This window comes from Chrysemys picta, chromosome 7 (genome assembly GCF_011386835.1).
Source record: "Chrysemys picta bellii isolate R12L10 chromosome 7, ASM1138683v2, whole genome shotgun sequence".
In the NCBI taxonomy this organism is placed as follows: domain Eukaryota; kingdom Metazoa; phylum Chordata; order Testudines; family Emydidae; genus Chrysemys; species Chrysemys picta.
In genome coordinates, this window is record NC_088797.1 from 54066125 (window position 1) to 54135931 (window position 69807).

Genomic DNA, 69807 nt, shown 5'->3' on the forward strand with positions numbered 1-69807 from the left:
GTGGCTGTACACCGTGTGGCAAAACTCAATAAATTTTTCACTCTGAACAACTTTTTTACATCCAGAACCCCATAGTAATGCTCATCGTGCAACAGGAGCAAATAAGTCTTGGGGTACACTGTGTCCCCCGTTTTAAAAAAGCCCCAGCCGCCTTTTGCCGTATACAGCACCACCTGTATGTTAACTCCTAAATGCTGTTCAAACTTTGCTATGTCACTGAGCATAACCTTTTTTTGATCTGACCACCCCAGTTTCTCATGTAACTTTCTCGCCTCTGCTAACAATTTTGCGTCCGTATATTTACGATCGGACATGACGGCCAAGAGCCCACCCGCAAAACACAGATTGATACCGGTGTAAGTCAGGTCTACTAAAAACACTGTCTCTTTTTATAAATAATTTGACTAAGGATAGAATTTAAAAAACCTCTACGAGCGCCCCCACCCCTGTTTTTTACAACTGTCACAACGAGGCGCAACGTCCCATCGACATGCAACTCTCTATTGCTCTGTAGCAGCTTTGAGGTCTGATTTAAGAAATCCTCAGCAGACAGTTCATCCCTAGTTCTTTTGACCGAAAACAAAGAGTTAGTTAAATTACAGCTCTCTAACCGTAACTGAACATAATCAGGGCCTACCCTACCATTAACGTCATTGAGCACTGACTGTATTCCCAGTGTATGGCTTCAACAACCGGCTGAGCTGAACTTATTTGCTCACGATTGACAAAATGAAATTCCTCACAATACACCGACCCCCCAAATCTGGATAATTCACGTTGCCAACTTCTCACTCTCTCCATATACACCTCGGCATTTTCGGGGTTACTTGTGGGTTCCTCTATGGGATCATTAGCGGCATCTTCTACATCAGATGCTATTTGAGAGTCAGACTCTGAGGCGTCTCCATGAGGGTCATTAGGAGTAGAACGGGACCCATCTAGAGAGCCCTCTGGGGAATTTGCTAAACCAGAGTCTGATTCCACCTCCCCATTTTCAGACAAGCCAGTTTGAGAGCCTCCAGTAGGGGGCATCTCTTTCTGTTTTTGTTTTTTCCCCTCATTATCTCTTTAGCCCTTTTTAAAATTTTTACAACAACCCGGGCCTGGAACTTTTTGGCAGCCATCTGTTTATCCCCCAAGCGCTGTCCCCCCTTTTGTTTACACATGAGCTTATGTGTACCCTGGAGGGTGCCCCTTTTACCCAGGCCCCTTTTCATGACTAGTCATGCCTGCTCAGAGCCACCCTTTCCAGCCCTCATGTCTTTCAGCATGGTTCTGAACAAAGCATCATATTTTTCCCATTTCTTTCTAGAATCCCGTTCTTTTAGACTCCCCGAGGATACAGCATCCATCACTTTTCTGAGGGAAGCATCAAACTCTTCCCAAATACTAGAATATGGGGGAGCTGTGAGGAGCTTATGGTTTGTCAGTTCTTGGTTTTTTATTCACAACCCCTAGAGCGCATGCTCCGGTTTTGTGAGCGAAAATGCCCACATTCACAGTTTCCTCAGGGCTTGGTGTGGTGGTGGCCGCTGAGGAACTAGAGTGCTGGTTGTGTGATTGCAATATCTCAGCATCACAGAAGCTTTTAGTCCTTTGTTTTTTAAATGTGACTCCTAGAACGCATGCTCCAGGTTTGCGCACATTCAGAACCCCTAGAGTGCGTGCTCTGGGTTTGTGAATGTGGGTGTTTTCACTCACAGTTTCCTCAGGGCTTGGTGTGGTGGTGGCCGCTGAGGAACTGGAGTCGTGGTGGCATGGTTGTTTTTTACCAGAGTCTTTTGTTTTGTCCTTGGGTTTGACATATATGAGGTTTGGACCACCCAGATGCTTCAGCTGCACTCTTGTGCTGTTTTGCGTTGTTAAAGGTCTCAAAGCAGATTCCTGGTTCGTTGGCAGTTCTGGAGGAGGTGTCCTTGTAGCTCTGACTACAGCATTGTCAGAAAAGTTGCCCAGGCCTATGAGGGGGAAAAAACAAAACAACAACAACATTTTACAAAACTGAACTTTACCATTTCTCTCACCCACACCTATGTATTTACTTAAAATACAAAACCTCAGAGCAACCAAATCAAAAAGCAAAATATATTTGCAGGGCTTCATCCATCCATCCGTCACTGATGCTGGTGAATTTTTTCTTTTCAGCGGTCTCTTTCCTTTTTCTTTTCAGCTTGTTTTCCCTCTGGTCTAAGGATCTCTCATGTTTTGACTGTACCGTGGAGCAAACAACAACATTATTATAAGACACATGAAACCGTCTTGTAAACACACACATATACATATATACACATATACATATACATATTTATATTTATTTTACACACACACACACACACCTCATTTCGTTAGGGTGTTTTTCTATTTAGAAAGTCATAGCTTTACAACAAAATAGTCCATTTCAGGCTGTATAACAAACACGAGTTTTTAAATACATCTCATTTTGCAGAATAAAAACCAAAACTGCTTTTAAAATCCATTTTGCACAGAAACCCTTGTTAGTTTGAAACACACATACCACCAGTTTAAAACCCACAGTTTGCAACCAAATACTTTTCAATAAACCCACATGCATTTAAAAGCCACATGGTTGTTCTGTCCCCTAGCCATGTGTGTTTGGGGCCTTTGGTTTAGTTACTAGCATTCCCCCCCGCTCCCCCCACAAGTGCCTCAAACCCCATTTTTAAAAACCCATCACATTATGCACAGTAAAAAACCCTGTTAGTTTGAAACAAACCAAGTACTAACCCCCCCCCCCAAAACACACAAAACCAATGCCTTGCACAGGCCCCTCCCTCTCTCTCTCACTCACACTCTCACACACACACACACACACACACACCAGCAGCTTTATAAAACACACCAAACCAAGTTTGCAGCCATATACTTTTCAAAAACCCACATGCATTTAAAAACCAGTTGGGAAAAAAAAAAAAAAAAAAACCACCTTTCACTATGGGATAAAGTGTTGCAGGGACATGCTTGTTCTGGTCTCCCTCATGTGTGTTTGGGAATTCAGCTTCAAGAACAAGCAAAAATGTTAGTTAGTATTACCACCAAATCCCTATACAGCCTGTGTAATACTGTTGAATTAAAAAAAAAAAAAAAGTATTAAGCACAACTATAGTTAAAATGATTTTTACCTTGGCCTGGTGGTGAAATGCAATTTAAAGTTACTGGTTCCATGCTAAACAGATCACACTGCAATAAACATAGGCACCATTATTTACTAAGACAGCATGGGCAAAGACTGGCATTATAGTTTCAGAGTTAAAGACAGCAAGTCTTACCTCTTTTTGAAGTCTAGCAGCTATCCAAGATAGTTTTCTGTTGAAAAGGACAAGCTCCAGCATAGCCCATTGTTTCAAACAGACTTCAACACAGTTGCTAACAGGTTAATTGAATCACCCCTCCCATAGCATTCCCTTTTGTGATCTGGGGTAGTGAAACCATGTTGTCTGCACAACAGGGCTTTTCCCCCCCCCCTTTAAGTTAAAATACATTTGTGGCTTTCTTACAGTATTAAACAGTACCCATTTCCAAGTGGGGGGGCCCTTTGCAGATATCAATTAATGTCTTGGGGCTTGGTTGTTTTTTAAAACATGTTTGTTTCATGCTTAAAGTTTGGGGGGTGGGATTGTTTCCTAGAAAGAATGACCCATAGCATTCAACCAACTCCTGGGCCATATTTAAACTGTCCAATAGCGTTCCACCAACTCCTGGGTCCTTTAAACTGTCCAATAGTGCTCTACCAACCCCAGAGGTTATATTTAAACTGTCCAATAGCATCTGTGAATTCCTGAGGTTTAATTTCATTTCATATTAAGCAGAACTCACCATCCACCCCCACCCACCACTTACTATGGGTGCACTCCCATCAAATGTAACCCTATAGCAACAAGGGTAAGTAATTGCAGTCACCCTGGCTATTCAGTGAGAGGTGTGTGTGGTTAAACCCATTCAGCTCAACACACTAAGGATAGCTCGGTGGTTTAAGCATTAGTCTATTAAGCCCAGGGTTGTGAGCTCAAGCCTTGAGAGGGCATCTGGGGCAAAATCAATATTTGACTCTCCTAGTAAAGGCTGTTCTATGAGATAGGTATATCTCCATATTAACTCCATTGTATTCAAACACGTGTCTGAACTAGCCCTGTTTGTTTTATTGTAAGCACACTTTTAGGATTCCCCCCCCCCCACCAAAACATACATTTCAGCTTTTTGCTATAAATGGGTCTGTTTTACACACACACACACACAGAAACACAAGAGCTAATTCTCACAATTTATTTATTTTTATTTAAAAGACATACAGCTCCTTGAAAACAAACCAAGATGCTTCATTAAAACTTTTTTAGCTCACTTAAGGGCCAAAGGCCTTCTAACAAAACACAGATAGTCAGAAATCCTCCCCCCCCTTTTTTTTTAATTTACAGCTACCAAGTTTTATATCGCATGTTTGTCCCCTCACCATTCTCTAACTTAATCCTTTTAGATTTCTTACAAATAGTCTTTTTCTTAAGCAGGGTTCTGTAACTTTTTGTGCGGACTAGACAGTCAATATAATGCTGTAAGCAGGCATCTTCTGGTTTGGTCATATTCTTTAAAACATGGTCAGGGTCTCCACTGAATTGCACAGCATTTATCAAGGTCACCCCTTGCGCTAAATGTTCTTGGGTTAGGCACAGACATTGCATAGCATAACCTATGGCAATAACAGTATTTAATAAGCTTTCCAAACACAGTTCAGCACACAGACCCCGGAGCTTGCAGTTTATATCCACCGAAGTCCAAGTCACACAGTCATGGTGCCATTGGCCTGGCGCATCTATGACACAGCCCTCACAATCTTCAAAAAGCTTTTCCCTAAGGCAATGTTTAAGGACAGCATAAACAGCAACGCGTACAATAGTCCGCATGACTTTTTTACGCTCACGACGTGGCACTGGCTCAGTTAGTTCTATGCCAAGCCGCCTCCTAAACTCCTCATAGCCATCATCCTCAGAGTCCTCTTCAACAATTTGTATTGGCGTTGAGCAAAAACACGGTGGGCCCGGTTCATCTTTGTGGCTTGATGCAACGCTGTTGAGGGCCTCCGGGTCCTCTAGAAAGGCATCGTCGAGCTGTTGAGAGATTTTCAGAAAAAAGAAACCATGTAAGCACCCCATTGCTTGTTTTTTTTTTAATTTACGCAACCCCCAGTTCCTAACCCATTACCCACCCCTCCTCAACCATCGCTTCTTAATCATTCATTTACCTGAGTGCCATCTTTTCCGTTTGCCTTGTCCACCGGTGACTCCCCCGAGCCGCAATCACCTTCCACCTCTGAGGGGGTGGACAAAGAGAGGCCGTCACGCTCATCGGGATGTCTCACGAGGGTTTCAGGGTCGGGTTCCAGCGTATCCATCAACGGCTGGGCCAAAAGGCTCCCCTCGGTCGCTCCCTCCTCCTCCTCGGAACTGTCGCTGATGTAGCATTTTATCCGCGGATGGTCAAAGACCCTTGGGGCTAAAACGAAGTCCGAAGTTCTCACGCGAGTGGTGAAGGAGTCCATGTTTCCTCTCAGCAGTCTTTCCATGATTTCTATGCCAAGCCAGTCCGAAGTTCTCACGGGGATGATAAAAGAGTCCATGTTTCCTCTCAGCAGCCTTTCCACGATTTCTATGCCAAGCCGCCTCCTAAACTCCTCATAGCCATCATCCTCAGAGTCCTCTTCAACAATTTGTATCGGCATTGAGCAAAAACATGGTGGGCTCGGTTCATCTTCGCGGCTTGATGCAACGCTGTCGAGGGCCTCTGGGTCCTCTAGAAAGGCATCATCGAGCTGTTGAGAGATTTTCAGAAAAAAGAAACCGTGTAAGCACCCCACTGCTTTTTTTTTTTAATTTACGCAACCCCCGGTTCCTAACCCATTACCCACCCCTCCTCGACCGTCGCTTCTTGATCATTCATTTACCTGAGTGCTGTCTTTTCCATTTGCCTTGTCCGCCGGTGACTCCCCCGAGCTGCAATCGCCTTCCACCTCTGAGGGGGTGGACAAAGAGAGGCCGTCACGCTCATCGGGGTGTCTCACAAGGGTTTCAGGGTCGGGTTCCGGCGTATCCATCAACGGCTGGGCCAAAGGGCTCAACTCGGTTGCTCCCTCCTCCTTCTCGGAACTGTCGCTGATGTAGCACTTTCTCCACACAGGTTCAAAGGTGCTCGGGGCTAAAACAAAGTCTGAAGTTCTCACAGGGGTGGTGAAGGAGTCCATGTTTCCTCTCAGCAGCCTTTCCGCGATTTCGAAAACAAGTATCCTTGGTAAGAGATGGCCGCCTTCTCTGTCTGGCGCTAGGACTTAGGGGGTAATGGTGCTGCACTCTGATTGGCAGAGGGCCTTGGGAGGAGTTCTTAGTGGGGTCACACGACTCACTTCCGGAGGGGTCACCCCAACCCGGAAGTCACCCTGATTTGTCAAAATCTCCTTTCGGGGTGGTCCTTTTGGGATGAAACCCCTCCTGATTGGTAGAGGATAGTGGGGGGAGTTCTTAGAGGGGTCACATGACCCACTTCCGGACCGGTCACCCCTGCCCCAGAAGTCACCCTGATTGGTCAACATCTCCTCTCAGGGCGGTCCTATCAGGACAAAACCCCTCCTGATTGATAGAGGGTGGTGGGAGGAGTTCTTAGAGGGGGTCACATGACACACCTTGCTTCCGGCCTGGTGGCACCTTGACCCTGGAAGTAATACCCCCATGGGGCGGGACTTCCTGTGACAGGTGGGAGGAACCAAGGGGTCAAGGCGCGGGGCTTAATGGGTCAATGGGTGGGGTTAGGGTTTGATTGACGGTAGGGCCCTTATACTACTTCCATAGACTTGTATGGGAACTTATCACTATAAAAGAAGGGTGTATTGCCATGGAACTTGGGGTTCATTCTGCAGCAACATTGGAGCTTCGAATGCGTTTGACAGAGCCCCAGCTCCCCTCCCTCGTGTGCAGTTTCAGCTGGTTACTGGAACTGACTGAGCAACACTAAAGACTCGTAACTATAAGATCCAGCAGCAGAACCTTTTGGGATGTGTGTGTGTATATGTTTGAATGAAAACATATGCTGATTTCAATGCTTAAATTGTACTCTCAATAAACGCGGCATATTGCCTTATCCCCTTTTTAAAAGATTCCGTGTGCTTCTTATAAATATAACATCCTGTACCCCAGGGGGCCTTCACAGGTATACTTCTCCCTTCTCCAGCTCTTAACAAGATGGGCCGCTTGCCAGTGTATCTCAAGGATGGCCTCTCTTGGCCAGAGATCATTTGCTAAGAGGCTGCATACCAGACTGGTGACTTCCCTTTTAGGCAGGCCGGGAATTGGTTCCCCCACTGGTTAGCTAAATCCTGCCAACTGGAACAGATGACATTTGTCCCTAACAACATAGGGACTCCCTGGCGGTACTTTGTCCCAGGCACCACAAGGGCAGAGACTCCCTTGTAGGATCGGCCAAGAAAAGATACATCTAATTTGATTGCTCCTTGATAGGAGACTCCTTGGTGACCGGCTCCCTCTATTAGGGTATCTACAGGCATGGGATGCAACTTGCCCAGGGTAGAGTGGTTTCTCCAGAAATCCTCCATGATGGTTGTGACCTGAGACCCTGAATTAATTAGAGCCTTGCACAGGATACCATTCACTTTCACAATTTCCTTGTTCAAGGGCCCCACCAGGCGGGCATGCCGGTTGCAACCGGTAGAGTACGCTGGGAAGCTGTGAACACTAATGCTACTGGTGGACTTCTCACCAGCTCTATGCCCTTCACCTGCCCCTCATTGTCAGGCTTTAGCAGTTTAAAGAAGAGGGAGCCTCGCCTTGCCCTGGCCCCATGAGGTGAGGCTGAGGGGGTTGATGGCAGCCCTGGGCTATGTGGCCTTCTTGTCCACAACGGTGCCATATGAAACGGTCTCTGGTGCCATGAACACTAACATCAGGGGAACCTTGACCACTTCCCCATCTAGAGTTTTGGGGTGTCGTCCTCGCTGCTGCAGTATTTGTTCCTCCAGTTGTCCCATTCTCTCATGCTCTATCTCTGGAGGACAGTCAGTTCTTGGACTAGCCCAGTTAGGCCCTTTACTGCCTTCAGCATCACATGATCTGGGGTACTGCTAGGTGGAGGCAGCCTGCACAGCACCATCTGACAGGGCAGCTTGTTGCATGCTGTTTATCCTCTGGGCTGGCATATCCATTCCACCCTCTATGTTCCTGTCATAACTATAAAGGGAAGGGTAACAGCTCTCCTGTGTACAGTACTATAAAATCCCTCCTGGCCAGAGACTCCAAAATCCTTATACCTGTAAAGGGTTAAGAAGCTCAGGTAACCTGGCTGACACCTGACCCAAAAGACCAAATAAGGGGACAAGATACTTTCAAATCTTGGGGGGGGGGGGGGGGAAGGCTTTTGTTTGTGCTCTTTGTTTTGGGGGTTGTTCGCTCTTGGGACTGAGAGGGACCAGACATCAATCCACGTTCTCCAAATCTTTCTGAACAAGTCTCTCATATTTCAAACTTGTAAGTAAACAGCCAGGCAAGGCGTGTTAGTTTATCTTTGTTTTCTCAACTTGTAAATGTACCTTTTACTAGGGTGTTTACCTCTGTTTGCTGTAACTTTGAACCTAAGGCTAGAGGAGGGTCCTCTGGGCTCTTTAAGTTTGATTACCCTGTAAAGTTATTTTCCATCCTGATTTTACAGAGATGATTTTTACCTTTTTCTTTAATTAAAAGCCTTCTTTTTAAGAACCTGGTTGATTTTCCTTGTTTTTAGATCCAAGGGGTTTGGATCTGTATTCACCAGGGAATTGGTGAAGAGTCTCTCAAGGCTACCCAGGGAAGGGAATTAGCATCGAGAGTGGTGGCAGCGGACCAGATCTAAGCTGGTAGTTAAGCTTAGAAGTTTTCATGCAGGCCCCCACATCTGTACCCTAAAGTTCAGAGTGGGGAAGCAGCCTTGACAGTTCCTATGCTGGGCCAGCTGACACAGTTCTTCTTGCGGCTGTCCGAATGTCATGTAGGGAGGCTGCATAGGTGCCAACCTCACCCGCACTTCTCGCTCCCGGATGCCCTGCATGAACTGCTATGTCAACTTATAGTCCCGATCACAGAAAGGATGGCCCCTTCAGAGCTTCTCCTCTACTACCCACAATAGGGCCTCTAACTTGATGGCACAGGATGAAGCTGTCTCTCTAGAGCAGGAGTGGGCAAATCTGGGCCACCAGCCATTTTAAGCTGGCCCTTGAGCTCCCTCTGGGGAGCGGAGTCTGGGACTTGTCCCATCCCAGCGCTCCAGCTGGGGTGCAGGGTCAGGGGCCGCTCCACGCGGCTCCTGGAAGCAGTGGCATGGCACCCTCCCTCATATGTAGGGGCAGCGAGGGTGCTCCACTCTGCAAGCTGCCCCCTTCCCAAGCACTGCCCCCATAGGTCCCATTGGCCAGAAACCACAGCCAATGGGAGCTGCAGGGGTGGTGCCTGCAGATGGGGCAGCGTGCAGAGCCACCTGGCTGTGCCTCCATGTAGGAGCTGGAGAAGGGACATGCTGCTGCTTCCGGGAGCTGCTTGAGGTAAGCACCGCCCGTAGCCTGCACCCCTGAGCCTCTCCCCATGTCCCAACCCCCTACCTCAGCCCTGATACCCTTCCCACCCAGAGCATCCTCCTGCACCCCTAACCCCTCATCCTCAGCCCCACCCCAGAGTCTGCACCCCCAGCCGGAGCCCTCACCCCCCCACCCTAGCCTGTAGCCCCCTCCCACACCTTGAAATCCTAATTTCTGGCCCCACCCCAGAGCCCGCACCTCCAACCAGAGCCCTCACCCCCTCCAACACCCCAACCCCAATTGTGTCAGCCTTCGTGGCCCGCCATACAATTTCTATTCCCAGATGTGGCCCTCGAGCCAAACAGTTTGCCCACCCCTGCTCTAGAGCATTGGCATCTCTCATAAAAGTCTGCCATGGGGTCCAACGATAAATGGCAGTCACTGTACTCTGCTCTAAGCTCTTCAATAGCTCGGGTTGGAAACTGCTCCTGAGGTGGCAGGTTAAGAACTAATTTACACTCCCCTTCCCCCCCCCCCATGTATCTGACAAGAGTGGGGAACTTCAAAGGCTCAGGAATGTCAGTGGCTGCTAGCAGATACTGTATATCTTTTATCCAGTGCTCTATGTCTACCCTGCAATCTGCACCACCACTGAACACAGGAACCCCACGGATTTGGTGCTGTGCAGGGAGGTATGGCATTACTGTGTTCCTCCCCAAGATTTCCCCCCAATAGCTTCACTCTTAGTAGCAGGAGTTTCCTGGCTACAACACCCATTGGGGGTCTCTATTCTCACTGACACCAAATCAGGGTTAGGCCAACCCCCCGGGCTCCAAACTGTGAATCCATGCTATCCTGGTTCTCTTGTGTGGCAGCTTCCCTACTGTACAAAAAATTAAATTTCCCCTATCTGAGTCACAGCACCAATAACTAAAAAAATGTAGCTCCCCATCCTGTTCAGTGGCCCAGTAGGAGGAGGTTGTTCAAGATAGGGGAAGCCTGTGTTGCAACCTTTTACACAACTTTGGGAAACTGGGCCTGAGGCTCCTCTGTGTGCTCTGCACTGTGTGTCAGTATGTGTTCACCTCAGACCAGAACAAGACTTTATTCTGTAAAGAACATAGAACAGGATTACAGTCCATCAGCCTCCTCTCTGCTTGCCTGCTATATGCTCCCAGTTCAGTCAGTGCTGACACCTCCTGCTGGGAGGTGGGGGGAAGAGGGTAGGGTTGCGGGTACAACCAGGGAGTTCTCCCAACATGCTGCAGTCTGTAGTCCACAAACTGTAATTCCCAGGGCTGCTGTTGAAGCACACTGGACCCTGGGCTACACATTGTAAAAAACACACCCTATCTCCAGCATGGACAAGGCCTAAATGATGGGAGCTCAAGGGTGAAAAAGTTTCAGACACTCACACACCCACTCCAGGGCTGTGACTTTGTTTTCTGTGGCTTCCTATTTAAATTATTAGGACATGGCCTCTGGCTGCTAAGGCATATCAAGGACTGGGAAAGCAAATTATGCAGTAAATAGCCAGTTGTTGTTACACAGCTGTAACTGTGTACTGTATCTAACAAAATGATCTTAAATGGTAATTTTGGGCCAGACTTTCAGCTGGTTTAAATCAGCAAAGCTTCATTGACTTCAGGCTAATTTACCCCACCTGAGAATCTGGCCTCCAACTGACACAGAGAAAGGATTTAACAGGAGCTCCCAGGTCTTAGGTGTGCACTGACCACTGAGCTATAGAATACTCTCACAGGGGTGTCTCTCAATAGCTCTTTTAGAAGCCATTTCACTTCATTTAAATAATTAACCATTAATTGGGTCACAGAACAAGCACAAATCGTTGTACAGTCCAAAACATCTTATGGTCCAGTGGTCAGGGTGTTTTAAAGATGGGGAAACTGAGGTAAGCAACTTGCTCTCCATACACAGTAGCAGAACCAGGAATCAAACCCAAAAGTTCTTACCCCACATACACTGCTCTCTCTGCTAGATAATTTTGTAGACAGCATGCTGTTCATCACTGCTGAGGAGATTTACATACTAGACAGGATCAAGTTTTGCTCTCATTTACAATGCTGTAAATCTGAAATAAATCCATATCTGAAGTTTCTCCTCCTTATTCCAGATTTGCACTGATGTAGGAGAGCAGAATCTAGCCCATAAAACATAGAGGGAGAGCCTCTATGTTCTACAGAAATAGACCCTGTAAGGATTTGGACTGGCTATAATACCTAGCCATGTTATAGACACAGGATGGAGAGAAAAATATATATTACAGATGGATGGATAAATGAACAGACAAATCCCAGCTGGACTTAGCCTGAGGATAGCTATCACATTGCCCTCTTCTTTGTACGGTAGCAAACATCATATTAAAAATTGTATATTTAAAATAAATTAAAAGGAGTGAAACTGCATTTCCAGTGGATGACAGGAAAGGGAGTCCAAAACAGGCAATCTAGGACAGCAGATAAGGCCATTTGGTGAACTGCTGTGAGGCCCTGTGCAGAAGTTTGACACCTATGGAAACAACGCAGGAATTCTTTGAAGCATCAGAAGAAACACACACAAAAAGTATCCGTTTGTTTTATGGCAGTGTGTGTGTCTCCGTGTAACATATCTCCCTGAATCAAGTCTCCGTTGGGAGCTCAGTCCATCATTGCAGATAGAGAAGAGCTCAGTGGTTTGAGCATTGGCTTGCTAAACCCAGGGTTGTAAGTTCAATCCTTCAGGGAGCCACTTAGGGTTCTGGGGCAAAAATCAGTACTTGGTCCTATTAGTGAAGACAGAGGGCTGGACTCAAGGTCCCTTCCAGCTCTATGAGATAGGTCTCTCTCTCTATATATATATATATATATAAAAGAGGTGGGGGTGCTGGGATGGACAAGCCAGGAATACAAAGCCACCCACACCCTATTTTGGTAACCACAGCAGATGGCTCACCCCATTTGTGGTAACTTTTATCCCATCTGCCCCTCCCTGTCCTGGGGTTTCCCCCTCTCCCACTGTCTGGCAGTGCATCACCCCTTTTCTGAACCCCAGCTCCTGCACCCTGTCCCAATTTTGTTCATCTGTCCATCTCCTTCCCCTGTTTTACCCTTCTCTGGACACACTTTGGTCCTACTGTTGCCCACTTTCTAATCACACAAAACCGAACACCCCTACCCCACTCCTTCTCCAAGGCCCCACCCCTTCCCCACTTACTCCACCCCCCCTCCCTCCATCACTCGCTCTTCACTTTCACTGGGCTGGGGCAGGAGGTTGGGGTGCAGAAGGGGGTATTGTGACGGGTTGGATCACAGAAACCCCCTTGGGAGCTGCCACCCGATGTGCAAAGACTACCCCTGCTTCTGTTTTCCCTGCCAGCTCAGGACTCCAGCACCCTGTCTTGCTGAGCCAGACACTCCTGTTTGGCTCCACACACAGATCCAGGGTCTGAATCTCCTGTCCCAAAGCTGCAAGTTTACCTGAAAACAGCTCGCAGTAGTGTGCTTGTCTTTAGCACTCAGATGCCCAACTCCCAATGGGGTCTAAACCCAGATAAATCCATTTTACCCTGCATAAAGTTTATGCAGGGCAAACTCATAAATTGTTCGCCCTCTATAACACTGATAGAGAGATATGCACAGTTGTTTGCTCCCCCAGGTATTAATACATACTCTGAGTGAATTACTAAATAGAAAGTGATTTTATTAAATACAGACAGTAGGATTTAAGTGGTTCAAAGTAGTAACAGACAGAACAAAGTAAGTCACCAAGCAAAATGAAATAAAATGCGCAAATCTATGCCTAATCAAACTGAATACAGATAATCTCACCCTCAGAGATGCTTCAGTAAGTTTTTTCTCAGACTGGACACCTTCCAGGCCTGGGCACAATTCTTTCCCCTGGTACAGCTCTTGTTGCAGCTCAGGTGGTAGCTAGGGGATTCTTCATGATGGCTTCTCCTCTTCTCTGTTCTCTTCCCCCCCTTTATATATCTTTTGCATAAGGCGGGAACTCTTTGTCTCTCTGGGTTTCCACCCCCCCCCCCCTCACTGGAAAAGCACCAGGTTAAAGATGGATTCCAGTTCAGGTGACATGATCCCATGTCACTGCAAGACTTCATTACTCACTTGCCAGCACACACATATACAGGAAGACTCACAGGTAAATACAGCCATCTCCAGACAATGGGAGTCATCAAGATTCCAAACCATCATTAATGGTCCACACTTTACACAATTACAATAGCCCCTCAGAGTTACATTTTATATTTCTAGTTTTAGATACAAGAGTGGTACATTTATACAAATCAGATGATCACACTCAGTAGATTATAAGCTTTGTAATGATACCTTACAAGAGACCTTTTGCATGAGGCATATCCCAGTTACTTACATTCACTTATTACCGTATTTTCTCTAAAACTATCTCAGTTACATTATATTGACTTATTATCAAGTTTTTATAAAACCATATAGACTGCACAACGTCACAGGTATGGCCTCTGGGTTGGGGGTGCAGGTTCTGGGATGGGCCCAGGGATGAGGGGTTTGGGGTGCAGGAGGTGACTCTGGGTTGGGGCAGGAGGTTAGGTAGGGTGACCAGACAGCAAGTGTGAAAAATCAGGATGGGGCTAATAGGAGCCTATATAAGAAAAAGACCCAAAAATCTGGACTGACCCTATAAAATCGGGACATTTGGTCACCCTAAGGTTAGGATGTGTCATGGGGTGAGGACTCCAGCTGGTAGTGGGGCCAGGGATGAGGTGTTTGGGGTGCAGGAGAGGGTCTGGGCTAACCCAGGGGGTTGGGGTGCCAGGGGGGTGAGGGCTCTGGCTGGGGGTGTGGGCTCTGGGGTGGGGCTGGGAATGAGTGGTTTGGGGTGTGGGAGGGGACTCTGGGCTGGGGTGGGGATTAGTGTGTGTGTTGGGGGGTGAGGGCTCCAGCTGGGAGTGAAGCTGGGGATGAGGGGTTTGGGCTTCAGGAGGAGGCTCTGGGCTGACCCAGGGGATTGGGGTGCTGAGGGCTCCGGCTGGGGTGGGGCCAGGGAAGAAGGGTTTGGGATGAAGGAGGGGGCTCCAGGCAGGGCCAGGGGGTTGAGTGCAGGGATGTGTGTGCAGGGTCCCAGCGGTGCTTACTGTGGCTCCAAGGAAGCTGCCACCAGGTCCCTGCAGGCTCTAGGCGCATGTGCAGCCAGGCGGCAGTGTGCAGTGTCTTCGCGCCCACAGGCACTGCCCCCCGCAGCTCCTATTCGTTGGGGTTCCCGGCAAACAGGAGCTGTGGAGCCAGTACTCGGGGCAGGGGAAGCGCATGGAACCTCCCGAGTCCCAGTCCCTAGCTGTCCAGCGCCTAGGGGCTGCAGGGACCTGGCGGCCGCTTCTGGGAGCAGTGTGGAGCCAGGGCAGGTAGGGAGCCTGCCTTAGACCCGGGCCCCCATGCTGACCAGAGCCGCCAGGGTCCCTTTTCGACCATGAGTTCCGGTGGAAAACCGGATGCCTGGCACTCCTGTCTGGCTCCTGCACAAATTCCACCCCCCCATCCCCTCCGACTTGCCCACTTTGATTGCAGTGAGCTGATTAGGATGCAAGTGAGGGCAGCGGCTTCAGCAGACGTGGCTGAGCATGTTCCGGTCCCTCCAGCCTGCTCAGTAACAGCAAAGTAGCAAATCGTGATGGGAAGCGGATTCTCTGATCCCACGCGAGGGTAGCGAGCTCAGCACTGTCTCCTCCCTCTTCTCCTCCCTCCTGTGAGTAGTAGCCAGCTCATCTCCTCTGCTTCTCCCCGCACCACCCGGCCTGGAAGGGGAGAGAGGGGACCCCATGGCAGCCCCCAGGCCTGGGAGAGGGACATGAAGAGCCCCAGGAGCTGCCGGAGGAGCAGAGGTGAGGCTGGAGGGCGGATATGAGGGTGGAACTGATGTGGGGGCTGGGGGAGGGGCAGATGTGATGGGGGATTGATGTGGGGGCAGGGGGAGGGGGAGATGTGATGGGGGATTGATGTGGGGGCAGGGGGAGGGGGAGATGTGATGGGGGATTGATGTGGGTGTTAGGTAGGATTGAAGGGTCAGTCAGATCTGGGGGGCAGAACTGATGCGGGGGCTGTGGGAGAATGGACTGATTTGAGGGTTGGGGGCGGATTAATTGCTGGACTGGGGGCCGGGCAGATGAGGGGGTGGGAGCTTGTGCAGGGTGGCAGACATCAATTCACTCCGTAGATGTGGGTGAGGGGGGAGCTAATTGTCTCACAAACTGGGGATGACGGGGGGGGGCAGACATCTAAAGAGACCAAAAACATGATATAATTAAAAAAAAAACGATGTGGGGGTTAATTTCATTATTTTGAGGGGGCTGACGCATGGAGGTCGGCAATGCTACGTTTTCACAAAAGACTCCAGGGCTGTGACTCTCTGAATGGGTTCCTAACATCTCAGCAAACAGCATGAATCAGTTTCAGGAAGGGAAACTCGCAGTTGCCGTGCAGGTGGGGCATATCTCTGAGCTCAGGAAAGTGAGACTTACCCTTTTCCACTCTCCAGAGGGAGCCAGGGCCCCAAGGAAGCCTAGGAAAAGTCTCCAGAGTGAAGCTTCTTGCGACATCAGAACCTGTCATTCTAGACTGTGGGCCCAGTTTCTGTCTAGCCTGCATCTCCCCGTGTTGAGAGAGATCGCATACAGATGTCTCCTGCCCTCAGTGCAGACAAGCTGTGCAAGAGAGAAACCTGAGGCCAGCAGAGAGCTGGCAAATTGTGCAGGAGCACCAGCACCACTATAGTTAAAATTGAGAAGCCCTTTCTGTTTTAAGGATGACATTTCTTAGTGCTCTCAAATCTGCACAGATACTTGGATTGCCTTGTAAGTTGCTGTGCCTCATAGGAGCAAGGGATAGGGTTAATGATCAAATTAGGGGTCATTTGACAAAGGAGTTCCTAAGATATAGTCCGTTTTTCTTACAATTGATGGATTTTCCAACAAATTTTTGTGCACACTTGGGGAATCAAGTCATTGCTCTGATCGGACCTCAAAGGATCTCACTAGCATTTATCCTCCCATGTACCTGACACCCATTACCTCTTAGGACAGTGGCCCCAAACTTTTGACGGTTGTGCCCCCCCTTACCCCTGTCTGCTCCCCTCTCCCCGGCCCTCCCCCGAGCTCGGAGCGGGGCTGTGGTTCCTGAGGATGTCAAACGTGTGGACAGAGATAAGGGGGCTCAGGCTGGAGCCGCAGCTGAGGGTGGGTCTGGGGCCAGGACCGGGGCTGGGACTGAAAATGGACCATGGCCATGGGCCAAGACTGGGGGCAGAGGCGGGAGTGGAGTTGCCGCCAGGCCGTGGAGGTGGCCAGCAGCCGGGCCCATGGCTGGGTGTGGAGCCGCACTGAGGCTGGGGATGGGGCCAGGAGATGGGGCTGCAACTGGGATCGGAGGTAGAGCTGGGGGTGCTGTCGGTTTGAGTGGTGCTCCTCCCCATTCCCCGTGGGGGCTGGCCCAGGCCTGCCGCACCCCCCAAACATTCGTCCGTGCCCCCCTAGTTTGGGGACCTCTCTCTTAGGCGGAGCAACATTTAAAATGTTCTATTCAATAAAGAGTTAAGCTCTCCAGACCAGTTAGAGCTTTCTCCTCATGCACTGAATGGATTATACTGCACATATGCAGAGTACCCAAGAGGGTTACTAGCCACCAGGCTTTGCTGTGACCTGCATGGCTCAAGGAATGTGCTGTGGCCATTAAACCAGAACAACACCCAGACATTGTAAGTTGAGAACCCATTCTAGGCAGAAATCTGGAAATGAGTTGTTGGCCTGTTGCCTCTGTCCAAAGGGGCTTTTTATGTTGGAGAAATGTAATTTGAGTACAGCAGAAAATTCAGAAGGTGTTCAGGTTATTTCAGAAAATAAAATGTGAATGCTTCCTTGGAGGAGATGATTAGGGTGCAGAGGAGTGGAAGGAATAGGGGGAGATGGGCTTCAGTGCAGCGGATGTTGGGGAGAACTCCACACCCAAGCCATTCTTTTTAGGTGACAGATCTAAGGAACTGCCCCAGACTGAGGTGTTAAATTAAACAGTAATAAGTCACCAGGATCAGATGAGTTCTGAAGGAACTCAAATAAAAAATTACAGAACTATTCACTGTGGTATGTACCCTTTCACTCTGTACCAGATGACTGGAGGGAATCTACCATAATACTGATTTTTTTTTAAAAAGTTCCAGAGGTGATTCTTGCAAGTACACGCTGGTAAGCCTAAATTTAGAACCAGACAAACTGGTGGGAAAGGGAAATCATGCCTCACCAATCTAATTCATTGAGGGTGTCAACAAGCATGTGGACAAGAGTGATCCAGTGGATATAATTTACTTGGACTCTCAGAAAGTCTTTGACACAGTCCCTCACCAAAGGCTCTTCGCAAAATAAGCAGTCATGAGATAAGAGGGAAGGTCCTCTCATGAATCAGTAACTGGTTAAAAATAGGAAACAAAGGGTAGGAATAAATGGTCAGTTTTCACAGTGGAGAGAGGTAATTAGCAGGATCCCTCAAAGATCTGTTCTGTTCAACATATTCATAAATGATCAGAAAAAGGGGGTGAACAGTGAGGTGGAAAATTTTGCAGATGATACAAAATTACTCAAAATAGTTCAATCCAAAGCTGACTGGGAAGAGTTACAAAGGAATCTCCCAGAACTGGATGACTGGGCAACAAAATGGCAGATGATATTCAGTGTTGATAAATGCAGAGTGATGCACATTGGAAAAAATAATCCCAACTGTACATACAAAATGATGGGGTCTAAATTAGCTGTTACACTCAAGAAAGAGATCTTGGAGTCATCCTGTATAGTTCTCTGAAAACATGTGCTCGACATACAGTGACAGTCACAAAAACTAACAATGTTAGGAACTATTTATTGGGGAAGGGATATATAATAAAACAAAATATAATGCAACTATATAATTCCATGATATGCCCACATCTTGAATACTTCATGCAGTTCTGGTTTCCTCATCTCAATAAAGATATATTAGAATTGGAAAGGGTACAGAGAATGAGCAACAGAGTGCTTAGGTGTATGGAACCACTTCCATATGAGTAGAGATTTAAATAACTGAAACTGATCAGTTTAGAAAAGAGACAACTAAGGGGAGATATGTTAGAGGTCTATAAAATCATGAATGGCATGGAGAAAGTAAATAGAGAAGTGTTATATACCCCTTCACATAACACAAGAACCGGGGGTCACAAAATAAAATAAATAGGCAATAGGTTTAAAGCAAACAAAAGGAATACTTCACAGAACATACAGTCAACCTGTGGAACTTCTTGTGAAAGCCAAAAGTATAACTCTTCCAAAAAGAATAACTGGATTCAGAAAAGAATAAGATAATTTTATGGACAATAGGTCTATCAATGGGTATTAACCAAGATGATCAGGGATGCAATCCCAGGTTCCTAAACCTTCAACTGCCAAAAGCAACTGACATGGATGTGGCATTTGTACCTCAAAGCAGCACCCTGAAACCCCCATATTCACCCCCATCATATAATTATGATATATTTCATACAAAGCATGCCACGTAAGATATCATATGCAAGGACATGATCTGCTGGAACCCATTGTTCTGTCCAAATATGTATATCATTAGTATGTATGAAGTTATGACTGCTGTATGGTTGTATCAAACTTACAACATATTTCTGTGAGTCTCTACTGCTAGGTGGTGAGCCACACCCAGGAGGGTGGTAAGTAACCATTAATCAACAGGGGAGTTGTAAATAAGGGATTTATAATATTGTTAGAGGGCTTCCCAATTGGGTTTTGCTCAACCTGTGACTCAGCAAAGCCCACCAGGACATGTGTGGGCTAGTGTTTTCCAGGCATATGGACTGAGATATAAAATAGGGGACAGTGGCATCATGCTTTGGACTTTCTCCTCCCCACCTATGCTGGAAACAACAAGAATGCTGGGAAGACAAAGATTTGAACTGGGGAGACTGGCCCTGGGCTTAAGGGGGAAGCCTGTGTATTAAGAACTGAAATCTACCTACAGCATCCAGTGGGGTGAGAAAACTGCTTGATCTAAATACTGCCTAGTCTAATAAGGTTTAAGATTTAGTCTGTGCGCTTACCTTTAATTTTCTTTGGTATCTATCTCTGACCTTTTGTGCCTACCACTTATAATCACTCAAAATCTATCTTTCTGTAGTTAATAAATCTGCTTTATATTTTACCAAAAACAATGTGTTTTGGTTGAAGTGCTTGGAAAATCTCAGCTCAGGTTACAAAGGCCAGTGGCAGACTGGGTAATAAACTAACACTGGCCAGGCTTCTGACCAGGGCAAGACAGTACATATCTGAGGTGCAAGGCTTGGGGCTTGGGAGATTTGCTGGTGCCTTTCACACAGTTTAGCTGGATGTGGGGCTCCACATCCTGTTGTACTGAGTTATAACAGTGCCTGGAGGGATTTGCTGCTTGTCACTGGCAAAGCATTGTGAGAGATCGCCCAGGCTGGAGAGTTAAGGGGGCACAGTGATACTCCAATTACAGGTTGTACCCAGGGGATCCTGTCACAACGGGCAACTGTCAGAAGACAGGATACTGGGCTAGATGGACCATTGGTCTGACTCAGTATGGTTGTTCTAATACTCTTCTACTGATAGTATTTCTTAAGATGGTTGTGATGTTGAGTGGCGGTTGATTCAACAGCTTTGATATACCTGAATGAAAGAGGAAATAAAAGTGCAAGGCTTCAGATTAATTTTTATCTGGCCTCTTTAGAAAGATCTCTGTGTGCGTATTCCTCTATCATAATAAAAACATTGTCAGTTAATAGTGGCATTGCCATCGTAAATGTGACAAAGTAAAATCTCATGTCACTTATTCTGTTATTTCCTCCAGATGCTCTGCCATCTGAAATGGAGAGGGAGTGTTGGAAGTGATTGTTGTCATATACAAAGGGTGAGCTTTCAGGTGGTGTTTATATTAAAATTAAGAGAAAATTCACATATGAAAACTTCTTTGTTAAAGTAACGTGAACACACCACTGAAATGCACACTAATAACACTGGTCTACAATTTTTGAGAAGTCGTCTGCTTCAGAGATAAAATGTGCTATTTATTATGTATTTTGATGTGCTGAATTCAAATATGACAATTAAAACAACTGATTGGCTACTGTTTCTAAGATATTTAAGTTTTTACATTTTATGTCTATGTATATTGTGTAGATAGTAGAGTTTTAATCATAAATTGTAAACCTACGTCTTTTCATGTGTTTATGGTTGCTTTACATGATATTTCACCTGTCCTGTTTATGTAACACTTTAAAAATCAGCGAAAGGGTTATATAAATAAAATTTATTATGAAACAAAAGGCAAAAAACTATTATGTACATAGTTTAGTCCTATTCAGTGTCTACTCGGCGCTTCTTCGCTTGTCTCTTGTATTCATTAAATGGAGCATCTCTTGTCACTGTCCAGCAATAGTCTGGAAGCTCTGATGGGCTCCATTTGAAATTGCTCACCGTGCTCATCGCTCACTGCTCCAGAGTTTGGTGGGAAAAAAATCTAGATGAGAATGCAAAAAAGGTACCTTTAGTGACATGTTGCAACCAAGGCTTTTGTATGCCTTGAGGAGGTTTTCCACCAACACCCTGTAGTTGTCTGCCTTGTTGTTTCCAAGAAAATTTATTGCCACTAACTGGAAGGCTTTCCAGGCCGTCTTTTCCTTGCCACGCAGTGCATGGTCAAATGCATCATCTCGAAGAAGTTCACGAATCTGAGGACCAACAAAAACACCTTCCTTTATCTTAGCTTCACTTAACCTTGGAAATTTTCCACAGAGGTACTTGAAAGCTGCTTGTGTTTTGTCAATGGCCTTGACAAAGTTCTTCATCAGACCCAGCTTGATGTGTAAGGGTGGTAACAAAATCTTCCTTGATTCAACAAGTGCTGGATGCTGAACACTTTTCCTCCCAGGCTCCAATGACTGTCGGAGTGGCCAATCTTTCTTGATGTAGTGGGAATCTCTTGCACGACTATCCCATTCGCAGAGAAAACAGCAGTACTTTGTGTATCCAGTCTGCAGACCAAGCAAGAGAGCAACAACCTTCAAATCGCCACAAAGCTGCCACTGATGTTGGTCATAGTTTATGCACCTCAAAAGTTGTTTCATGTTGTCATAGGTTTCCTTCATATGGACTGCATGACCAACTAGAATTGATGGCAAAACATTGCCATTAGGCAGTAAAACAGCTTTAAGACTCGTCTTTGATGAATCAATGAACAGTCTCCACTCATCTGGATCGTGAACGATGTTGAGGGCTGCCATCACACCATCGATGTTGTTGCAGGCTACAAGATCACCTTCCATGAAGAAGAATGGGACAAGATCCTTTTGACGGTCACGGAACATGGAAACCCTAACATCACCTGCCAGGAGATTCCACTGCTGTATTCTGGAGCCCAACAGCTCTGCCTTACTCTTGGGTAGTTCCAAATCCCTGACAAGGTGTCACGGACTCACAGATCATGCCCACTCTTGGCCCCGTGCGGTCCGTGGGGGGTGCCCCTTTCAGTGAGACAGCCCTTCTCGGGGGTCCACTCTCTCTCGGGGTCAGGCCCCTCCACTTCCTGGAACCGCACCTCTCAGAGCCCTAGCACACCTGTTTCTCGCCATTGGCCCCCTCAGGAAGTCCACTCGCTCTGGACACTCCGGGCCTCCACCTCCAAAGGGGTTGATGCCACCCTGTTCTCTAGACCGGAGTGACTCTCAGCCAGCATAAAACAGGAGGATTTATTGAGAGTTGAACACAGCACAGGAAACTCTCAGGGCCTCAGGCCTGGCCTCCCTCAGCCCAGCACATCCCACTCTCTCTGCATCCAGGTGGGCTCTGCCTGCTCCCCGTCTCCAGCCCAGAGCTCCCCTGCTCCCAGCTGGGCTCTGAGATTACCGGCCCCAGGCCCTGCCTCTGTCCATTGTCTTCTCTCCAGGTAAACAGGGTCGTAAACCGGGGCCTCCTCTCCTCGGTTCTGTCCTCTGGCTGGAACCGGCTGGTTAGGTCACTGGGTCCTCGCTCTGCAGCCCATTGTCCGCCCACTGGCCAGAACTGGCTGCGTCTCCTCAGATGGGCCTCCGGGTCACCAGGTCGCCAGGTCACCGGTCGCTGGGGTATCCATCCTCCCGGCCATCGGCTGGGTCCCCAAGTCCTCTCTCCAGTCCTTTGCAAAACACACTCCCTCTCCCCTCACCTCGTTAAACCAGTAATACCCAGGGAAACTGAGTCCCACCCCCTCTGCATGCAAATCATTGAAACTCCACAGAAAACAAGAAACCCCCCCACTTCGTCACACAAGGTCATTCAGTTCACCTTGTGTTATGAGGTGTGGTTCAGAGGAGGAGGATGAGAGAAAATGTGGGTCCTGTGACATTGATGGTTCAGGACCAGAAGTTTCATCCTCTTCCTCTTCCTCGTCTGACTCAAGTGAGAGTGATTCTGGTGCATCAGGAACCGGCAGTCCTTCTCCGTGGGGTACTGGGCGTATAGCTGATGGAATGTTTGGATAATGCACAGTCCACTTTTTCTTCTTTGACACACCTTTCCCAACTGGAGGCACCATGCAGAAGTAACAATTGCTGGTATGATCTGTTGGCTCTCTCCAAATCATTGGCATTGCAAAAGGCATAGATTTCCTTTTCCTGTTCAACCACTGGCGAAGATTCGTTGCACAAGTGTTGCAGCATATTTGTGGGGCCCACCTCTTGTCCTGATCTCCAATTTTGCATCCAAAATAAAGGTGATAGGCTTTCTTAACCATAGTGGTGATACTGTGCTTTTGTGATGCAAACGTCACTTCACCACAAACATAGCAGAAGTTATCTGCACTGTTCACACAAGTACGAGGCATCTCTCCTCACTTTGGCTAAACAGAAATGTGTCCCTTTGCAAAATCAAACACTGACAAATAAGAGAGCACGACACTGTATGATTTCTAGAGCTGATATAGGGCAATTTGTTCAGCAGAGTGATGTAAGCTTCGTTATGATTGCATCATCCATGACTTCTAGGAATAACATGATGCAATTCATATCATGTATGACACAATACCAGCTTCAGATTGCATCATTCATTGTTTTTCCTAAAAAGCAAGTACTGTCCAAACCCAGTCATAGATTTATTCATAGATGTCAAAGATGTATTTTAGTCATTTCTGATTTAAATTGAGATCCCTTCCCTTTATAACTCACTTATCCTCCGCCAATCCCAAGTCAAGGGTCGTATATACTGACCCAATAGCATATCTTGAAAACTAGAGCCAATCAACAATTTTAAGCATAATTTTCGTTCTCAGTGACCCAGAATTAGTAAAGTTTGACTACATTTATTTCAGAAGCATTTTGGCTGTAGAGCAGTGTAATCAGAAACATTGTCACTGACCAGCCCCCCTACACCTAATCTCAGCTCATATGATTTCCCAACTAAGTTTTATTAAAGATTTCTTCTCTCTCTGCCTTTTTCTCAGTCATAAATTAAAACAGAGTTATGTCAATAAAGTATTGAAGGATATTTAAAGCTGAATCCGATAATCATCTCCATCGGTTTTGATGGTTTTCAAGGCATGGATATTTTATTAGGCTGGAATAGCAAGGAATTCCAAAACACGTTTCCCACAGAATGCTGCAACACAGCACATGGCCACCAAAAGTGGTGTGATAAGATCACCACTGATGGACATAAAATGAATATCCAGCTGGGCCATGTTAAAGATTTAGGTAGAGATTGATGTGGTAGAGTTCAATCTGCAAGGTGGCCACTTCCCTTTGGGATCTGTCATGATAAGCCAGATAAGAGTGGGGATTTCTTTATAAATATTGAAATTCCATCAGAGTCGGGTACCTCCCTCCCTCAGACTCCACTGAAAATCCCAGATGTACAGTATAAGCTTTTCTAGATATTCATAGAAAGCTGACTAAAGATCTCTGCATAAAGAATCCCTTGTTTTTTATGTCATTGGCTACTAGCTCTTCAGCTCCCCTTTGACCCCCCCACCAGCTTGTCTGCCAAAGTTTATAGGCTTCATGTGGGCTAGATGACCACATTTTAATGGATACCTTTTCAATTTCAGTGGTCCCTTATACCTGGCCATTGACCCACCTCAAAGAACATTGAGTTAAAAAGTGGGACTGGTTGTCAGTTACATTGAAGCCCCTTCATACCACTCTGGCAGCGTAAAGGGGCCTGGAAGTGGGTATTAGCTACATTATTGTTTTATTATTTCTCTATATTATTTGTATTAGCACAGTGTCTAGGAGTCCAACTTATGGACCAGGATTCCACTGTGCTAGGTGCTGTACAAACACAGAATGAAATGATGGTCCCTGCACCTGAGAGCGTACAGTCTAAGCCACCAGCTGGGTACAGCCAGCCAGACAGGGCAGCACAAGGAAACAAAGAGACAGCACTGCTCAGCAGGAAAGGTGGTGGTCTCGGTACAACTGTGGCCTAACTGTTGTCCAGCCTTTTGTAGACAGCAGGGCAAAGAAGAGTTGTAAGGAGGGATTTGAAGGAGGAGAATGAGGGAGCTTTGTGGATGTTTATGGGTAGTTCCTTTGAGGCCTGAGGGGCAGCATGGGAGGAAGCATGAAGGTGCTTATTTGCAATGTAAGAAGGGGGGATGGAGGCTGGTCCTATGGGCTGATTGGAGGTCGGAGTCGACCTTTTGGTAGTGAATGGGAGATGATAATTGGGTGGAGATAAGTCAGAAAGGGCCTTGAAAATGAAGACAAGCAGGTTATGTTTGATGTGGTAGAGAAGGGGGAGTCAGTGAAGGGATGCAAAGAGAGGGGTGACGGGCAAAGTGGTGAGGTTAAGAGCATGACTTTGCAGCAGCATTCTTAGTGGACATGAGCAAGTGAGGTGGCATTGTCAAGGCCAAGGAAAAGGATGCTGCGGCAATTGAGATACACTATAATGAGAGCTTGGATAAGCGTTTCAGCTGTGTGGGTGGATGGGAGAGGCTGCGTCTTAGAGATATTGTGGAGAAAGAATCAGCACAATTTATACCTAGCCTGGATGTGAGGATCTAGAGCAAGAAGTGTTAAAAAGACTTTTAATGAAAATAAAAAATGTCATATGAAATTTTTATATAATGAAAAACCACAACATTTTTGTTAGTTTGCTTTCCCTTTCTTCCGCTCCCCTTCTCCTCACACAGCTGAACTTGTATAAATATATTGACACCGCTGTAACTGTGTCTGCTCTGGAGGTTGTACCAGTATAACTGTATCAGTACAAAAAATCCCATCCATAACTGACATTGTTATGCTGGTACAAATGCTGTGTGTCCATCAGGCCTTATCCTGGGTCCATCACCACAGTATCTGAGGCCAGATTCACAAGTCAACTATAGGTGCCTAAGTCCCAGTTTTGGTACCACTGCAGTTCACACACACCCTACCCCCCAACCCTGTAGGCACCTTAATTTTCTTGGTAAAAGGTCCTAAGTGCCTGAGTTCTGCCTCACTCTTGGCAGCTGGATGCCTGTCTCCCACTGAGAGCCCCAGTGCAATCCACAGAGCAGGGGCAGACAGACATCCATATACCTATCATGCTTGCAGGGTCTAATCCAGAAGGTGTGCTCAGAGGCCTCCTGCCCACTCAGGTCCCATTCAGAATCTGTCAGGAGAAGGAGCTTCTGCAGCTGCCTACCTTATAACTGTTAGCCTTGTGGTTAGAACAAGCACTTAACCTGGGTCTCCCACACCTTGGCTCAATTCCCCCCTTCCCGCCTGCCTCAGGGGGAAAAGGATTTGAACAGGTGGTCTCCCACCTCTCACAAGCAGGTGTTCATCACTGAGCTGTGGGCTATTCTAATGCGAGTTCTCTCAGGGTATGTCTACACTACGAAATTAGGTCGAATTAATAGAAGCCGGTTTTATAGAAATTGGTTGTATACAGCCGATTGTGTGTGTCCCCACATAAAATGCTCTAAGTGCTCTAGTCGGTGGACTGCGTCCACAGTACCGAGGCTAGCGTCGACTTCCGGAGCATTGCACTATGGGTAGCTATCCCACAGTTCCCGCAGTCTCCGCCGCCCATTGGAATTCTGGGTTCAGATCCCAATGCCTGAATGATGCAAAACAGTGTCGCGGGAGGTTCTGGGTACATGTCGTCAGGCCCCTCCCCCTCCATCAGAGCAACGGCAGAAAATAGATTCGCACCTTTTTACCTGGGTTACCTGTGCAGACAACATACCACGGCAAGCATGGAGCCCGCTCAGCTCAGCTCAGCTCAGCTCAGCTCACCGTCACCATATGTCCTCTGGGTGCCGGCAGACATGGGACTGCATTGCTACATAGCAGCAGCAGCTAACTGCCTTTTGGCGGTAGACGGTGCAGCATGACTGGTAGCCTTCATCGGCGATCTGGGTGCTGGCAGCTGTGGGGCTGGCAGCCGTAGGGCTGCATTGCACCAGCCCCTTGCCTTTTGCCTTTTGGCAGTAGATGGTGTATTACGACTGGTAACCGTCCTATTACAAGTTGGATCATTGCACATTAGCAGAGTCTTCCCTGAGCAGCAGATCGTGCAATAGGCCTGAAGGCCATCGTCATCATACAGGAAAAATGTGGCTATCAGTCTTAGTACACTAACTGCCAAGCGCCCAGTATTTGCTGCCAAGCACCCAGAAGATGCCGAGGGCTATCAGTCATGCTGCACCGTCGTCTTAAGATGTAAAAAATAGATTTGTTCTGTATTCATTTGCTTCCCCCTCCCTCCGTCAAATCAACGGCCTGCTAAACCCAGGGTTTTCAGTTTAATCTTTGGGGGGACCATTCTGTGTGACAGTTGTTTGTGTTTCTCCCTGATGCACAGCCACCTTTCTTGATTTTAATTCCCTGTACCTGTACGTCATGTCGTCACTCGGCCTGCCCTCCCTCCTTCCCCTGGTCCGTCAGATACTAGTTTCGCACCTTTTTTCAGACCAGGCGCCATAGCTAGCACTGGGATCATGGAGCCCGCTCAGATCACCGCGGCAATTATGAGCACTATGAACACCACGCACATTGTCCTGGAGTATATGCAGAGCCAGGACATGCCAAGGCGAAACCCGGACCAGCCGAGGAGGCGATTGCAGTGCGGCGAAGAGAGTGATGAGGAAATTGACATGGACATAGACCTCTCACAAGGCACAGGCCCCAGCAATGTGGAAATCATGGTGTTACTGGGGCAGGTTATAGCTGTGGAACGCCGATTCTGGGCACGGGAAACAAGCACAGACTGGTGGGACCGCATTGTGCTGCAGGTGTGGGACGATTCCCAGTGGCTGCGAAACTTTCGCATGCGTAAGGGCACTTTCATGGAACTTTGTGACTTGCTTTCCCCTGCCCTGAAGCGCCAGAATACCAGGATGAGAGCAGCCCTCACAGTTGAGAAGCGAGTGGCGATAGCCCTGTGGAAGCTTGCAACGCCAGACAGCTACCGGTCAGTCGGGAATCAATTTGGAGTGGGCAAATCTACTGTGGGGGCTGCTGTGATCCAAGTTGCCAGGGCAATGAAAGACCTGGTGATATCAAGGGTAGTGACTCTGGGCAACGTTCAGGCAATAGTGGATGGTTTTGCTGAAATGGGATTCCCAAACTGTGGTGGGGCCATAGAGGAAACCCATATCCCTATCTTGGCACCGGAGCACCAAGCCACCGAGTACATAAACCGCAAGGGATACTTTTCAATGCTGCTGCAAGCCCTGGTGGATCACAAGGGACGTTTCACCAACATCAACGTGGGATGGCCAGGAAAGGTACATGATGCTCACGTCTTCAGGCACTCTGGTCTGTTTCGAAAGCTGGAGGAAGGGACTTTCTTCCCGGACCAGAAAGTAACCGTTGGGGATGTTGAAATGCCTATCGTGATCCTTGGGGACCCAGCCTACCCCTTAATGCCATGGCTCATGAAGCCGTACACAGGCAGCCTGGACAGGAGTCAGGACCTGTTCAACTATAGGCTGAGCAAGTGCCGAATGGTGGTGGAATGTGCATTTGGACGTTTAAAAGCGCGCTGGCGCAGCTTACTGACTCGCTCAGACCTCAGCGAAAAGAATATCCCCATTGTTATTGCTGCTTGCTGTGCGCTCCACAATATCTGTGAGTGTAAGGGGGAGACATTTATGTCGGGGTGGGAGGTTGAGGCAACTCGCCTGGCCGCTGATTACGCGCAGCCAGACACCAGGGCGGTTAGAGGAGCACAGCAGGGCGCGGTGCGCATCAGAGAAGCTTTGAAAATGAGTTTTGTGACTGGCCAGGCTACGGTGTGAAACTTCTGTTTGTTTCTCCTTGATGAACCCTCCGCGCCCCCCCCCACCCGGTTCACTCTACTTCCCTGTAAACCAACCACCCCACCCTCCCCTCCCCACTTCGAGCACCGCTTGCAGAGGCAATAAAGTCATTGTTATTTCATATTCATGCATTCTTTATTAATTCCTCACACAAGTAGGGGGATAATTGCCAAGGTAGCATGTGATGGGTGGGGGAGGAGGGATGGAAAAGGACACACTGCATTTTAAAACTTTAACTCTTATTGAAGGCCAGCCTTCTGATGCTTGGGTAATCATCTGGGGTGGAGTGACTGGGTGGCCGGAGGCCCCCCCACCGTGTTCTTGGGCGTCTGGGTGAGGAGGCTATGGAACTTGGGGAGAAGGGCTGTTGGTTACACAGGGGCTGTAGTGGCGGTCTCTGCTCCTGCTGCCTTTCCTGCAGCTCAACCATACGCTGGAGCATATCAGTTTGATGCTCCAGCAGACGGAGCATTGACTCTTGCCTTCTGTCTGCAAGCTGACGCCACCTATCATCTTCAGTCCGCCACTTGCTCTTTTCATCCCGCGATTCAGCCCGCCACCTCTCCTCTCGTTCATATTGTGCTTTTCTCATGTCTGACATTGACTGCCTCCACGTATTCTGCTGTGCTCTATCAGCGTGGGAGGACATCTGGAGCTCCGTGAACATATCGTCCCGCGTCCTCCTTTTTCTCTTTCTAATGTTCACTAGCCTCTGTGAAGGAGAAACATTTGCAGCTGGTGGAGGAGAAGGGAGAGGTGGTTAAAAAGACACATTTTAGAGAACAATGTGTACACTCTTTCGTTACAAGGTCGCATTTTTCCTCTTATAGTGAGGGCCTGCCGGTTTGGTATGAGAGATCACTCACGCAGTGCCAGGCAACAGATTTTGGCTTGCAGGCAGCCATGGTAACATGTGGGGAATGGTTTCAAACAGCAGCGCCCTCATTTCCCATCTCAAGGATGAATTGGGTTGGCCATTTAAAATGGGTTTTCAATGTAAAAGGAGGGGCTGCGGTTTCCGGGTTAACATGCAGCACAAACCCAACTAAACCACCCCCCCACACACACACACAATTCTCTGGGATGATCACTTCACCCCTCCCCTCACCGCGTGGCTAACAGCGGGGAACATTTCTGTTCAGAAGAGCAGGAACGGGCACCTCTGAATGTCCCCTTAATAAAATCACCCCATTTCAACCAGGTGACCGTGAATGATATCACTCTCCTGAAGATAACAAAGAGAGATAAGGAATGGATGTTGTTTGCATGCCAGCAAACACCAGGTCCATACGCTGCCATGCTTTGTTATGCAATGATTCCAGACTACGTGCTACTGGCCTGGCGTGGTAAAGTGTCCTACCATGGCGGACGGGATAAGGCAGCCCTCCCCAGAAACCTTTTGCAAAGGCTTTGGGAGTACATGAAGGAGAGCTTTCTGGAGATGTCCCTGGAGGATTTCCGCTCCATCCCCATACACGTTAACAGACTTTTCCAGTAGCTGTACTGGCTGCGATTGCCAGGGCAAATTAATCATTAATCATTAAACACGCTTGCTTTTAAACCATGTGTAATATTTACAAAGGTACACTCACCAGAGGTCCCCTGTGTGCCCTCAGGATCTTGGGTGAGTTCGGGGGTTACTGGTTCCAGGTCCAGGGTGACAAACATATCCTGGTTGTTGGGGAAACCGGTTTCTCCGCTTCCTTGCTGCTGTGAGCTACCTACATTACCTCCATCCTCATCTTCCTCGTTCCCCGAACCCTCTTCCCTGTGTGTTTCTCCATTGACAGAGTCATAGCACACGGTTGGGGTAATGGTGGCTGCACCCCCTAGAATGGCACGCAGCTCCGCGTAGAAGCGGCAAGTTTGCGGCTCTGCCCCAGACCTTCCATTTGCTTCTCTGGCTTTGTGGTAGGCTTGCCGTAGCTCCTTAATTTTCACGCGGCACTTGTCCCTGTTATGGCCTCGGTCCTTCATGGCCTTGGAGACCTTTTCTAATACTTTGCCATTTCTTTTACTGCTACAGAGTTCAGCTAGCACTGATTCATCTCCCCATATGGCGAGCAGATCCCGTACCTCCCATTCGGTCCATGCTGGAGCTCTTTTGCGATCCTGGGACTCCATCATGGTTACCTGTGCTGATGAGCTCTGCGTGGTTACCTGTGCTCTCCACGCTGGGCAAACAGGAAATGAAATTCAAACGTTCGCGGGTCTTTTCCTGTCTACCTGGTCAGTGCATCTGAGTTGAGAGTGCTGTCCAGAGCAGTCACAATGAAGCACTGTGGGATAGCTCCCGGAGGCCAATAACGTCGAATTCCGTCCACACTACCCCAATTCCGACCCGCAAAGGCCGATTTTATCGCTAATCCCCTCGTCGAAGGTGGTGTAAAGAAACCGGTTTAAAGGGCCCTTTAAGTCGAAAGAAAGGGCTTGGTCGTGTGAATGTGTCCAGGCTTAATTCGATTTAACGCTGCTAAAGTCGACCTAAACTCGTAGTGTAGACAAGGCCTCAGTCTCCCCTGTAGAAGCTGTTCCATTGTATAGAAATACTTCCATAGTCATTGGGCCTCAGCATGAGTGTGAGAATAACTATAGCCTGGTGCTTGGGGCACACACCTTACCAAACATGGAAGAGTGGGCAGCACTAATTGTCACACACACACACACACACACACACACACACACACACACACAATGAAGGAGAGAAGTCAGTGTGACAGTGAGATTGGTAAATGCTATTCAAAGTCAGGGTGTGGTTCATGGCATAGCTCACCCATTTTATGCATTAGTTCATGAGAAGTGGAGTTATTTTAGTGCCTTAAAAATTGTTGAAGTGTTTCTTGTTCCTATTCTGATTATTAAATGACCACTCCCAACACTGCTGAAGCCCTCACAGTGATGGGAGATCAAATATTTTCAAAAAATATGAAGTGATTTTTGTGGATTTTTCCCCCACATTAATGCTTTTTTTGTTTTGTTCCATTTTGTTTTCCCTGGAGGGAGCAGACAGGACCACGGTCATTCCCTGCGGACCAAACACCAGTAGGAGCAGATGTTGCATGGTAATATGATGAGAACATAGAAGGAAATAGGACCCATGCACACACTGTAAAAAATTATTATATTACACTAGAAAATACCTTGACTCTGGGTCACCAAATTCTCCTGCAATGGGAAAATGACCTGCTGTAAAATCTGCTACCACGGGGCAAAGGGGCAACAGGAATATTAGTGTTAGAATAAAAACCAAACAACAAATGTTAGAAAACTGGGACATACAGAGTCAAGGTGACATTTCTTATGCAATAAAATGTACAGCTTAACCCCTCTCCCCCATGCCTCCCAATATCCTCAAAGCCCCACTCCCTCACACAGCCCTACACACTTCCCCTCTTCCCCCCAAGGGACTTTACACTCTCCCCTACTCCTCAGAGGCAGGCTTGGCAGAATTCAGTGTGTTTTTTATAATTTTGATCGATAACATTTGATGTTTATTTTTAAGCATTTTCTCTATTTTTATTTGTTCAAATGTTCACAGTTGTGCAAAATTGTGGATTTTAAACATGTTTTTCCAATTTTTATCTAGTGAAATGTTCACAGTTGCAGGAGAGTCTGTAAATAAGGGGTGGTCAGACAATAATTATTTAATGGCAGTAAATGTTGAGATTCGTTAAAGCTTTATAACCATTAAAGCACAAATTGTGTATTTTGTCATGCAATGTTGACAAAGTAAATATCCTTACATCAAACTAGTTCTCAAGCAGCATTTTTCTTACTTTGTCTATCTGTATATATTGATGATTAACAATGTAAATATTTTTTTCATTACTTTGTGTATGTGTGTGCGCTGAAATCAACAATTACTGACATTTACCAATAAAAATTTATCCTTTCAAACTTGGATGGGGAGATTGAGTGCTGGGGGGCAGTCCTTGTGGGGGCGGGGTGCAGTTGCTGGCAGGTGCTATGGGGCAGTCCCTAGGTGGGGGGCTGGGTGCATGGGGGGCAGTTCTTGGGTGCTGGACTGGATGCTGGAGGGGGCAGTCCCTAGGGGGGGTGTTTTGCCCTGGACAGGGCACCCTGTCTCTGAAGGGCAGGCACATGTGGCAGCCCAGTTTTGCGGGGGTCGGGATGCTGGAGGGACAGACCCAGAGGGGTTGGGTGATCGGGGGGGAGAAATTCTCTGGGTGGGGGGACTGGGTTCATGAGGGACAGACCTGGCTGGGGGGGCATCCCACACTGGGCAGGGCTCCCCATCTTTGCAGGCAGGCTCCGCAGCCGTGCTCTCCAGGTGCTCAGCCCAGCTGTGCCGCCAGCAGCAGCACAGAAGTAAGGGTGGAAATACACCACGCCATGCCAGCCTTACAGTAAATTAATTAATTTTAATCGTTAATGTTTTGATTTATTTGCTAATTTAAAATGCTCTTGGTAGACATTTTCCATTGTTGAAATGAAAGGTACTATTGCTGTCATGTAACAAATACTAAACCTTATTGTTTTTGTAGATGTAGAGGTAGTATATATATTGTGTGGATGCGGCCCACCTAACTCACAGAGAGCTATATTTGTGGCCCACAATGGTAAATAGGTTGAGAAGCATTGCAGGACCATTATCATTGTGCTGGGAAAGATCCTAAATTTAAAGTGCTCTCTGTTCTACATTTTGTTTATTTATTTATCTTTGGTAAGACAGTTCTGGGCAGATCCTCAATGTAAATTTTCATAGCTCAAGAATGCTACTGAGGTCTGCCCCATCAAGCTTCCAGTGCCTTTAAGGTCACCTCTTTCCCAACAGAACTACATAAGCTCAGTCAAGCAGAAGGGCTAGAACTGCATATGAAGGAGCTATAACTTCAGAGGAAGGGTTAGGGGGTGAACCTGAGACTGAAGACCAGGGTTGTATTTTCTGTTCTGCCAGACTTGTGTGGCCTCGTGCAAATCACTTAATGTCTCTGTACCTTAGTCCTCATCTGTACAATGGGATGATAGCACTTCTCACACAGCTGGTGTGAGGATAAATACATTGAAGATTTTTGTATCACTCAGATCTTATGATCCTGGAGATAGAGGGAAAATGCACATCCAGAGCTACCTCACCTGCTGCACTCAGTTTGGGTGCAATCAGTTGCTCAAGTTACCCATCAGCAGCACCTCTCAAGCTCTTTCTTCTTCCTTAGCTCAGTATTTCACACTGGACAGCACCCCTGAGAAGGGAAACCAGAAAAAACCCTCCCCCCCCCCCGCCCAACCCAAACAGTGAAGGCAAATGGACTAAATGAAAGAAGGATACATATTTTTCCTTAAGTTAAAAATACCTGGTGGGAAAATTCATTAAAAACCCACAAACCCTCCCTGCTTAATTGGCTTTCTTCAGTTCCAAAGGGAGTCTCCCTCAATGAAACTGGGTGAGAAGGGGAGGGTGATGAGGAAAGGCAGGAAGTTCACACAGAAACAAACTTCCCCCAATCATTTTTTTCTCAAGTTATTTAAACCATGTGATTATTCTATATCCTGACATTATTTGCACCCACAAGGGCATTTGCCTGTGTGCCCTGGTCCATCCTTGGGACAGTCTGGTGGGCAGTGCTGTGAGGGGAATAGGAAGCACAGTACACTGATGTGGGGCCAGGTTGATGTGGGAGGGTCTAGCTTGTCCATTGGAAATGGCCCCAGACAGGCTGGTACAACAGTCCTGGCTGGGATGAAACAGTTGTCTCAGTTGTCTATTCTGAGAAAAGCAAAGGAGACTGATAGACGCTGCATAAAACACTGGGATCAAAGCTTGCAAAAAAGATCCGTATCCCAAACATGCATAGACATGGGAAGACCTGTGTCAACCTATGGAACGCTTTGCCAGAGGATGTTGTGAAGGCCAAGACTATAACAAAAAAAGGGGTTCAAAAAAGAACTAGATAAGTTCATGGAGGATAGATCCATCAATGGCTACTAGCCAGGATGGGCGATGGAATGGATCACTTGATGATTGCCTGTTCTGTTCATTCCCTCTGAAGCACCTAGCATTGGCCACTGTCGGAAGACAGGATACTGGGCTAGATGGACCTATGGTCTGACCCAATATGGCCATTCTTATGTCCTTATCTTCTTATGACCTTGAAAGAGAATCATAGAATCATAGAATATCAGGGTTGGAAGGGACCTCAAGAGGTCATCTAGTCCAACCCCCTGCTCAAAGCAGGACCAATTCCCAACTAAATCATCCCAGCCAGGGCTTTGGCCGTTAGCCTTCTTGGCAACAAGAGCACATTGTTGACTCATATCCAGCTTCTCGTCCACTGTGACCCCTAGGTCCTTTTCTGCAGAACTGCTACCTAGCCATTCGGTCCCTAGTCTGTAGCAGTGCATGGGATTCTTCTGTCCTAAGTGCAGGACTCTGCACTTGTCCTTGTTGAACCTCATCAGGTTTTTTTTGGCCCAATCCTCTAATTTGTCTAGGTCTCTCTGTATCCGATCCCTACCCTCTAGCATATCTACCACGCCTCCTAGTTTAGTGTCATCTGCAAACTTGCTGAGAGTGCAGTCCACACCATCCTCCAGATCATTAATAAAGATATTAAATAAAACCGGCCCCAGGACCGACCCTTGGGGCACTCCGCTTGAAACCGGCTGCCAACTAGACATGGAGCCATTGATCACTACCCGTTGAGCCCGATGATCTAGCCAGCTTTCTATCCACCTTACAGTCCATTCATCCAGCCCATACTTCTTTAACTTGGCGGCAAGAATACTGTGGTAGACCGTATCAAAAGCTTTGCTAAAGTCAAGGAATAACACATCCACTGCTTTCCCCTCATCCACAGAGCCAATTATCTCATCATAGAAGGCAATTAGGTTAGTCAGGCACAACTTCCCCTTGGTGAATCCATGCTGACTGTTCCTGATCACTTTCCTCTCCTCTAAATGTTTCATAATTGATTCCTTGAGGACCTGCTCCATGATTTTTCCAGGGACTGAGATGAGGCTGACTGGCCTGTAGTTCCCCGGATCCTCCTTCCCTTTTTTAAAGATGGGCACTACATTAGCCTTTTTCCAGTCATCTGGGACCTCCCCCGATCGCCATGAGTTTTCAAAAATAATGGCTAATGGCTCTGCAATCTCATCCGCCAACTCCTTTAGCACCCTCGGATGCAGCGCATCCAGCCCCATGGACTTATGCACGTCCAGTTTTTCTAAATAGTCCCGAACCACTTCTTTCTCCACGGAGGGCTGGTCACCTTCTCCCCATAGTGTACTGCCCAGTGCAGCAATCTGGGAGCTGACCTTGTTCATGAAGACAGAGGCAAAAAAATCATTGAGTACATTAGCTTTTTCCACATCCTCGGTCACTAGGTTGCCTCCCTCATTCAGTAAGGGGCCCACACTTTCCTTGATTTTCTTCTTGTTGCTAACATACCTGAAGAAACCCTTCTTGTTACTCTTAACATCTTAAAATCTTAAAATTTTCCAAATCTCACCAGGTATCGAAACTGGGTGTGTGGAAGCAGTCTGTGCTGCAACAAACTCCACTGGCACCAACACTAAGACCAATATCAGTATTGAAACCTACATATTTAACACTCATGCCAATACCAACATGTGGATCAGTGTTGGATCCGGAACCAACAGTGGTGCAGAGAAGTCTGCTGGTACCAAATATATTTCTTATTGCTGTTACTAGGGCATACTTTCTCCCTGGCATTGAATAAGGAACCATCCCCCTTACAGTCCCTGACCAGTACTGCTGGAATGTGGAAGAACAGCTGAGGACTAGCTGAAGTTCATCACTAGCTGAATCTCAGAACAATTAGTGATTATCTTTGAGAGCTCATGGAGGACAGGTGAGGTCCTAGAGGACAAATGAAGGGCAAACATAGTACCTATTTTTCAAAAGGGGTACAAAGAGGACCTGGGAAATTATAGACCAGTCAGCCTAACTTTGATACCTGGAAAGATATTGGAACAAATTATTAAACAATCAATTTGTAAGCACCTAGTGGATAATAGAGTTATAAGGAAAAGCCAGGATGCATTTTGTCAAGAACAAATCATGCCAAACCAACCAAATTTCTTCCTTTGATAGGGTTTCTGGCCTACTTGATAGGGGAGATGCAGTAGACGTGATCTAACTTGATTTTAGGATGGCTTTTGACACAGTTCCACATGATATTCACATAAGCAAACTAGAGAAATGTGGTCTAGATGAACTGACTGGTGGATGCACAACTGTTTGAAAGACTGTACTCTATGAGTAGTAATCAATGGTTTGCTGTCAAACTGGGAGTGTGTATTTATGGGGGTCGCAAAGAGGTCATTACTGGAGCCGGTACTGTTCAATATTTTCATGAATCACTTGGATAATGGAGTAGAGAATATGCTTATAAAATTTGTAGACGACATCAAGCTGAGAGGGGTTGCAAGCACATTGAAGGACAGGATTAGAATTCAAAACAACCTTGACAAATTGGAGAATTGGTCTGAAATCAACAAGATGAAATTCAGTAAAGCAAGTGCAAACTACTTCACTTAGGAAGGAAAAATGAAATGCACAACTACAAAATGTGGAATAACTGGCTAGGCGGTAGTGCTGCTGAAAAGAATTTGTGGGTATTAGTAGATCACAAATTGATCACACGATACATTGTTTACAGCCAAGCCCGAATTTGCTCCAATCCGTCAGACAGAGACAAACACCTACAAGATCTTTATCAAGCACTCTTAAAACTACAATACCCACCTGGAGAAGTGAGGAAACAGATTGACAGAGCGAGACGGGCACCCAGAAATCACCTACTACAGGACAGGCCCAACAAGGAAAATAACAGAACACCATTGGCCATCGTGTACAACCCCCAACTAAAACCTCTCCAGCACATTATCAGCGATCTACAACCTATCCTGGAAAACGATCCCTCACTCTCACAGACCTTGGGAGGCAGGCCAATCCTTGCTTACAGACAACCCCCAAACCTGAAGCAAATACTCACCAGCAACTACACACCACACCACAGAAACACCAACCCAGGAACCAATCCCTGTAGCAAACCTCATTGCCTACTCTGTCCCCATATCTACTCTAGCGACACCATCAGAGGACTGAACCACATCAGCCACACCATCAAGGGCTCATTCAACTGCATGTCTACTAATGTTATATATGCCATCATGTGCCAGCATTGCCCCTCTGCCATGTACATTGGTCCCTATGTAAAAGAATAAAAGGACACAAATCGGACATCAGGAATGGTAACATATAAAAGCCAGTAGGTGAACACTTCAATCTCCCTGGACATTCTATAACAGATTTAAAAGTAACTATTCTTGAACAAAAAAACTTCAGAAACAGACTTCAAAGAGAAACAGCAGAACTAAAATTCATTTGCAAATTTAATACCATTAATTTGGGCTTTAATAGTGACTGGGAGTGGTTGGCTCATTACAAAAGCAGCTTTGCCTCTCCTGGAATTGACACCTCTTCATCTATTGTTGGGAGTGGACTACATCCACCGTGATCGAATTGGCCCTGTCAACACTGGTTCTCCACTTGTGAAGTACTCCCTTCTCTTCATATGTCATTATACACCTCTACCTCGATATAACGCTGTCCTCGGGAGCCAAAAAATCTTACCGCGTTATAGGTGAAATTTATATCGAACTTGCTTTGATCCACCGGAGTGCACAGCCCCGCCCCCCTGGAGCACTGCTTTACCGCGTTATATCTGAATTTGTGTTATATCGGGTCGCGTTATATCGGGGTAGAGGTGTATAATGCCTGCATCTGTAATTTTCACTCCATGCATCTGAAGAAGTGAGGTTTTTTACTCACGAAAGCTTATGCCCAAATAAATCTGTTAGTCTTTAAGGTGCTACCGGACTCCTGGTTGTTTTCACAAATTGAATGTGAGTCAACAATGTGATACAGTTGCAAAAAAAGCTAATATCATTCTGGGGTGTATTAACAGGAGTATCACTTTGCCCAGCACGGGTGAGGTCTCAGCTGGAGTACTGTGTCCAGTTCTGGGCACCACATGTTAAGAAAGATGTGGACAAATGGAGGTGGGGAGAGAGGAGGGGCACAGGAGAGCAACCAAAATGATCAAAGGTTTAGAAAACATGTCCTATGAGGAAAGGTCACAAAAACTGGGCATGTTTCGTCTTAAAAAACAAAACCAAGGGGGAAACCGATAGTCTTCAGCTACGTTAAGGGCTGTTATAAAGAGGACTGTTCTCCGCGTCCACTGAAGGTAGGCAAGAAGTAATGGGCTTAATCTGCAGCAAAGGAGATTTATTTCCTAACTCTCAGGGTAGTTAAACTCTGGAATAGGCTTCCAAGGGACGCTGTGGAATCCCCGTCATTGGACGTTTTTAAAAACAGGTTGGCGGAATTGAGTGGTCTACTTTTACTTGGTCCTGCCTCAGCGCAGGGGGCTGTACTTGATGACTTCTCGAAGTCCTTTCCAGTCCTACATTTCTATGATTCTATGGTAACATTTTGGGGGTTTTCCCCCCTTTTCCTTCCTCTCTTTCTCTACCCCTTTGCCCCTCCCCCTACATCTATACTGGTATAAATACATTTACACCAGTATAACTGTGTCCACTCTAGCGGTTGTAATGCTATGACTATATCAGTTAAAAAAAATCACACCTCCAACTAACATAATTATACTGGTATAGAAAGTGTGTGTCAACCAGAATGTATCCTGTGTCCATCACTGAACTATCTGAGCACCTCCCAGTCCTGCATTCAGTGGCATGACTGCCATGTGTATGTGTGGTATGTTTCTATTTTATCTCCTCCCTTTTCCAGAGAGAAAATTGCTTTTTTTTTTGGGTTAAGTTAATTGCTTCTCTGCTCTGTATGGTTAACAGAGGCAGATTAAAGCAGTGCAGCTGGCACATAAAGAAGTTTTTTGGATTTGTTTATGATTACTTTTCTGGTTCTTAGAATAGCAGGAATTCATCCCACAGTCTTGGACGTATTGCCTAGAATGCTCTGTCTCCTGCACTGATAAATTTTGTGCTTGCAGTAGGAAGTTCCATTAAGCCATCAGTTATTGAAACAAACTATCAATAAGCAACTACTAAGCAATTTGAGAAAACTCAGAAATCCAGAGTTAAAGTTACACAAAACTTTAAATTATTATAGGTGAGGGTTGAACTTGCAACACAAAGACACATTTGAATGCAAAGAAACGCACAATTAAAATGACCCCATACTGTTATCTCTATCCTTGTAGCTTCAACCAGTCTTTCCTCTTCCCCCTCTTTATTGCTGGGAAGGGTTCAAAAAAAGAAAATAAAACTCTCTTGTGATTCTGCTTGAACCAGAGGCTGGTTGAGAGGCTGATGAAAGGCAGAAATCACAGATGTGTTGCATTATAAAAATGGTGAGTTGTTTTCTTCATGCCAAAAACATCAAGTGATTACTTGATATTCCCTTCCCTTCCCTATAGCAGTCAGACCCACTCACTGCACAGAGAGGGGCAAGTAGTCAATCATTCATTTGAAACCACTGGAATTACATCAGACACTCAGATGAATGGATTTATATTTTAGAATAAAATATTTTTATTAAAAACGGCCTCTCCTGGACTCACTGTAACTCAAAGAGGGAGCTGGGAGCTTCCCAGGGACCCTGGAGTTTGCAGACACATAAGGTAAGGGAAGAATTTTTGTTTTGTCCTTCGATTAGGGTGACCAGATGTCCCGATTTTATAGGGACAGTCCTGATATTTGGGGTTTTTTCTTATATAGATGTCTATTACCCCCACCCCCTGTCCCGATTTTTAACCCTTGCTATCTGGTCACCCTACCTTTGATCTGTATTTAAAGTGTGAGTCTTTCCTCTGTGCATGTGTGGGTGTGTCCAGAGCATGTGTCAGTTTTTTACATTTAGGAGGTGACATGTCATAGTGGTCTGAGCATAGGACTAAGGAGCAAGGATCTCCTGCCAGTACTTGTTCCTGCTCCGGATGATTACCAGCTATCACGGGGTGGGTATGTTTACCAAGTGCTTCACAAAGTGTAGGCCTCGGTCTGGGGCGGTGGTGAGGCGACACATCTCAGCAGCAGTGACTGCATTCGACCACCATGGAAGGGGTGTCCAGTAACACCAGGTAGTAGAGTGAGACTGCAGCTGTTACTCTAGACCCCAAACCGTATAATGGCTGCCAGATGTAGCCCAGGCCACAGGATAGAGGTTCATTTACTGACCCCAAACTCCTCATTTTGACTGCATAGAGCCCAGTGACTTGAGATTTGTGATCACGGGACTTCTTTGTGCCATCCTTTCAAAAGGGTTTCTGTGGAGAATGTGGAGAAAGCCTGTATTTATGAAAAGCAACAGAGAGTCCTGTGGCATCTTTAAGACTAACAGATGTATTGGAGCATAAGCTTTTGTGGGTGAATGCCCACTTCATCGGATGACATCCTCTGATACTTGTATTTATGAAAAATGTGTGACTCAGTTTCCTCACTTACTTTTGTATTGCTACTTACTAGGTATGAAGGGGTTAATCTCTTTCCAGAGCTAGGGGGAAGTGATGAGTATCTGGGTGGGCAGGGCCGGCTCCAGCATTTCTGCCGCCCCAAGCAAAAAAAAAAGCCGCGATCGTGATAGCGATCGGCGGCAGCAATTGGAAAAAAAAAAAAAAGCCGCAATCGGCAGCGGCAGTTCAGCGGCAGGTCCTTCGCTCCTAGAGGGAGTGAGGGACCTGCCACCCCCAAATTGTCGCAGGTGCTGCCCCTCTCCCTTGGCCACCCCAAGCACCTGCTTGTTAAGCTGGAGCTTGGAGCTGGCCCTGTGGGTGGGTGTCCCATGGATCTGGCTGGGATTGGTAGGAAGGGACTGTCAAGAACTGTCAACATGTGAGACACAATGGAGACCAAGAACCAGACTATTCACTGTTAATGACTGCTGGCCAAGGGAGGTGGTGGTGGTGGTGGTAGTGGGGGTTCTACATGTGAAAAAACCATAACTGGAACTGGAGACAAAAGGACTGAGGTGTGAGCAGACTGCATAAAAACCTGTTTCCCAGCAGATAGGGGAAGTCAATCAAGGATGACTCTGCAAGGCAGGGAGGTTGCTGCAAGCCGGCAGTTGGCCTTCCATGCCAGAGCTTACAGTGAGGCCTGCTTAATGGAACAAGGAGAAGCTGGCAAGTTGGGTGACAGAAATATGTTCAGGCTTTGCTTTCCATTCTAGCCCAATGTCCCTAAACACCGTATTCCAGCTCACTAATAAATAATGGCTTGTTTTGAAAAGGGCATGCTGCGTCTCTGCAAACATCTGCAGGTTCCATCGCTCCCAAGAGAGTATATTTCCATCGGGGCTCTTTTTTGACCCACTGAAGGAGCTGTGGTGAGAAACAGAGGTGTTGAAGCCAGGATCCAGTCTCAGAGTAGCAGAGCTGTGGGGCTCCTCCTTGTCAAAAGTGGAGGCTCAGGGCCTAGCAATGCTCCCTGAAAGACTGTACAAAAAGGTCAGAGGCATAGCACATCCCCTGAATCCATAGCAGCTTATTAATAGAGAGGGTTGCAAAATGCCAATTATTCTTCAGGAAATAAATGTATACACTTTCTGAAAACTTCCTGCAATTTTTTTGTTTGTTTTTTTATTGAAAAAACTGTTTGATTTTTTGAAACATTTTACTTACATCTTTTCGTTGTTTGATCAAAACCTAGTAAATTTCAATCAAGATGAGATTTTTTGCTTACATAAAAAACCTTTTTTGCGGGGGTAGCGGTTCAAAAAATGTGAAGTCAAAGAATTGACCAGCTCTGTTGTTAATACTCCCATATCTCTCAAGGCAATTGTAAGGATTCATTAGTTAATTCTTTACAGCAACAATTATTTAAAAATATTATTACTATTATTAGAGATGATGGTCATGGCTCCATCATTAAGGGTGTGTTCTCAAAAGTGCTGAAATAGGTTACAAATTCTTGTGTACGTGTCCTTTCAATGTGAAACTTCACACACATGTTTTTATGTCCTTTACATTGTCTGTGTAGTTCTTGTTTGGTTCCCTTTCATACATTGTTAATAGGAAGTGTTTGAAATTGAGGTCTTTTTGGTAGCTTCACTTTTTTGTGCACTTGTATTTTTAAACTTATATTTTTAAACAATGTTGTATATCAACAAAATGAAACAAACAAATGAAACAAAATGAAACAAAACAGAGATGACTAGATCTGGTTCACTGCAGATTTTTTTTAAAGAATCTTTTAAGATAAAGGGTAACATTACAGTCACTCCATTACAGTCAGACCATTAGTTTGCTCCAGAGAAAGGGGGCTAGATGACGACTGGCAGCAGGGCCGGCTCTAACTTCTTTGCCGCCCCAGGCAAAAAAGAAGAGCGCCGCCCCGTCATAACCCCCCCCAGCGCCGCGCCGCCGCCCCCCCTCCACCAGCACCACGCTGCGCCGGGCCACCGAACCCCCCCCCCCCCGAGTGTCGGGCCGGGTCACCCTCGGAGTGCCACGCCGCACTGCGTCGCCGAAACATCCCCCGCACTGCCTGGCCAAAACAAAACAAAAAAACCCTCAAGCGTTGACCCGCCAAACAAAAACAAAAACAAAAAAACCCCACCGCGAGCGCCCCCCGCCACCCCAACATTAGCCGCCCCTTCTAAGGTGCCACCCCAAGCACGTGCTTGGGCGGCTGGTGCCTGGAGCCGGCCCTGACTTGCAGTAGCCACTGAGGCAAGGTGGGCATAGAGGGTCAGGGTTCCCCTGGGAGCGGAGACCCAGAGCGTGGGGACTGCTGTGGGTAGAACCCCAAGGTAAAGGGCACCGGGGCCTGGGAGGGACACGGGGCCGGAGGCAGGTGAGACACCAGCCAGCAGGACATGCTCTGAGTGCTGGAAAAGAGCTAATTCCCGGACTGAGCAGCAGGAGGTGCCACACTGATGAGTGCTCGACTTGCTACAGGGCATCTTGGAGTTAACACCCTGTGGAGATGCATGGGGCAGTTCACACCTTCCAAACCTAAGGTCTCAGGTTTTCTACAGGCTCAGGCAGACTTCATTGTATTAGTTATGATTGGTTCTTTGTTCTCAATACCATGATTAGTGTCTCCTGTGGGACACTAAGAGCCTCTCGGTGTCAAATGGCAAAGGGCTCACTGCTCTGTAAATACAACTGTTACCAGGCCTGACAAACTCACTATGCCTAACCCACTGTTGACATAATACTTATCCACAAAGTATCTTGTGAGGTACCATATGAAAAATGGTTACTCTCTGGTCAATTATATTAGTACGTGGCATATGTATGGTTAGCGTGTAAAGAGTTATGTATATGTGCTGGAAATATGTTCCTAAAATATATTCAGACCGAGCAATTTGAATAGAGCAGATAAACAGGTTCGTCTCAGACAAAGGCATTTGAATTTACCACTCTGCCTGAATCAAGTTTTTAAGTCAGATACACTGAAAATACATTTGTATCTAAGGTAAACAAAGTGATCAAACCCACAGAAAGAGCTAATTAACAAGAGGACAAAAAGGGGACATGACGTCTGCTCCCTGAGGAACAAGTAGCAGGGGAGAAGAACTTTGGCTGTGGTTACTTTAAAAAAATGCATTTCAAAGGATTTCTGAACTCTAAGCAAAGGGGAAAAGATATTGTGGCTCCATCTCTGAAGGGACAAAGAGGCCAGTGCCCTTGCAATCCATTAAAAGCGGGTCCCCCAGTCATGAGGGCTGAGGACTCTGAGAACTGACTGTGAATGAGAAATTGCGTGAGACCAGGATTGTGATCTGTTCAGTTCAAGACACTGCAAAGTGGGTTTTCTTTGTAGCCATTTCCTGGTTCTATTATCCTTGTTCACTATGGCTTAAATCTCAGTTCCTTATGGTAAAATAAAAAACTAATTTATTAATAAACTCACCTCAGTGCCGTGTATTGAAGTAAAGTGTGGATCCTCAGCTAAACTAACCGGCTGGGTGTGCCCTGGCTCTTTGGAAGTGGTGGTCTTGGTAATTTCTGGGAATATCCAGTGATAGGGGCTGAATACTGCAGAGGAACACTTTTCCAGGGGGTTCAGGAACTCGAGTTCAGGGAATGTTATCTGCGAGGCAGGGGTAAGACTGACAGAGTCTCAAGGAGTTTGCTGGTGAGGTGGACAGACTGGTGTGTCAGGGAGCTGACACAGTTTTAGCTCCAGCAAAGCTCCCTCTTGCTGAGGCAGAGGGGTAACACAGTGACTTCTGGTTCTGGGTGTCACACTCTTATTCTGATAACGCCTCTTCATCTAGCTTTGGAAGGGCCCTCACCTTCCTAGCTCAAAGTCGAGCATTTCAAAGGCCACTGTGATCTCCACAGCCTTAGACAATCATCATCAGTCTAGGTGATTGAATTCTAATATACCTGTCTGCTGTTCTTTGATATAAGGCAGAATGGATTCTTCTCTGTATAAATCCCTCACCTCGCTATGGAGTATGAATCACTGACAGGCCCAGACTCTCTGGCCCAATCGGTGTGGTCAAGCCAGGGTAAAGAAGAACCGCCGCCTGGTTGTAACAGAATGATTGATTATTTGCAAGCAGTGTGGCTTTTAAAAAGTGAATAAATCCCTGATCCTCCACATGGTCTGGCCACAATCTTAAAGAGCAGAAACAAAAGAACAGAAATCACTCAGTCAAGTGTGAACTGAAGAAGGGCATCTAGAGGGAAAGTGCTGTTAGCTAGAGTAGTAGAGCAAGTCTAATATCAGCGCTAGCTCACTGGGGCTCTGAGCTGGAAGTATCTGGGAGTACAAATAGCTTACAGTACATCTACCCTGTCCAAAGCCTGTCTGGAATACTTATCTCCTCTGCTGTCCTTTCTCCATTCTCACGTTGCATTTCCACATCTTCCCCCAGCCATTTACTCTTCATTTTCCCCCATTAGTTCTCACTGATTTTTTCTCATTCTGTCTTCCCCATACAGACTAAAAATAAGTAATCAGCAAAACACTGGTCAGTCCAGCAGACATGGCCTCAAAAACTTCAGCAGGGAGGGTGCAAGATGAAGCCGTATGTCCTATCTGCCTGGAGTATCTGACGGAGCCTGTGACTCTAGACTGTGGGCACAACTTCTGCCTCGCCTGCATCACTAAGCACAGTGAGACATGTACAGAGGGGGACTATGACCCTTTGTGCTGCCCCAGCTGCAGAGCCCAGATCCGGAGACAGAATTTCCAGCTGAACTGGCAGCTGGCAAATAGAGTAGAGCAAGTTAAACACTTACATGTTGAAGCAGAGAGAGAACAGAAAGTGAATCTATGCGCAATACACAAGGAAGAGCTGAAGTTGTTCTGTGAGGATGACAGCGAAGCCATTTGTGTGATCTGCAGAGAGTCCAAGGAACACAGAGCTCACACTGTGGTTCCCATAGAGGATTCTGCCCAGGAGGACAAGGTAGGAAACAAACAAGCTTGGCTGATTTAACCTTTTAATGATACACTTTTCCCCCCAGGAAGTGAAATTTCTCTGAGTATTTCTCAGAAACACCAGATTCTCCCAGTTTCACAGATTTCTTCTCTTGGAAGCTGGCTTCAACCATAGTTCTGAATTACGGACTGACCTCTTTTCAGCACTGCCACCCTAGACTGTCAGCACCCTACAGTTAACTACCCTCAGCAATCCCTGGGGGTGAATGGGTGGCACTTGTCCCCTAAAGATCATGATCGGCACATGGTGCTACCAGGCCGTGAATGCAAGGAATGTGCCTCCTTCAGGCAGCCAGGGCATTCAGATGGAAGAGAACAACAGTATCCAACATTCTCCTGCCTTGGGCATGTACATGGGTGGTGTGTAATGGAGGGTGGGGGAGGGTAAGCCTCCCCAAACCTCATGCCGTGGGCGGGAGGGGGACCAGTGGCAGGCAATTTGGGGCCCCTGGAAAAATCTCCTCCACCACAGCCCCGGGGTTGGAGGAGCTCTTGCTCCCCGCCACAGCTCTCAACCCCCCTCCATAGCCCCAGCTGAGCTCTCAGCCTCCGGGCGGGGCCATGGAAGGGAGGGGCCAAGCTCTCAGCCCCCCTGCCTGCCCTGGCTGGGGACACGGGGGGCTGAGAGCAGCTGGCAAGGCTTTGGCCGGAAGAGTCGGGGCCTCCACTGTAAGAGGCGGGACAGGGGGCTAGTCTTCCCAAGGGGAAGCTTCACCTGGTGCCCATCGGCATGTAGATTAATATCAGAGACCTGTGGGAAATGGCACAAGTAGAAAACACAGCAGGGAAGACGATCCATTGCATTTTACCTCCCCAAAGAAAACACTGCTAACAGATAACTTGGGGATAAAGTTGCAAACATAGGGTCCTCTCCTGTCTGTTAGGGGGTCATTGGTGCTAATGGCTTGCTGACTGGGGATCTTTGAAGTATAACTAGGCTTGGCAGAATTCAATTTTTATTATTTTGTAATTTCAGTGTTTATTTTAAAGTATTTTTCAATTTAAATTTTCACAGTTGTGCAAAATTATGTTTTAAGAATTTTAATTTATTTTATTAATTCCAATTTTCAAAGTTTTGGGAATAATAGAGGGATCAAACAATGAAAGGTTAGACAAGAATTATTTAATGACTGTTGACATGTAGATTCAAAAATGTAAAGCATTATAACCATTCAAATAAAAATTTTCAATATCACAGGTCAAAATAAACAAAGTAATATTCTAAAATAAAATAAATTCTCAAGCAGCATTTTTCTTACTTTGCCTATATCTAAATGTCAATTATTATTGATGGAAATATTTTTGTAGTTTGTGTGTGTACAGTGAAATCAGTATTTACCAATACAAATCTAATCCTTCGAAACCTCTGTATCAACATTCAGGACAAAACTCCCTGTACTAAGGGTTAATGTGTCACACAATAACCACACTCAGAAGGTTGTTAGTGAGAATGAGTGGTTAACTCAGAGGCCTTGTCTACGCTTAAAAATTCATTCAGATTAAGGTAGATATGTAGGCTGTGGATTTAAAGTTGCAATATCACAATAACTCCATGTACAGACATACTTCTTCTAGAATAAGAGTGGAATAAGCTAAGCCAGAAAAAGGCACTCTTATTCCAGAATAGGAATATCCACACAGGGTGCTATTCCAATATCTATTGCACTTTAAATTCACAGCCTACATAACTCCAGATTAACTTCCCTATTAGACAAGCCCACACAGTAAACACTTTTGAGGCTTCTTTGTGTTGTAAAAGCTGCCCAGAGTGGGTGTAAAGAAAAGGCCATGTGGCCCCGGAGAAGGAGTTTTGGGCTATGTCTATACTACAGAGTTTATGCTGGCATAGCAATATCAGCATACCTATGCCAGGAAAGTCCCCTGGTGTAGGTGCAGCGTACACCAACAGAAGGAGTTTTTCTGCCAGGGTAGGAATGCCACTTCCCCAACACATTAGGTACATTGAGAGAAGCACTCCATCATCACAGCTATGTCTTGTACACTGTGGGCTTATCGGCATAGCTGTGTTCATTAGGGGTGTGGTTTTTTCATTCATTCCCCAGCTGACAATATATGCGCACACAACTTTTAAGTGAGACCAAACCTGAGACTCAGGCTTTCCTTGTGTTGTTGGGATAAAATTACAGTGAGTTAAGCAATGGTTTACACTTAAAACTTATAACAGCATAGCTATGTCAGTCAGGGATGCGAAAAAACCCACTTCCCCTTGCTACTCAAGGTTTTCAGAAACCACAGCAGGGGTAACTTAACTATTTCACTCCAGGTGGTGTCAGGAATAAATCAATGAGAACACAGCAGTTCCGTGTGATGAATCCTAGAATATTAGTGTTGGAAGAGACCTCCCACACTGCAACATGAGACCATTGCTTCTTGTTCTGTCATCTGCCACCACTGAGAATAGCCTAGCTCCATCCTCTTTGGAACCCCCCTTCAGGTAGTTGAAGGATGCTATCAAATCCCCCTTCACTCTTCTCTTCTGCAGACTAAATAACTCCAATTCCCTCAGCCTCTCCTAGTAAGTCATGTGCCCCAGCCCCCTAATCATTTTCGTTGCCCTCTTCTGGACTCTCTCCAATTTGTCCACATTCGTTCTGTAGTGGGGGGACCAAAACTGGACACAGTACTCCAGGTGAGGCCTCACCAGTGCCAAATAGAGGGGAATAATCACTTCCCTCGATCTGCTGGCAATGCTCCTACTAATACAGCCCAATATGCCGTTGGCCTTCTTGGCAACAAGGGCACACTGTTGACTCATATCCAACATCTCATCCACTGTAATCCCCAGGTCCTTTTCTGCAGAACTGCTGCTTAGCCAGTTGGTCCCCAGCCTGTAGCGTCATATGGGATTCTTCCTTCCTAAGTGCAGGACTCTACACTTGTCCTTGTTGAACCTCATCAGATTTCTTTTGGCCCAATCCTCCAATTTGTCTAGGTCACTCGGGACCCTATCCCTACCTCTCCCCCCAGCTTAGTGTCATCTGCGAACTTGCTGAGGGTGTAATTCATCCCATCATCCAGATCATTAAAGATGTTGAACAAAACCGGCCCCAGGACCAACCTCTGGGGCCCTCCGCTTGATACCAGCTGAAACTAGACATCGAGCCGTTGATCACTACCCGTTGAGCCTGACAATCTAGCCAGCTTTCTATCCACCTTATAGTCCATTCATCCAATCCATACTTCTTCAACTTGCTCGCAAGAATACTGTGGGAGACGGTATCAAAAGCTTTACTAAAGTCAAGGTATATCACATCCACCGCTTTCCCCATATCCACAGAGCCAGTTATCTCATCATAGAAGGCAATCAGGTTGGTCAGGCATGACTTGCCCTTGGTGAATCCATGTTGACTGTTCCTGATCACCTTCCTCTCCTCCAAGTGCTTCAAAATGGATTCCTTCAGGACCTGCTCCATGATTTTGCTGGGGACTGAAGTGAGGCTGACTGGTCTGTAGTTCCCTGGGTTTTCTTTCTTCCCTTTTTTAAATATGGGCACCATATTTGCCTTTTTCCAATCGTCCGGGACCTCCCCAGATCATCACAATTTTCAAAGATAATGGCCAATGGCTCTGCAATCACATCAGCCAACTCCCTCAGCACCCTTGGATGCATTAGATCTGGACCCATGGACTTGTGGAATGAAAGATTAATGCAAGTAAGTGTGCTCTATCTAATTTATTAGATTTAAGCACAGACATAAGCAATAGGTTTAGAACATCCAAATACTTACCTAAAGTCTGGAATGGTATTGAGCAGATACACAGTGGCCAGTTGCTCACCTGCCGGGGAGTAAAAGTTTCAGGAATATCATCTCTCTTAGGATGGCTTCAGAGGACTGCTCCAAAGTACACTCTATTATCTAGACTTTTTATAAGTAACAAAACACATAGGTCATAATGACACCTAAGTGATCATCACTTTTCCTAACTTTCAATAAACTTCTAATATCAGAGACACCTGGACTCAAGGTCTTCCATCCACTTATCTTCCTTCAGTCTCAATTATTTACTTTTCTCTCCTCTCTTTTGACCTTGCCTCTAAAAGCCTGCTTTCAAAATAACCCTTAACTACGCGGTGTTCTATTTTATTAATTCATGGTGGCTGAATGCACATAATATGGTTCAAATTAGCTTGATCATATACTGGGTTACACTCCCTCCCTCCAATCCAGGGCAACACCCCTAGCCAACATAACTATGTCAACAAGCCTCCCGTGTAGATACAGATATGCCGACAAAAGAGTGCTTCTGTCAGCGTAGCTCATGTTGTAGTAAATGTCTAAACTGAAGCACTACATCAATGCAGCTGCAGAGCTGCAGCTGTGCCACTGTAGCATTTTAAGTGTAGATATAGCCTGTCACCACCTGTGCTTGAAGAAACAGGGCTTGTGTACATTTGGTAAATAAATAACATCCCAAAAATACCTGGCTCCACATCACCAATTTCTGCTCCAAATGTGAAACAGACTTGTGAGGCCCCCCCCAAATCTCCTGGAGTCAATGATACTCTTTCCATGGATAAAATCACCAAATAGAAAAGGCAATGAGCAGTTATGATGAAGATCTGACCTTCTACCAGACTTAATTATTAATTCAACCAATGATCTCAGACAAACATATGTGTTAAGGTGAAGTCATGGTTGATATTACAAATTTCTCAATTAAGAGTAAAAATCCTTCAAAAACATTGTAAGTAAGAAACAAACAAAAACATTAAACAACCAGAAATACAGTGTTAAATGTAAAGAAGCTACTCAGTCTGGAAAGTCATAGCAAACACAAACAACTTTAACTCTGCACTTTTCATGATGCCTTGAGAGACTCGGAGCACTGTATCCATCCATAACAAAACTTCATCATAACAATAACACAAAGATCTGATTTTAAGAACTAATTTTTTGTTAACTACAACATGTACATTGAGCTTCCCTCTCTATTTCTCTCTCCTCTAGGAGGACAGCAGCATCTTGAGCAGGTAGGTGTCCTCTCCTTAAATGTCAATAAGATGGGAAGGGTTATTAACCTGAAATATTTTCCCAGTAAAGTCCATCCTTGGAGGACTGTCTTCCTTGGGATTCCAGGGATGGAATATGGGCTTTTCACCTATAGGCCACTGGATCCTGCCCAAGTCAGCAGGGATCCAGAATGTTTACCATCTGATGAGTGTTCAGAGAATTGTGAAGTATACTAGGGAGCAGAGCCGGGGGTCTTACTCCAGTTCCCGGTGGGCAGGTGTCCACAGAAAAAAAAGAGCACCAGAAATATGATAACAGAGAGTGAGAAATTTTTAAGGATAAAAGGAGGAGATAGGCACCAAATTGTCTTTTCTGCCTTTGAAGAGGTCCTCTCATATTGTTCAGAATAACACAGAGCTCGAAAGTAAATTGGCTTTGGAGACTGAATTTCTTTCTTATCCCTAGAGCTGGATTCTCATGGGTAAGGTTGAAGCACCATGATGGGACACCATGGGGGAAGCTTATACTGCAATTGCCTGAGCTATACCTGCTCTGAGGCTGGCATAAACAAAGTAATTCATTCCCTAGGCTCCTTAGGCCAGTAACTTTCCCTAACATGAATAACAATCTTATTATTTTCTCTAGGCGTGTGGAGGTGAAGCTCCAGCACCAAGTGGAGATTTCTCCTGAACTGTCTGAGAGCCTCAGTACTTATAACCAAAGTGATGCTCTAATGGAGACTCAGAGGAAATTCAAAGGTACCGAGAAGGGGAGCTAGAAGGATTCAGTGGGACTACTCATTTCCTTAAAGTTAGGCACACACACAAGTTAGCAAGATCTCCTCTTTAGAAATTATGCTGGAAATTTTGGACCTTAATCTCTCTGTGCCAAATCTTGAAACCTTGGAATCTCGATGCCCACATCTTAAAATCAGGGATGATAATATCATGAAAGTAGCACAGTAGTACAGACTGTGCAGCTAATGGAGATTTAGTGCACATTAAGGGTTTGCATTTTGTGTATCAGCCATTTCAATGTGTACTAACTCTGTGTAGAGAAGCCCTTAAAGAATGTTAGTATAATGTCATGAGCTTGAAAAGAAAAGATCCTTTTAAGAGGGCAAGTGAAAGCAACAAGTTAAAGAAAAGAACATATAACAAATGGGATGTGGGAAGGAACTGACAATTGATAAGGGAAGCTACAAATATTCATGAAAAATCTATGACCATTAGGGTTAATGACAATACAGAGGATTTAAAAAAAAATAAAGTAGAAACAAATGAGATCATAACAATGGTGTAAGTCTATAACCAAATGGAGATGGTAAAATACTTCATGATAAGTACTAGAACAGGTTACCTAGGGAGGTTGTGGAATCCCCATCACTGGAGGTTTTTAAGAACATGTTAGACAAACACTTGACAGGGATGGTCTAGGTATTGATTAATTTTTCCCCAGCACAATATGACTTCTTGAGGTCCCTTCCTAACTTACATTTCTATGATTCTATGATACAGACAAGGAAGATGTATTCAGTAAATACTTCTGTTCTTTATTTGGAAAGAAGCTGGATTATATATTCACAGTATATAATGGCGATTCTAACAGGTTAGAATCTAATGATGAGCTCTAAATTAGCTGTTACCACACAAAAAAGAGATCTTGGACACATTGTGGATAGTTCCCTGAAAACATCCACTCAATGTGCAGCAGCAGTCAAAAAGGGGAACAGAATGTTGGGATTCATTAAGAAAGGAAAAAATAATAAGACAGAAAATATTATATCGCCTCTTTATAAATCCATGGTACACCCTCGTTTTGAATACTGCGTGCAGATGTGGTCACCCCATCTCAAAAAAGTTATACTGGAATTGGAAAAGGTTCAGAAAAGGACAACAAAAATTATTAGGGGTATGGAACAGCTTCCATATGAGGAGAGATTAATAAGACTGGGACTTTTCAGCTTGGAAAAGAGATGGCAAAGGGGGGGTTAATAAAATTGGGACTTTTCAGCTTGGAAAAGAGATGGCTAAGGGGAGATATGATTGAGGTCTATAAAATCATGACTGGTGTGGAGAAAGTAAATAAGGAAGTGTTATTTTTTACTCCTCATAACACAAGAACTAGGAGTCACCCAATGAAATTAATAGGCAGACGGTTTAAAACAAACAAAAGGAAGTATTTCTTCACACAACGCACAGTCAACCTCTGTGGATGTTGCCAGAGGATGTTGTGAAGGCCAAGACTATAACAGGGTTCAAAAAAGAACTCAATAAATTCATGGAGGATAGGTCTATCAAAGGCTATTAGCCAGGATGGGCGGGGATTGTGTTCCTAACCTCTGTTTGCCAGAAGCTGGGAATGGACCACAGGGGATGGATCACTTGATGATTGCTTGTTCTGTTCATTCCATCTGAAGCACCTGGCATTGGCCATTATCCTAGTATCTGAACCCCTTACAGTTCAGTGTATGTATCCTCACAGCACTCCTGTGAGATAGGGAAATACTATTATCTCCTTCTGTAGAGATGGGGAACTGAGACATAAAGTGACTAAGGGTATGGCTACACCACAAACTAAAGTGGAACTGTAGCATGGGCAGGTATATCAGTGCTAGCTTCAGGGCATGTCTACATGGTGTAGCAATGCACACAAGGGGGCTGTGATTTCTAAAATGCACCAATGCTCTGTTGTGCACTAATTGGTCAATGCAGACCCTGCTGGTGCACACTAAACGTTCCCTAGAGCAGTCTAACTAGTGCAGTTTGAAACGATAGTTCACTAAAGTACACTAGGGAACATTTAGTGTGCACCAGCAGGGTCTGCACACACCAGTTATTGTGCAACACAAATTAGTACACTTTAGAAATTACACCCCTTTAGTGTGCATTGTTGCACCATGTGCCCTTAATCTGCCAAGCACAGGTAACAATAGCCGTGAAAACGCAGCACCATGGACCAACAATCTGAGTACATACCTAGGGTTCTCAGCAGGCTTGTACTGGGTGGGGAGCCCGTGCTGCAGTCCATGTGACCATAACTTAATTACTCTTGTTGTCCATGTTAGCTAGCCTACCCACGCTACAGTTATACCTTAGTTTGCAGTGCACATGTACCCATAGCGTTCCAAGGCTACACAGGGAAGTCTAGGGTGAAGCAGAGAATTAAACCTAGATCTCCCAAGTCCATGGCTCATGCCCTAACCACTGGGCATGCTTCCCCTCACCAAAGCTGTCTCCATTTTTGGTCCAGAGTCTCTCTGTGTATTTTGTCCCTATCTGCTCCTCTCTGTATGTAACGTGCCTTGCTTCACTTCTGCTATATTAACAAATAACTAACAATAAAACAAAATAAGACATAATTGTAAAATAATTAGGGCTGTTAATCGCAGTTAACACAAGGGATTAATTTGTTTTGAGCTAACTCGATTAAAAAAATTGTGATTAATCGCAGCTTTTAATCGCTGTGTTAAACAATAATAGAATACCACTTTACATTTATTATAAATATTTTTTGTTTTTCTACATTTTCAAATATTGATTTCAATTACAACACAGAATACAAGGTGTACAGTGCTCACTTTATATTATTATTTTTATTACAAATATTTGCACTGTAAAAAGATAAAAGAAATAGTATTTTTCAATTCACCATAAAGAAATTGCACTACAGTACTTGTATGAGGTGAATTGAAAAAAACTTGCATCTTGCATCTGAAGAAGTGAGGTTCTTACCCACAAAAGCTTATGCTCCCAATACTTCTGTTAGTCTTAAAGGTGCCACAGGACCCTCTGTTACTTTTTACAGATTCAGACTAACACGGCTACCCCTCTGATACTTGAAAAAAAACTGTTTCTCTTGTTTCTTTTTTACAGTGCAAATATTTAATCAAAAATAATAATATAAAATGAGCATTGTACACTGTGTATTCTGTGTTGTAATTGAAATCAATATATTTGACAATGTAGAAAACATCCCAAAATATTTAAATAAATGGCATTCTATTATTATTTAACAGTGCAATTAAAACTGAGATTAATTTTTTTAATCGCTTGACAGCCCTAAAAATAATCCAATATTCTTCCTCAGCGGAACAATTTAGCATTTGGGGGGGGAGGGGTCTCCATCAGCAGAAGAGAGAATGCTCTAGTTCAGCCACAAGTTACTAACCCCAAGTGGGAATCACTGGGTGATGTTCTCTAGCCTGAGTTCTGCAGATAGTCAGACCACATCATCCTAATGGGCCCCTCTGGCCTTTGACATCTATGGGATGCTAGGACGAATTGGTAAATAGAAATGAAAAAATGTTTAATTTTAATCCAGCCTCACTAGAAAAAATTGTGTCTTTCTTCATTTCTCAATCTCTGTCTATTTCTTTCTATGCTCCTATCTATGGGCCTCCAAAAGACAAGTTTGTTAATTAATAGAGGGGATATAATTACGAATGTATCAGCATAACATCTAATTTCTGTCAACATTTTTTTTTCTCCGGACAATCTGACATCTGAATTAGAGAAAAAAATATTTCAATCTATGGGACCAGATGAGAAAGGTAAGTCCTCATGTGGATATTTCTCTTCAAAATCTGGTAAAATTCTCACAAAAATCCTAATTAATTTATAAATTCCCTAAATACAAATTAAGCTGAAACAGAGCAAAACACCCCACTGAAATTAAAAAGAAAACAAAAAATTAAATCTAAGGCAATCATCCCACAATAACAGACTCAGCTAGCACCCAAACAACCTTAACTCTGTCCCTCTGCTACATCCTTCTATCCCCTTCCTGGACTCTCCCCTGCTCTCTTTCTCTTTCCCTTAGGTTGGGAAGAGAAGCTTGGGGTCACTGCTTTCAGGAGTGGGGAAAGGATCTCTCCCCTGTGCCACTTCCTCGGCTGTTTTCCCTGCCCCAGGTATCACTGGTGGCTTTGCTGAATGTTGTGAACTCCAGCTCTGCTACCTCCCAGTCTGTCTCTGCAGCTAGGAGTGTGGCAGCCCCACGGGGGAACAAGGAGCAGCTTGGAAGGTTTCTGCACTCATAGCAGCAGCTACAACAGTACCCCTATTGATTGTGGGATAGGAGCTGCAGTGAGATCCCTGGGAGTGTGAGAAATGGCCCCCAGCCTCCCCCAGGGCTAAGTTCTGCCTCTAACGCTCTGATTCTCTCTCTCCCCAGTGAATGTGACTCTGGATCCAGATACGGCTCATCCCCGACTCGTCCTCTCTGAGGATCAGAAAAGTGTGAGATGGGGATTCACACGGCAGAATCTGCCCAACAATCTGGAGAGATTTGACAATGATCCCTTTGTGCTAGGTTGTGAGGGATTCACCTCGGGGAGACATTGCTGGGAGGTGGAGGTGGGGGAAGCAAGAAGCTGGGTTTTGGGGGTTGCCAGAGAGTCTGTGAGCAGGAAGGGAAGGATCAGTGTTAGCCCTGAGCAGGGCTTCTGGGCTTTGCGGCGGAGCGGGGCAGGGTGGTTGGTGGCTTACACTTCCCCTGAGGGGACCCACCTCCCTTTTGCTGATAAACCCAGGAGGATTCGGGTCTCTCTGGACTACGAACGGGGGCAGGTGACATTTTTTGATGTTGATAATGAGGCCCTGATCTTCACTTTCCCACCGGCCTCTTTCTCTGGGGACAAAATCCGCCCTTTTTTCTCAGTTGGGGAAAGAGGAATATACACATCTTTCTCATACCTGTGTGGGCCATCCCATATCACAGTGTGTCCCTGAGACATGGGGGAAAATATCCCAATGACTCTCAAGAACGTCACGAGGGTGGAGGACTCTAGCAGTCTTAAATGGCAGAAAATGAGAGAGAGGTGGAGCCCAGGGAGAGAAGGTGCTGTGGGGAGTGTGAAGGTGGAGTTTGGAGAGGGGAAAACCTATAGAGAAGATGTTTGGGAGTGGAGAGGTGAAGTTGGCTAAGGAGATAGGAGGGGAGAGTCAGTTACCCAGCAGAACAAAATACACAAACCTTAACATGCATTGTAGAAGGGGAAACCAATATGGAATAAATGTAATTCTCTTGCAAAAAGGAATGGAAAATGTTTTAAGGGAGAAATTAGGAAAGAAAATCCTTCTTTGAGCCAATTTTATCTTCACTGTACTTTGCTTTGTCTGTATCATTGCAACAGATCTAAATGTCAAAATAAGTTTTGGCAGTTCAATGAACACACTGCCTTTTAGTAGCTGGCATGTCTGGCTCTGACTATCACCCACCCCCATTCAGCATGGTGCTCAGTCCACTTCTAGCAGTAGCGGGAGAGATTGATGATCCTGCTACAGCCTTAGCTAACAGAGCTGGGTCTCATAGCTCAGGCAGTGGTGGGTCATGCTTTAAGATCCAGAGAGCACCACTTCACTTCCAGCTGACAATAACTCCTTCCCCCCACCCCACCCCGCAAGGCATGGCATAATATAAACATAGTGGGCCAAATTCAGCCATTGTGATCAACCTCTTCAGCATCATTGCTGCTGGCAAGTGGGGGCACTGGGAGGGGAATTTGAATCAAGATTAAAAAAAAAAATCTGGTTTGTTGCAGAGCGCATCTTTTGTGACCAGTATGAGAAACAGGAGCATGTTCACTTTTTGTCGAAATGAACTTCAAATAAAAACAAACATTTGAAAGTCCTGCAGTCCTGTTTGTGATCTCAGGAAATGTCATCATGAGAAATACAGGAGAGATGCTATGTTCTGTGGTAAGGAATCCAGAAGAGAGACTGGGATACCAGACATTATTTTGGAGGTAATTACAATTCACAGGAGAATATTTCACTTGTCTAGGATAAAATTCACCTTGATCACTGAGTGGAAGGCTCTGGTAACATACGAGGTCCGACAGCCAGGATTCTGCCTGTAGAAACAGGCAGCATGAGAGATGGGCTCTGCCTGGATTAGCGTGGCCTCATAGAAAAGTCCTTCAGAGAACACGTTAATGTTGATGCACTCTCTTACATCTGAAAGTAAAGACACAGTCGTGAGTCAAATCAGTGGAGGCTCTTTTCCTACCAGACAGTCCCAATGTAATCAGAGATAGCTGTGAAACAATAGAACAGACTCAGTCATGGTGGCATGCCCCCATCAAAGTATTTTGGTTTTCTGCTGAAATAGTTCAGTTTTGGGACATTTGTTTGTTTGATGAAAAATCAAAAAAATGTCATGGAAAACAGACACTTTTAGTGTAAAATTTTTGTTTAAATGAAACCCAAATTTTATCAAAAATCAGTTTTTATACAAAAATTTCAACCAGTCTTACTCATAGGGCCATCCCATGAACCTTTCCATAGGTTATCTAGGCCTGCCAAGCATTTCCATTTCTTTTCATAGCTCACAGTGGGCTAGCATGTTCTCAATGGTGATCCATTGATGGTTTGTCAGTCTTCTATGTCCAATGTGGCAAAATGAGATTTTCAAAGCCTCCAGTCCTAAGGGCTTTGGACACCCAAATCAGCAAGAATGTCCTTGCCTTCTCACTGCTTCTGTAACTCATGTAAAGGAAGCAAACCATAGAAATGTAGTCACAACCTTCACTCCAAACATTTTTTTTTTTTTTTTTGGTCTGTGGTTAATTAAGTACTTAAGGTGGAATTTCAACAACACCTAAGTGAGTTCGGTGCATACGTCCCATTCAAAGTCAATGGGATTTGTGCTCCTAACTCCCTTAGGTACTTTTGAAAATTGCAGTCATTAGTTGGGAGCTTCATTTTGAGGATAAGGATCATGAAGCCTCTTAAGAATATGCTGATCTTTGTGTGTGGGGGTTATCCCTTTGAGTTCAAATTTACGCACATGGAGAAGGGTTTGCAGGGGAAAAAATTGAATGGTCACTTTAAAAAAAATGAGAATTTGCTTCTGGCAACTTTACGTTTATTTATTCTTACTTCACATCATAGCCAGGAGTCAGCACACATGCTAATGTTGCCTTTCACTCCTCAAGTCCCCTGACACTAAACGTGGGGTAAGAGAGAAGTGGCTACAATGGGAGTTCTCCCTGAGCAAAGATTTCAGAGTCCATTGAGACAATGTGAGCCATACTGTGGTCTATTCCCAGATACAGCAGGGAAATGAAACTCAGCAAACTTCACATCAAAGCATTTCCTTTGAATTATTCTTACAGATGGGAGTTTCTGCTCCATGGATATGTCAGGGATGTTGTCCCACTGTCCCAACCCATGGGTTCCACGATCTGTGTTGGGGGAAGAGGGCTATGCCGGAGGCAATGAATGGAGATCATTGCTGAGGTCCTTTCCTCTGCTCTTCTGTCTGACCTGAGGAGCACGGTCTGTGCAGAGGCTGTGCTGCTAGAACCTCAGAGGCAGGTTGCACTGGCCCCTGTGTCCCCACAGAGAGGAGTCTCAGGAGCAGGCTTGTGCAATTCAGGGGACACATGGAGGCTTCAGGGCTCTCTGCTGGTGGCCAGCTCATACTAAGGGCAATGACGATGGGCTCTCAGGATGAAGAGAGTTTTTTGCAAACAAAGTTTCAGCAACAAACTCTGCTGTTTTCTATCACTGTGATTAAAGGAAAGAAAAGCCATTTTGGATTTTTTCTTTCTACACCCCAAGGGTAATAATTCTTAGCAAGCAAAGGGTTAACATGCACCTTTAGCACTAGCCTTTAATTGAAGAGCAGCTGGTATTTCTTTACTGTCATGTCTGAAGTATTTATGGTTCCTGTGTCTAGAGACAAGTAGAACAGGAAGCAAAGAAAAGCAATTTGTGGCCTACTGGTTAGTCCTCTCTCTGGGGAGACCATGGCTCCAGGCTCTGCTCCAATGACTATTTTCTAAAAAGTGGAATAGCTCAAAGAGGACAGACTGCAAGAGCCCCAGCTCCCGGAGCCCAGTGGCCAGGGAACTCCCCTCAGAGATGAGAGACCTGGGCTCAGGCCCCTGCTCCAGGCCAGGCAGAGAAGGGATTTGAAGCTGTGCATCCCTCAGCCTGGCTGAGTGCCCTCACTGCTGGGCCATAGATGACAAGGCAGCAGGGGTGAAAGTAACTTAAAGGACCTACCGGTATGCCGGAGTCCTGAGCCTCAACCGGACGAGGCGGGGCCTTTCAAGATTTAAAGGCCCTGGGGCTCCGGCTGTGGCTGGAAGCTCCAGGGTCTTTAAATCACCCCGGAGCTACCAGCTGCAGAGGTGGCTGGGAGCCCCGGGGCTCCAGCCACCATGGAGCTCTGGGCCCTTTAAATCACCATGGGAGCCCTGCCACCGCTACCCCGGGGCAGCAGGGCTTGGGTGGGGATTTAAAAGGCCCGGTGCTCCTGCCACTGCGGGGAGCCCCAGGCCCTTTAAATCCCCGCTGGAGCCCTGCTGCTGCTGGGGAAGCGGCAACAGGGCTCCAGCAGTGATTTAAAGGACCCGATGCTCCAGGCCCTTTAAATCCCTGCCCAAACCCGGCTGCCGAAGCTCTGGCGGTGATTTAAAGGGCCTGGGGCTCCCCACAGCGGCTAGAGCCCTGGGCTCTTTAAATCACTGCCACTGTACCAGACCATACCGCCTTATTTTCACCTCTGCAAGGCAGGCAATGGTACCATCCCTCTCATTTCCCATGAGAAGGGGTTAACCTGGTGTAGGCCCCTCACCCTGGAAGAGAGTTTATGGCTGTGAATCCCAAGTAGGGAGAGCTGCCTCCCTCCAGTTTAGAGCCAGGCACCTAAGTCCCTTTGATGGATGGGGCTTAGGCCACACTGCTGGCATGTCCTATTGTCTGGCTGAGGCAGCTTCCCACTCAGAGCGCTGTCTTTTGTGGGATCCCATTCTTAGGCCCCTAGCTCTCCCGGTGCATTGTACAGGGAGCCGGGGTGCCTAAAAATAGGCGCTGCAATGCTGGGTCTGAGTCCCCTTTGTGAATCTGGCCCTTTCCACCTCCCTCACACAGAAATCCCCAAATGCTGCTGGTCAAGGTTCAGGTGCAGCCCATTTGTGGAATGAGGAAAATGAAACTCAGCTCCTCTCTTCCCTGCACTGGGGCTTCTGAGAATCCAGCAAAAACCTTCCAGGCTCAACTGACCTGCTCCCTTTGCTTGGAGCTGTCCAACAATCCAGTGAGCACAGCTTGTGGGCACAGTTTCCACTGTGTCAGTGCAGCGAGATGTTAACACAGAATGTCTGTGATTAGGGTGTCAAGTGGAACAACTGAGTCATAGCCACCAAAATTCACACATATAGGCAAGACTCATTGTCCACTTGGGTTAGGCGTCAGTTTCCCTGATCATAAATAAATCAGTTGTTAAAATTTCCCTTTCTATGTGGAGGGTATTTTCTGTCATTTGTATCTCCTGATCTATTTCGGGATGGAATCTGTGACCCAAACACCAATAGGGACACGGTTCCCTTTTCACTGTGAAAGAAACATTGACCTTGCCATTCCGAGGCTGCACTGGGGCACTCTGCATTCCCAGAGGGGGAGGGGAGGGAACAGCAGCCATGAATAGCCTAGAACCTAGCCTCTGTGGGTGAAAAGACAGAGCCCGTGTTGGGGAAGCTGTGGGCTGAGAAGGCAGCTAAGGTCAGGGACAGTATCCCCCACTCAGAGAAAGGAGAGCAGATGGGTGGCTGAATTGCAGAGCATGTGCAGTGAGACCCCATCCATGGAGAGTGAGGATGAGGGAGATGAATGTCTGAGAACCAACTCCGCCTCCTCCTCTCAGTGCCACATCTCACACACACCCACCTTCATTGACAAGGGACCTGAGCTCCCTGCTGTCAAACTCTCTCCTTCCCTCACCCCACAAGACAAGGAGCTTGTCATCATCTCAGATCTCACAACCAGAAGTGCCTGTCCTGACCTGCTGCTGCTGTACAGCGGCTGTGTGAGGGCTCCTCACTGTGGATCAGAGAAGTGAATCTCTTTTCTGTAGCTCCTTCTGGTCTGTCCAGGCCCAGCCACTGAAACCCAGGAACAGGGCTTGGAAGAGACCAAGGAAGGGGTAGAGCTGAGCAGTAATTTTTTAATGAAACTTGTTTTTGTTGTTAACAAATGCTGATCAATCGAAACCAAACTGTTCACATAACAGGACTGAGTTTGACAAATCGCCTGATTTCAATTTTTAAGTTTTGACATTGTTTAAATGTTTTGTTTCAAACTGGTCAAACCCAAAGATCCCAGCTTTCCAGTTTGAAATGGCTGTGTGTTTCCAAGTTTTAGCTAATTAGACTAAAAAACACTTGGGGTCAAACAGGATTGTGTGAGAAAATCCACAGGGTATAGTTAAGTGTCCGAAATGTTAGGGTTTGAAAAGAAATTCTCCTGCTAAACACTCACCACTCCATGAAAGGACTCCAGCTCCCTCCATGTCCCTGCCCAGTCCTTTCCCTATTTTTATTTACTGAAACAGAAACAAACCAGAGGTGAAAGATTGTGTCTTGAGGAGCAAGAGCGACCAAGCTCATTCTGAAGATCCAGAATGAAAATAAATCACTAAACTCTCTGAGGAGATTTCTTGTCTCAGGAAGCTGATCAGTGAGCTAAGGGAGAAGTATCAGAAGCCAGTGAGCAAATTCCTGCAGGTGAGACTATGTTTGAAACATCCCTGATCCCAACACAGGGACAAGACAGTCAGAGATTGCAGTGTAACTCAGTGTGGGCATTCCTGAAATGTGAATTACTATTGTTCTTTGAAGAATTACAGACACATAGATATTGGAGATGGAATTAGCCCTTTAGCTCAGCATGGTCTCCCTCCCTCCTCCTTCATAAGAACATAAGAACGGCCGTACTGGGTCAGACCAAAGGTCCATCTAGCCCAGTATCCTGTCTACCAACTGTGATCAATGCCAGGTGCCCCAGAGGGAGTGAACCTAACAGGTAATGATCAAGTCAACAGTCAACAGTGTGCCCTTGTTGCCAAGAAGGCTAATGGCATTTTGGGCTGTATAAGTAGGGACATTGCCAGCAGATCGAGGGACATGATCATTCCCCTCTATTCGACATTGGTGAGGCCTCATCTGGAGTACTGTGTCCGGTTTTGGGCCCCACACTACAAGAAGGATGTGGAAAAATTGGAAAGAGTCCAGCGGAGGGCAACAAAAATGATTAGGGGGCTGGAGCACATGTCTTATGAGGAGAGGCTGAGGGAACTGGGATTGTTTAGTCTCCAGAAGAGAAGACTGAGGTGGGATTTGATAGCTGCTTTCAACTACCTGAAAGGGGGTTCCAAAGAGGATGGATCTAGACTGTTCTCAGTGGTACCTGATGACAGAACAAGGAGTAATGGTCTCAAGTTGCAGTTGGGGAGGTTTAGGTTGGATATTAGGAAACACTTTTTCACTAGGAAGCACTGGAATGGGTTACCTAGGGAGGTGGTGGAATCTCCTTCCTTAGAGGTTTTTAAGGTCAGGCTTGACAAAGCCCTGGCTGGGATGATTTAGTTGGGAATTGGTCCTGCTTTGAGCAGGGGGTTGGACTAGATGACCTCCTGAGGTCCCTTCCAAACTGATATTCTATGATTCTAAGTGATCTCTCTCCTGCCATCCATCTCCGCCTCTGACAGAGTCTAGGGACACCATTCCTTACCCATCCTGGCTAATAGCCATTAATGGACTTAACCTCCATGAATTTATCCAGTTCTCTTTTAAACACTGTTATAGTCCTAGCCTTCACAATCTCCTCAGGTAAGGAGTTCCACAAGTTGACTGTGCGCTGTGTGAAGAAAAACTTCCTTTTATTTGTTTTAAATCTGCTGCATATTAATTTCATTTGGTGACCCCTAGTTCTTGTATTATGGGAATAAGTAAATAACTTTTCCTTATCTACTTTCTCCACATCACTCATGATTTTATATACCTCTATCATATCCCCCCTTAGTTTCTTCTTTTCCAAGCTGAAAAGTCCTATCCTCTTTAATCTCTCCTCATATGGGACCCGTTCCAAACCCCTAATCATTTTAGTTGCCCTTCTCTGAACTTTTTCTAGTGCCAGTATATCTTTTTTGAGATGAGGAGACCACATCTGTACGCAGTATTCAATTTATATAAGGGCAATAATATATTCTCCGTCTTATTCTCTACCCTCTTTTTAATGATTCCTAACATCCTGTTTGCTTTTTTGACCGCCTCTGCACACTGCGTGGACATCTTCAGAGAACTATCCACGATGCTCCAAGATCTTTTTCCTGATTTGTTGTAGCTAAATTAGCCCCCATCATATTGTATGTATAGTTGGGGTTATTTTTTCCAATGTGCATTACTTTACATTTATCCACATTAAATTTCATTTTCCATTTTGTTGCCCAATCACTTAGTTTTGTGAGATCTTTTTAAAGTTCTTCACAGTCTGCTTTGGTCTTAACTATCTTGACCAGTTCAGTATCATCTTTGCCACCTCACTTTTTACCCCTTTCTCCAGATCATTTATGAATAAGTTGAATAGGATTGGTCCTAGGACTGACCCTTAGGGAACACCACTAGTTACCCCTCTCCATTCTGAGAATTTACCATTAATTCCTACCCTTTGTTCCCTGTCTTTTAACCAGTTCTCAATCCATGATAGGACCTTCCCTTTTATCCCATGACAACTTAATTTACGTAAGAGCCTTTGGTGAGGGACCTTGTCAAAGGCTTTCTGGAAATCTAAGAACACTATGTCCACTGGATCCCCCTTGTCCACATGTTTGTTGACCCCTTCAAAGAACTCTAATAGATTAGTAAGACACGATTTCCCTTTCCAGAAACCATGTTGACTTTTGCCCAACAATTTATGTTCTTCTATGTGTCTGACAATTTTATTCTTTACTATTGTTTCGACTAATTTTCCCAGTACCGACGTTAGACTTACCAGTCTGTAATTGCCGGGATCACCTCTAGAGCCCTTTTTAAATATTGGCGTTACATTAGCTATCTTCCAGTCGTTGGGTACAGAAGCCGATTTAAAGGACAGGTTACAAACCCTAGTTAATAGTTCCGCAATTTCACATTTGAGTTCTTTCAGAACTCTTGGGTGAATATCATCTGGTTCCGGTGACTTGTTAATGTTAAGTTTATCAATTAATTCCAAAACCTCCTCTAGTGATACTTCAATCTGTGACAGTTCCTCAGATTTGTCACCTACAAAAGCCGGCTCAGGTTTGGGAATCTCCCTAACATCCTCAGCCGTGAAGACTGAAGCAAAGAATTCATTTAGTTTCTCCACAATGACTTTATTGTCTTTAAGCGCTCCTTTTGTATCTCGATCATCGAGGGGCCCCACTGGTTGTTTAGCAGGCTTCCTGCTTCTGATGTACTTAAAAAACATTTTGTTTTTACCTTTTGAGTTTTTGGCAAGCCATTCTTCAAACTCCTCTTTGGCAGTGTTTATGCTCCTTTCTATTTACCTCACTAGGATGTGACTTCCACTTCTTAAAGGAAGTCTTTTTATCTCTCACTGCTTCTTTTACATGGTTGTTAAGCCACAGTGGCTCTTTTTTAGTTCTTTTACTATGTTTCTTAATTTGGGGTATACATTTAAGTTGGGCCTCTATTATGGTGTCTTTAAAAAGCGCCCATGCAGCTTGCAGGGATTTCACATTAGTCACTGTACCTTTTAATTTCTGTTTAACTAACCCCCTCATTTTTGCATAGTTCCCCTTTTTGAAATTAAATGCCACAGTGTTGGGCTGTTGAGATGTCCTTCCCATCATAGGGATGTTAAATGTTATTATATTATGTCACTATTTCCAAGCTGTCCTGTTATAGTTACCTCTTGGACCAGCTCCTGCGCTCCACTCAGGACTAAATCTAGAGTTGCCTCTTCCCTTGTGGGTTCCCGTACCAGCTGCCCCAAGAAGCAGTCATTTAAAGTATCGAGAAATTTTGTTTCTGCATTTCGTCCTGAGGTGACATGTTCCCAGGCAATATGGGGATAATTGAAATCCCCCACTATTATTGAGTTCTTAATTTTGATAGCCTCTCTAATTTCCCTTAGCATTTCATCAGCATTCCTCCCGTCATATTAGCAAAATCCTTTCCAGGGATCGTGTGTGTGTCAGGTGGGACTGAGATTCCTCTTGCCCTCGCATTCTCTTTCCTTCTCCATTTTATTTCATTTAATCCAGTTTTGCATATCATTATCTCTAGCATGTGTTTGCCATTCATTTATTTCTCTGTCTCCCCCTAAATATCATAGATCATTCCAACTTGGGTTCCCAGTTTTCTTCCCTGATCTTATTCCTTCTCCTCCCACTTCCCCCTGACCCTTTTCCTTCTCAGGATTGCTTTGTTTTCACTCTTTTCGTATCAGTTCCCCACCATCATATCCAGAAGAGAGAAGCTTTCTGCAACTGGCAAAAGCAACCACTATCCAGTCAGAAGCAGAGCTCTTTCCATCAGCTCAAAGCTGAGGTTCAAAGGAAGATCTGAGAAATCAAAAACAAATGGTGGGAGGACAAAGCAAAAGAAATCCAAACATTTGCTGACAGACATGATATGCAGAGGGTTTTTTTTGTGAGACAAAGTTCCTGTACGGACCAAGCTCATATCTCTGAGAACAGAAGATGATAGTACCCTTTTTAAAGATAACAAATCCATCAAAGAGTGCTGGAAGGAACATTACCAAAAACTTCTAAATCGAGAATTGACTGACGACACCATTGACTCCATCCCTCAGCACCCAATCTGGGAAACTCTTGCCAACCCACCAACATCTGAGAAGGTCTGCAAAACAATTAAACAAATGAAGAACAATAAAACACCAGGTCCTGATGGCAAACCAGCTGAAGTACTGAAAGTGGGGGGAAAAACACTGATTAACAAGCTTCACTTGCTACTCCTCAAAATCTGGCACACTGAAGCAATCCCTGCCAACTTACGTAACGCTAACATCATCACCATTTTCAAAAAGGGAGACAAGGCTGACTGTGGCAACTATCGAGGCATTGCCCTCCTCTCCATCGCTGGGAAGATTCTTGCTAGAATCTTGCTGAATCGCCTGTTAGAGGGCTTATTCCTTCACTTGCTCACTTCCCTGGTTCTTCTCGCATGAACAGAGAGCAACAATACCCGATGTCCAAAGGTGCAAACAATTCAATGTTTATTGGGGTGAAATTCCAGCAAGCATGATTCCAGTTTCCTTCCTCAGTGTCCCCCTTCCCAGCTCTGACACCACAGAGCCTTGCCTGTGTCCCTGTTCCCATTTCCCCCCTTAGCAAAACATGATTCCAATTCCTCCACCCTATTCCCTGTTCCCATTCCCCCCACTTATTTCCTGATTGACTGCAGACTATATAGTATAGCTTGAGTTCTGCTTAGCTATACCGTAACCAATCATTTTACTGAAATTTAACTAATCAATCCTAACATATTGTAAAATGATTATTTAGCCAATTATATCCCACCACCTTAACTGGTTTACACCCAACAAAATTAATTATACAGCAGACAAAAACAATCACAGAACCAGACAGAGATTATACAGACAAACAATAGGGGAGTGGAGGCTACAGCGATAGAACAATACAGAAATGAGGATTTCACATCCCAGCTATTGATAAGTGAGTTCTTGCCAGACAAGATGCTATCAAACTAAGTTTCCTTTTACATCTTCTAGGCTCTTCCCTTTATCTGGAGGTGATAGATCGGTTCACCTTTCTAACAGCCCCAGATTGCCTTATTTCAATGTGACTAATTTGGAATGTGAGGATGTGACCGTTCACTTCCTAGCTTATGGCTGCCTCTGCTGCTTAGCCAAACGCTTAGCCTAATAACAGGGCCTCAGACTGTCACAGTAAAAGAAGGCCCTTACACAGACAGACAGTGATTTTGATTCTTTCTTTTATACCTCTATAACTAGCTTAGTGATAAGAATATACCTAAATTCTTAAAGTATAGGCCTTTGCAGACATGCCTGAATATCTATATCCTAACACTGCCTGCTCCCTGTTGCCGAGGAAGTACTTCCAGAGCCCAGTGTAGCTTCAGACCATCATGAGGCACAACCAGCATGATTTCTGCAGCCAGGCAGATCCAGGAAAAATGTCAAGAACACCACCAGGAGCTGTATATGACCTTTATCGATCTGACCAAAGCCTTCGACTCTGTCAACCGTGAGGCTCTGTGGAAAATCATGTCAAAGTTTGGCTTCCCAAGCAAATTTATCACCATTGTAAAACTCCGCCATGACAAGATGACTGCCTCCATCATGTGCAGTGGCTTTATCTCTAAGGCCTTTGTCATCCGAACTGGCGTAAAACAAGGTTGTGTACTGGCACCCATCCTTTTTCATTTTCTTAGCAGCTATGAAAACACTAACCCAAGACTTTCTGCCATAGGTCATTGGCATCCAATATCGGATTGATGGCAACTTCTTCAACATTTCTTGTCTCCATGCCAGAACTAAAGTAATATCAGCAACAATAACTGAACTCCAGTGCGCAGATGATTGTGCTGAAGTTGCACACTCAAAGGAGGATCTACAAACAGCCCCTAATTGCTTCACTGAAGCTTACAAAAGCTTAGGGCTAATTCTGAACCTCAGCAAAACAAAAGTTCTCCATCAGCCAGTCCCTGGTCAATCATCAGACCCAGCAAGGAAGATCTATATTGACAAAGAAGAACTGGAAAATGTAGAATACTTTGCCTGTCTTCTCTCACAGAGGGCAGACATAGACGTCGAGATTCAACACAGAATTCGCTGTGCCAGCCTAGCCTTTGGCAGACTGTCTTGCCGGGTGTTCAACAATCACAATATCGGAACACGTACTAGACTTTTAGTTTACAAACCAGTGGTAATCCCAACTCTCCTCTATGGCTGTGAGACTTGGGTGACCTATAGAAAACACCTGAAAAACCTGGAATGCCAGCACCTGCACTTTCTTTGGAAGATCCTCAACTTAAACTGGGAGGATTATCGCACTAATGTCAGTGTACTCACAGAGGCCAACATCTTCAGTGTTGAGGCCCTGATTATCCAGCACCAGCTGAGTGGGAGCAAGCACTGTGTACGCATGCCTGATGTACGCTTATCAAAACAACTGCTCTATGCCCAACTCACCAAAGGAGAAAGGAAATGAGGAGGCCAAAAGAAATGCTTTAAAGACACCCTCGAGATAAACATTGATAGATGTGGCATCGACACTGCACACTGGGAGACAGCAGCCCAGGATAGGGATAACTGGTGAAAACTTGTCAGAAAGGGAACGTCCACTTTTGAGGAAAATCGCCTTGCCCTGGTTGCAGAAAAGCACCAGAAAAGAAAGGAAAGACAATAGTCATGCAGCAATTGTGACCCAACCCTGTCTTCCAACACCACCTGCAATGTCTGCCAAGGAGCCTGTGGCTCAAGAATTGGGCTCGTCAGTCACCAAAGGACCCATGAAAAATAAAACCTGTGAAAGAGATCATCCTCGACCTCGGGGGATCACCGACGATCCCTTTCCCCAGGCTTCTCTGTTTACTCTTGTTTTATTTCATTATTGCCTGGGTTTTTTCCCTTTCATTTCTTCTCTCCCTTCTAGTTAAACCTGCCCTCTACCTGCATCTTCCATCCCCACAGCCAGCTCACCTTCATCCAAATGACATTCCCCCTCCCACACCTCCCAGCAGCTCCTTCCC

General features: G+C 45.7%; 1 protein-coding gene across 4 annotated transcripts; it reads left to right on the forward strand.

Moving 5' to 3' along the window:
- The first annotated feature begins 14721 nt into the window (after nucleotides 1-14721).
- Nucleotides 14722-57911, forward strand: LOC101946636 (E3 ubiquitin-protein ligase TRIM39-like). 4 transcript variants are annotated; one of them, XM_008171422.4, is made up of 7 exons: nucleotides 14743-15431; nucleotides 31882-31937; nucleotides 45804-46273; nucleotides 51276-51298; nucleotides 51924-52036; nucleotides 55792-55830; nucleotides 56454-57911. In XM_008171422.4, exons 3-7 carry the CDS (start codon nucleotides 45848-45850, stop codon nucleotides 57008-57010), a joined length of 1158 nt encoding a protein of 385 aa, XP_008169644.1. In that variant the 5' UTR covers nucleotides 14743-15431; nucleotides 31882-31937; nucleotides 45804-45847; the 3' UTR covers nucleotides 57011-57911. The 4 variants fall into 4 exon arrangements, with proteins under 4 accessions (XP_005285693.1, XP_008169644.1, XP_042705995.1 ...); XM_024107995.3 differs by having other exon boundaries at nucleotides 15148-15431; nucleotides 31875-31937; XM_005285636.4 differs by lacking the exon at nucleotides 31882-31937 and having other exon boundaries at nucleotides 14722-15431.
- The last annotated feature ends 11896 nt before the right edge of the window (nucleotides 57912-69807 follow it).

Excerpts from the sequence above, each read along its gene's own strand:
- LOC101946636 (XM_005285636.4), top strand. The coding sequence starts at position 45,848 with ATGGCCTCAAAAACTTCAGCAGGGAGGGTGCAAGATGAAGCCGTATGT. Across the intron at positions 46,274-51,275 it reads ATTCTGCCCAGGAGGACAAG|GAGGACAGCAGCATCTTGAG; the intron begins GTAGGAAACAAA and ends TCTCTCCTCTAG. Across the intron at positions 52,037-55,791 it reads GACTCAGAGGAAATTCAAAG|AGAAAAAAATATTTCAATCT; the intron begins GTACCGAGAAGG and ends CATCTGAATTAG.